Source organism: Nicotiana tomentosiformis, chromosome 11 (assembly GCF_000390325.3).
Source record: "Nicotiana tomentosiformis chromosome 11, ASM39032v3, whole genome shotgun sequence".
NCBI lineage: Eukaryota > Viridiplantae > Streptophyta > Magnoliopsida > Solanales > Solanaceae > Nicotiana > Nicotiana tomentosiformis.
In genome coordinates, this window is record NC_090822.1 from 68,027,042 (window position 1) to 68,099,130 (window position 72,089).

A 72,089-nucleotide genomic window follows, 5' to 3' on the forward strand; every position below is an offset into this window, starting at 1 on the left:
CATAGCCAAAGTCACAGTCTTGGCGTGATAATCCAAGATAGCATGATACGGAACAACCAATCCATACCAAGTTTAACCTCAAAATCTACCATATCCAACAACAATATATCAACTATAGTATCAAAACCATTAATGGTAACAACATAAGACTGATACACTCGATCAACTACTATAAAATCCCACATCGGTGTAGACACATAAATAAGAATATCAAGAGAATCACGAGGTATACTCAAGTGTGATGCAAAATATGAAAACACATAAGAATATGTAGAACTCGGATAAAAAAACATCGAAGCATCTCTATGACATATTGAGATAATACCTATGATAATCGCATCAGATGACTCCGCCTCAGGCCTACCCGGGAATGCATAACTATAAATACCATGGATTCCTGGAGTACCATGAGAAACCTGGAGCGCTGACTAAATCGGCATGATAGAATAACCTATACCAAAATAACCCCTGCCTCCAAACGAGGCACCATTAAAACCACCAAAATAATGAGGCCTCTTATCAGAAATCGTCTCTCTCACTTGGCCCACAATTCTCTCAATCCTCCTGGAAATCTCCACTACCTGAGTGAAAGAAGTCTCAGTCTCGACCTCTCTTGCCATCTGAAGTCTAATACCATATGAAAGCCCCTCTATAAACCTTCTCACCTTCTCCCTCTCAGTAGGGATCAAGATAGCTGCATAACCAGACAAATCAACATATCTCATCTCATACTGGGTAACAGCCATACTACCCTGCTGAAGACGCTCAAACTGGTTGTGTAGCTCATCTCTTAGAGTAAGTGGAATGAACTTTCCAAGAACAACTGCGAAAACTGAATCCATATAAGAGGAGGTGATCCTTCTAGTCTACCCATCTCATAATTTTGCAACCACCTCTTGGCTGAACCATACTTCTGAATGATGGTGAAATCTACTCCACTAGATTCAACTAGTCCCAAATTATGCAGAATCTCATGACAATGGTCCAAGAAGTCTTGGGCATCCTCCGAAGGCACACCATTAATGTGAGGACGATACAATTTCTAGAACTATCCATCCTTTTTAGTACATTAGTTGACATCGCGGGCCCATTCTCAAGTTGCACGGCAATAATAGGTTGAACCACCCGACTGGTAACACTCCTAGGGTGCGATAACTATGGGCCATATGCTATGAGGTATGAGTAGAAAGGGTCTAAACTCCTCCCCTGGCCTGAGAAGAGGCGGGTACCATAGGATGCACACCAGTATGAGCCATACTCTTCATAAGGCCCACCATGCAGAGTAAGGCATCTTGAAGCACTAGGGTAGCAATGAACCCCTCTATGACCTAAGTTGGTCCTACCGGCTCGACCTGAACTGGAATCAAACCACACAAAGCTAGTTGAGGCTCGAATGTAGGTGCCATTGCATGTGCTCTGCCTCTGCACATGCCCTAATGGCTCCCCAGAATCAGGCTCCAACAGCCCCGCCAGTTGGGGTAGTTCAGCCAGTTGTTGTGGCACAGACCGGTGATAGGCCCACCATGTACTTTGAGGCCTTATTGAGAGTGGATAAGTTCACCAAGATCTTTCCAGTTCACTTTAGTGGTACACCTTCTGAGGACCCACAAGATTATCTTGAACGCTGCCACGAGGTGCTGCAGAACATGGGTATAGTTGAGACCAATGGGGTTGATTTTGCTGTATTTCACATCATGGGTTCCGCCAAGAGGTGGTGGAGAGATTATACATTGACCCGACCAGTCGGATCGCCTGCATTTATCTGGGAGTAGTTCTCTTGTTCTATGTGTTCTATTCGCTATTTTATTTAATATGTCTTGTTTGTTATTTTGTGCACTAATAGTGGCTGCAATCTTGGGCTCCGTCTCCTGATCAGCAGTGGATGAAGCACGTGCCCTCATTATCTGTGAGATAATAAGAGAAAAAGATTGAAACTTTAGAATAGAACAAATTCGCACGATGTAGAAGGAAAGAAAGTGAAGTTTCCTAAAGCCTGAAAGCCTCTAAAAGATACGTACATACATCTTTGTACCGATCCTCAAGACTCTATCAAGCTTGCTCATGACTCGTGAGACCTATTTAATGTAGTACTCTGATACCAACATGTCACGACCCAATATTCCAACCAACGAGGTCGTGATGGCGTGTAACACCACTTGCTAGGCAAGCCAACACATAACGATAAATAAGGAAAAGAGACTAACAGTTAATAGTATAAAGATAATATAGAATAAAATTAAACTCAGAAACATACATAATAAGTCTAAACCCAATGTTGGCTAATCAACCATCCCAAGATTTGTTGTCACAAGTACATGAGCTACTAAGAGTGCTACAAACATAGTCTGAAATGAAATGTAATATTATCTAATACAAGGAAAAATAGTAATAGTGAAAATGGAGGTGACTCTAGAGTCTACGGACGAGAAACCAGCACTGCCTCAAGTCTCCCTGATGTCCAAATTATGCACCCCTCTGAACGATGCTAAGACCCATTCCCACAATCTGTATAAAAAGTATAGAAGTATAGTATAAGTATAATCAACCATATGCACTCACTAAATATCAAGCCTAACCTCTACAAGGTAGTGATGTGCCTATGACAAGACACTTAAATAAAAGCCTAGTTAACAAGCAATAAAAGAGATAACAGTAATAATAGCATAAATAAAAGCTAGGAATCAGTAGAAGTGTCCAATATCAGTAATGATAACCATATTTTCTTGAATAGCACTAGTTAAAACCCTTTTCATCAGCTCAAACCAATAGGGAAGAAACAATATCTATAATTAGTACAGCAGCAATCTATAAAGAGAGTCTATATCACAAACAAACCCACATCTTATAACACATACCTTGTGGCGCACAACCCGATCCAACACATACATAAGCATCATTGCGACTGCAACCCGATCCCATGGCCATACTATTCTTGCGGCGAGCAACCTAATCCTTATCATAACATTGTTGCAGCGGAAACCCGATCCAAAATATCAACTCACGTTGAACCATCAATCAACACATCCATATAAAGAAATATCCATAATAACTATCAAAGAGAATAAATAAGCATAATTTACTAAGAAAAGAATTGGCACGAACAAAAAGTAATGTCAAATCCCAAGTTTTAGAGTTAATCTTACTCATATAACGTAATAAGGATCCAAATAAGGTTACTAACACACAACAATCAAATAATCGCACAATCCCCAACATAGCATAGGAAAATAAAGCATAAAACAAGCATAGACATGTTCTAGTAAATACATTTATTAAGTAAAAGCATAAACAAGTATAAGCATGTAACAAGTAAAACATATGACGAGCAAGGCATGTAAAAAATAAAGACATGGAACAAGTAAAACATATTATAAATATAGGCACGGAACATGTAAGAGCATGTAATAAATAAAACACAAGATAAACTAGTTTTACCCGCATGCTTTGACCCATGACAACATATATACACTTGTCACCTTGTATATGCATCGTCCCCCACACAATTCATATAGAAAGTAGATTCAATAATATCCTAATTTTCTCAAATCAAGGTTAACCAAGATACTTACCTCTTCCTAAGCCAAATCAACAATCCAACAAAGCTTTGCCTTTAGCACAAGCTTCCAATCAACTTGAATCTAGTCAAATAATGTTCAAATGAGTCAAAACAGGCTTTACAAACAACTCTAGTATAAAAAAGATTCGATCATTAATATATTTGAAAAAGTCAACAAAAAGTTAACTCTGGCCCACTTGGTCGAAATCCAAAATTAAGACCAAATCTCGATAACTCATTCTCCCATAAATCCAAATATGCGATTCATTTCAAGATCCAACCTCAAATCGAGGTCTAAATCTCTTTTAAATACAAAATCATAAATTTTCTACCCAAAAACTCTATTTCTACTATATGACAACTTAGATTTAGGAATGAGAAAATTAGCCAAAACAAGTTAAAGCTACTAACCTATAATGTTGGGATAAAAATCTCTTCAAAGGTTGGCTCTACATGAAGTCTACATGAAGAAAATAAGCTAACCTTTTACCCAGTTGCAGATATCGTATTTGCGAACTGGACATTGCAAATACGACCACTTAGCTCGCAATTGCCAAAACGTGTCGGTGCAAATGCGAGCCAGCATTCGCAAATGGGGACCTCACTTTTACGGACAATGCTTTACAATTCCAAGGGCACTACTAGAAAATTGGTCTATTGCAAACGGGTCACAATCTGTTGCAATAGGTAGCAAAACCATTGCAATAAATCTATAAGAACGGTTAAGTACAATATATTATACTGAAATTGATACAAATCACTAAAGGAACTATTAAATAACAAAGTCACAAATCAAATTATCCAACTAGTACTATTCATAGAGTATAAAGCAAAAAAGAGAATATTATTTGATAAATTCAAGAGTTACCATACATAAGTTTGCAAAAAATTCTAAAATAAAAAATTCCTAGAACATCTAAAGACCTTGTTGAAATTGTTGGATGATTGAACTATTATAGCAACACAATTAAATACTCAGTGCAATTACTAGATGATTGATCCATCTAAGGCAATTACCTTCAAAATCACACAAGAGTTATGATATTTACTCTGTATTACTGTAATAAACAATAAAAATCATTAAACTTTCTGAAATCGAAAAAACAGAAACAGAAAGTTAGCAAGAAAAGAATGTCGAAATAATTTCTGAAAAAATAATTTCGGAATAAATCGAGCCCACTGAATGCACAGTGTGTCCTTAAGAAAATTATTCCCCTCACGTACCCGATGTGCTGGAATATTATCCTCCCAGGATAGAACGATTTAACTCACCGGAGTGTTGGTACCAAAAATGCCGATGTAACAGCGAACCACTCGAAGGCTGTAAAACACACTGAAGATTCTGTGCAGAAGAAGAAGAAGAAGAAGAGCAGAAAATTTCGTAAGGAAAAGATTCTGGGATTCAAAGCATATTTACAGACTTACTGGCACTGTTTCTGAAAAGGTTTGCAACTATTCAGAAACAGCAATGGTTGTTGGAACAGGCTATTTGCATATTGAATTTTTGTTAATTAATTTAATTAATTAATTGAAAGAAATTTTGTCCAAAAGATTAATCAATCAATCTTTAACCGAAGCCGAAGCCGAAGCCGAGCGAGCGACGACGGCACGAGGCTTGCCTTCTTCTTAACTCTTTAAGAGTTAGAAAAAGAGCAATTGTATATATACCCATCAAAAGCCTTTTCTTCCTCCAATATGGGACAATGTCCCTTTGCCAAGGAGGGAAACTCAAATATTTCATTTTCCCTTCATTTCCCATTCACCCTCTTTACGCTACACCAAGCTTAAAATTAAGTTAAACCAAGCTTAAAAGCCCAACAAGTTATTACTCAAAGAACTCTCACCTTGATCTCCTTGCTTAACTGGGAAAAAAAAAAAAAAAAAAAGAAAGCACTTAAGAAAAATTACTGCATAAAGTTTCAATCTTTAACTGCAAAAATAAATACAAAAGAATACTGCAGAAAATTTCAAGCTTAACTGGAGAGGAAAAATCTAACGAAGTGCACATGAAAACCATAGCAAAAAAATTCGGCATAATTGCACATATAAAACTACCAGAAACCACAAAGATTTTCAACTTAACTGCATATAGAAAATAATACTGCCCGATGTATGATTTGTTTACATTCTTAAAACCTTTTTCAATTAGAATTGATGATGCAATATAAATATTTATGCCAGAACCTACATATTACGTGGAAGCTATCTCATGAATTATGTATATTGTATTTTTCTTCTACCACCATATGAATATGTTCAGTAAAAACATTCATTACATTTGAATATCAATGAATAACTTTAACGGAAAAAATACGGCAACTCCATACTCTTACCTGGTGCAACAAACAATGTCTTGAAGAATATTTTTGTAAAATTACATTTCATTTTTTCGAGTTACAACTGAATCTACGACATCTAAAGAGTACAACCAAAAAGTTTGAACTTCTCTTTAGAAGAACTTTTCCTCCCCTCCAGAAAGAAAGAAGGATTGCCTCTTGACAACACTCTACAAATTTAGACCATCATCTCAAAAGGTTCGAGAATGACATTTACAAAAGCCTTGGAACATTTCAATATCATACTACTTCAAATTTTTTTAGTTGTATACATTTATAAAAGTTTTGTACTGGAGTTGTTTACAAAAGATACTTACAATTTTTGTGAATAGAAATTGCTCTTCATTTTGGGGAGAGGTAGCACATAATTACTTGACTGGAGTAGAGGAAGAAAATTATATTGAGAGACAAAAACAATTACAAGGTGGAAGACAACAGTAGTCAAATGCAATAAATAACAAAACATCAGTGAAAACACTTAACTAGACTCAAAATTGTGTTTGAGTATCTTTGCAGGTAACAAAATGACCATTCGATGAAAGAGACACATACCAAAAGCAGAGAACTAAACATATTCACCATAGAGCTTAGCAACATTTTAGCTTTTAGAAGGTGCATTTTTTCTTATTGTCACCAGCTCTCAGTGCACCGGTATCAAACTCACCCGTACTGATATATGTTCGTAACAAAAACTTAGCCTATTTCCACTTTGTCCTGATTTAATGCAGCCAGAATTCCAAGTAGATCCAACTTAAATGGTAGAATAAACCAAAACAATTCCAAGCACTGCAGCGTACATCTAAAAATTAAACCGTATTTTCGAACTCAAAGGTAAAGGCACCTATTTAGGAAAATAAACAAACCTATTAGTACTATAGAATACCAAAAATTTCTAGTCATACAAGCAAGCATGGAACTCCACCTACAAGAGCTTCCCGTAGGTTATCTCAAGTTCAGATACAAAAGAAAGATGTTGCAATTGGTTGATGACCAGCCATGTATACTATGACTGATGAATGCAAGACCAGCTTAAAACCTTATCCGCTTATAGTAATGATTACAACTACTCATTCAGATCTCAATTCAGAAAAAATATTCAAATTCATATCGTTTTTAAAGATCTGTAGATCTCTTCTTTTAATACATCTGAGATCTCTCCATACAAACAAAATGAACTCTATAATTTCATGGATAAATGCAGCCAAAAAGTACACATAGAAGAGATTAGAGAGACTTACGGCGGCGATGCAGATCTGAAGATCTAAGAGTTGGTCCTTCGCTCGATTTATCCTTCAAACTGTATTGTTATTTTAGGGTCTTTACCGAGAGAGATTAATGTAGCAGTAGTTTCATTCTCTGTAAGATAATTTTAAGAATTGATAGCTAAAGCCGGCAAAGAGAGGAAAATTGCGGAAAGTAGGGTTTTTTCGGAAGATTTTGAGAGAGATTTTCGAGGGAGGTATTCCAAAAATTAGTGCTAAAATAAAAAATAGAAAACTCACATAAAGAGGTGTCTCGTTGGGAAAAATTATAGATGAGGGAAATGAGGAAAATAAAACAGTCGCCATAGATAATATTTTTCAAAGAACCGTTGCCCAAGGAGTACATATCGCAACTGTTCTAGTAAACCTAGCAATAGGTACATCTATTGCAACGGTTTGTTGGATAATGCAACGGTTTTGTGATAAACGTGTTCCAATAGGACCTTTACCCTTATGCTACGGTTGGAACCGTTGCAATATAGGTGCTATAGCAACGGTTACAGAACCGTTACAAAAATACTGTTCTCATAGGCCTTGTTTCTAGTAGTGGGACCTACAAAAAAAGTATTTGTTTGAGAACCACGCCTTAACGTAACGGGAAGGACCGCAAGACGGTTACTGCTTCTGGCTATTGCTAACCCACCCGAGCTCTTCCCAATCTCACAAATGCAAGCTAGCATTCCTAAATACAAGCCTCGTATTTGCGATTCTGCCTTCGCATTTGCGACAACAGCAACACCAGCTATTCCCAACTCTTCCAAAATAACCTGAAACCGATCAAAAAATCACCAGAGCCTCTCGACCCCAATACAAACATCCACACAAATATATAAACATCATACGAACTTGCTCGTAAGTTTAAAATACCAAAATAACATCAATAATCAAGAAACACACATCAAAACTCAACGATTTCAAAGTTCAGAACTTCAAATATTTAACTTTTCATAATAAGTGCCAAAACATCCTTAGCCATCCAGGACCCCAACCAAACATGCGTACAATTTGAAAATCATCATACGAATCTACCAGAATCATCAAAACACCGATCTAAGGTTGTTTACCAAAACTATTGACATTGGTCAACTCCAACCATTTTAAAGTTCAAAAATCAAGATTTCTTTGAAAAATCACATTTAAACTTTCCGAAAATCAACATGAACCACGCACACAAGGCATAAACCATCAAATATCATTATGTAAGGTCTCAAATTATGAAATGGGGAGCTAGAACTGTGATGACCCGATAGGTCATCTAGAGTTTTAAACCTTAATTCTGTGTTTCGAAGCCTCCAATATCTTGCTTAAGCCTTCCTTGATTTGCGTGGATAGTCCGAGTATTTCTTTTGGAAGGTTTTTATGTTAAAAATTGATACAAATATGAGATTTTGCCTTAAAAATCCATTTGAGTTGACTTCGGTCAACATTTTGAGCAAACGGATCCGGATCCATATTTTGACGGTCTCGATGGGTCCGTATCTTGATTTGGGACCTGAACATATGCCCGTAATCAAATTCGGAAGTCCCTAGCTTGAGTTATCGCTTTTTGTCGAAATTTTGAAGTTTAAAGGCTAAATGAATCTAAGGTTTGACAAATGTTTGACTTTGTTGATACCGGGTCCGTATTTTGGTTCCGAAACTCGGTATATGTCCATTACTATATTTATGACTTGTCTGTCAAATTTGGTGAGAAACGGAGTTGGTTTGACGTGATTCGTACGTCCGGTTGTTAATATAAAAATTCTAAAGTTTTCTTAAAACTTTTATTTGATTTGGTGCCCGATTCGTAGTTCTAGGAATTATTTTGGTATTTTGATCATGGGAGCGAGTTTGTATCAGGTTTTTGGACTTGTGTGCATATTTGGTTTGGATCCCCGAGGGCTCGGGTGCGTTTCGGATAGCCTACGGACCTTTTGAACTTAGAAAGTTTGTTGGATTTTCACTTCTGTTGGTTTCTGTTGTTTCCTTCTTCGCGGTCGCAAATATACTCCTATGATCGCGAAGTGTAAAATGGGCTTGGGGAGATTTTGTTCTACGCGAACGCGAAACCTTGGTCGCGAACGCGGAGCATTGGGGTCCTTCTCTACGCGAACACGACCAGTCACACGCGAACGCGGAGGTGAGGCGGGCTAGACCTTTGCGAATGCGTGGAGTTACTAGCGATCGCGTAAGCTAGTTAGGCCATGATCTTCGCGAACACGTTAGGTTTCACGCAAACGCGATGAATTCCTGAAGCCAGTGATTTAAAATAGTCCCAAAACGGGATTTCTTCCATTTTTCATAAACTCTTCATTAGAGCTCGGCATAGAGGCGTTTTTGAAGGGAAAACTGAACACCAATGCATAGGTTTGTTCACTTTAACTCATTTTCTTCTATTTCTAACATCACCCATTAATTTGTAGCCCTAATCTTTGTTCTTCCATGGTAGAAAACTAAGGATTTAGGAAGAATTGAGGGGTTTTGCAAATTAGGGATTTAGGCCTCAAATTGAGGTCGGATTCCGAAACTAATTACATAATCGGGCTCGGGGGTAAATGGAAAAATATATTTTGGTCCGAACCTCAGGTTTTGATTAAGCGGGTCCGAGGTCAATTTTTGACTTTTTGGGAAAAAGTGTGAAAATCTAAATTTATGCATTGTAATTGATTCCTTTAGAAATATTTGACATTATTGAGCCAATTGTGTTTAGATACGAGTGGTTTGGAGACGGATTCTAGGGGAAAGGCTCCGGTAGAGCTTTGAGTCCACTTTTGGAGCGAGGTAAGTGTCATGGTTAACCTTGACTTGAGGGATTAAGAATTATTTTGCCTATTTGCTACTTGTTTAAATGTTGGATACAACGTATATGTGAGGTGACGAGTACTTATGCGTTATTATTGGGTTAAAGCATGCAGGTGAGACTTGTTCCTTGTAATTGTTTTCTTTCTTTGATCTTAATATCCATGCTTAGACTAGTTAATTACCAAATTGATTGTTCTTTCTGCACTTATGGACTATCTGTGATAGAGCATTGTTTCTGAAGTATAGATTGGTATAGTGGAACCACTGTTGACATAAGACTTGATCTTGCTTATTCTATCTCCCTGTTGTTATATGTTCATTGTGTCATGGTAAGGGAGAGTGTTAATGCACGCAGGGTGATGCCATGACAGATACTTCCTATTATGAGTTTATAAGTTGCACCCTTCGGAGACGTACTTTCTAGTCTGGGTCATTCAGGTTTCACTTATAGCAGACACGCTTCCTAGTATGAATCTTTACTCCTAGGAGAGTGTCATGACCCAAAATCCACCTAGTCGCAATGTCACCTAACCTAACCCGCTAGTTAAGCCAAACAACAGTTACACAATTCTAATAAAAATAAATAAGTAATCAATAAGTGAAATAGCTGAATTTCCATACAATATTCCAAGGATTAGTAGTACAAGTCATGAGCCACTAAGAAATGTATTTACAGATAAAACCACATGGTGCACAAAGAGGCAATGTGCTAGGTCCTTAATCAGTTACCAATCAAACATATAGAGACGATATGCATCCAATATCATTAAATCATCAAACTTTCATATGCGTAAAGTATCAAATAATCCTTCCACAGTTGCATATAGAGAAGATATGCATGAAATAGCAATAAGTCCTTCAATAAGTGTATATAGAGAAGTTATGCGTGATTAAACAAGGCAAGTCACACGGATACACATATAGAGAAGATGTGTGTACAGTCTCTCATCTCATTAAATAAGGAAGCATATGGGAAAGATATGCATAAAGGCATGTATACATTTCGGAACTAGCATATGGAGAAGATATGCCGAAAATCATGTAAACATCCAAGGAGTATGCAAATAGAAAAGAAATGCAAGGTCCAACCAATGATCAACTTTACAAAAATCCACATCAACCAGAAACCCGTCAGTTCTCACAACTTATGTGTACACCATAAAAAAAGACACATGAGAGGGTGACCCAAGGGGGATGGATCCTTATCCACACACTGCACGGATAACTCACGTGCCAATATTTACAACCGCACAGACAACTCATGTGCCAATAGTAACAACACGCACCAAAAACTCACGAGCCGATAGTGCAACCCGCACGGACAACTCACATGCCAGTAGTAACAATCCCCAAGGACAACTCACGTGCTACCAGTCCAATCCATATCACACAAAAATCATTTATACAAAATGCATGTACATGAACAATGGATATCAATTTACATACTCATGGTCTAATATAAAAGACATACTAAGGTGTGCGAAGTGTACTACCATAGCTCAAATTAGGCAATTACATCATGAATATAGCAACTATCATGTTCAATCAGGAGATTAACTTATATGTAACCTCGAACATGATTCAATTAGCTCACAAAGGGGTACAAATATAAGAAACATAACAACATGAAGCTTAACAAGCAGTTCAAGGCATATCATAGGCCCACATGTATGCCACCCATAACACATAGCTATCACTAATAACTCAGGAAACTAATGCCTCAACAAAGTTTAGATAAGATACTTACCTCAAACAAGACAAATTCATACTCTAAAATGCCTTCCCACATGAATCGACCTCCTATAGAATTTAGCCAAAATCAACTCAAAACTATCAAATAATGCCATTGGAATCAAACCCCAATGATAAAGGTCGAATCTTTAATCAATACTCAAAGTCAACCAAAAAGTCAACTCGGGCTCGCACCTTGCAACCCGATAACACCCATGAATTTTGGCAACTCATTCGACTACGAGTCCAACCATATAAGTTTCATCCAAATCTGACTCCGAATCGACGTTCAAAACCCCAATTATTCACTTTCGAAATGTTTTGCCAAAACCCCAATTTCTCTTTTGGATTCATCCATCAAATGCCAAAATTAAATATAGAATCATGAATAATAATCAAAACTGAATCAAGAACACTTAACCAAATCCCATTGGTTGAAAACCGCCTCAATCCGAGCTCCCAATCTCAAAATATGACAAAATGAGCTCAAAGTCCGATTTTAACAACTTATATGCACTACCCAAAAATAAGCCTTCGCGTTCGTGGCGTCATCCTCGCAAACGCGATGAACAACGTCTGCCAAGCATGCACACCACCGCGAACGTGACATCCAGACATGAACGCGGAGCACAAATCGCCCAACCATCGCGAACGCGGCCCTCTGTCGCGAACGCGAAGCACAAACCCTTCCATCTCCAAAATCACTATGCGATCGTGGTTAGAAACAGCAGAAAACCAGCATTGCTAACATCATCCAACATGGTTCGAAACTACCCCTAAACTCACTCGAGCTCCTCAAGACCCCGTCTGAACATAACAATAAGTCCCAAAACACAACATGAACCTACTCGAGGCCCCAAATCATGCAAAAATAACATCAAAAACATGAATTGCTGATCAAGATCAAAATCTCAAGTTCATATACTTCAAACTTCAACCAAGCATGCGATTCAAGACAAATCAATCCGGAATGAACCCAAATTTTGCACACAAGTCATAAATCACTATATGAACCTATTTCAAGGCTCGATATCCCAAACGAACATCAATAACAATAAAGTCAACTATGGGTCAAACCTATCGACTCTACAAACCTTATCTAACTTTCGGCAATTAGCCTCAAAATAATCTAGGAACACTGGAACTCAAATCTGGGCATAAGCCCAAGTCCAAAATCACCATCCCGACCTGATGGAACCATCAAAACTCTAATCCGGCATCAAATTTAATAGTCAATCTTGGTCAATACTTCCAACTTAAAGCTTCTAAATTGAGAATTATTCTTCCCGATCAATCCCAAACAACTTGAAAACCAAAACCGATCATACACGCAAGCCATAATACATCATATAAAGCTACTTAATACCTCAAACCACTTAACGAAATGTATATTCTCAAAACAACATATCCGATCGTTACATTCTCCAGACTTAAACATACGTTCATCCTCGAACGTGACAAGAGTCGTTACAAAGCTATAAAATTATTATATAAACTCACCATACACATACCTTTGGGTGATCCTATATCACCTCAATACTTATAAGCCCGTCAACACAACCTAATTGAAGATTCCCTCTTCATCCTTAGTCCATAAACCTTTGAACCCAATCTCCAACATCTGGAATTCATTATAAGACCTGATTCTCGCATCTATAAATTGTACGAGTTACCACATAACTCATGCACTCATAGTAATAACTTCTGACCATAATAGTTGCTTATTAACAAATCTGGTACCATCGGCATACCTCATATGAAATAAAACCTTGTACTAAATCTTCGTACACTGCCAATGATGAAAGAAACATATAGACTCATAACCACCCATTAGATCAATAAGTCGTGGTGTTCTCTCTCACCAGCCGAGAACCATGGCCAAAATCTAAGCTGACTAGTGACATTACTCATCCAAACATATCTTAACACAATATAATGGCCCAAATTCCAAGTCCAAAAATTTCATTTTATCTAGTGCAAGCAACTCGACTAATAGGCCACACCAATGAGCAATCCGTGCACCAAATAAGCAACAACTCGAATGTAACCAATGATGGAAGGAGAACCAAATGAGGGAACCATCCCGCATGATCAACAAATACTACAACAAAGTGCAATGCTATTAACCCATCTCACAGAGGAGAAACACACAAAATAAGCATAAAAGATCATATCCCTACTTAACTTCGATGTAGTGCGTAATCTGATCCAAACTTACCGGTCCACATGAAATATCCATTGCCGAAATTCTCATACCCCCCAAACACATGTGTATTAAACGCAAGAGCGCAAAGCACATGACCATAACCATGGAAAAATGGATAGCACAATATTTCGCAGACTGGAAAAAGATAACCAAGGCATAATAAACCATTCAACATCCCAAGAGCCATCTCGCTCGAGTTTCACCACAAGGCCCAAACAAAATCGCATCATGTATATAAATAGTCAATAGTCTCCTAACCCATCGTAGGATAGGAGAGTAACACCTGGAACATATTAGGACAAGAATAAGATCAACTCTAGTTCATGACACACCCATCCACAATAGTTGCGCTGAGTAAACAACCTAATCCGATGTAGAATACACATTCTCTCTAGGCCTAACAATGGCCCCCAAATCAATTCTGATCCTCCCGAAATAGGTTAATAACCTCCGAAAAGTCCACAATAACTTATCCGTAATATATGTCAACAACTATCTAACTCTTAACATATCTTCACAATCCATAACCAAGGAATGGTCTGCAATTGAGAACTACCAGTCTCTAATTCTCAAGAATACAGGAATCCCCATATTTGATCCCTTCGCAACTGAACGCAACCTTGTATATGAAAATATCAATCCTACATGACGCACCGCATCTATCATGCCATCATATAAAAACACGAGAATCCTATTATAAACTCAGAATCACAAGCAGCATACATACTCCATCAGTCAGAACCTTCCACTTGACCCCATCCAAGAGAAAAATAACAACACACAACATACTCCTCACACCTATAGAAGACAACAATTTCATGTCATGGTCGACATCATTGAGAACTATTTGAAACCCACTCGCACATAACCAAGCCATTAGAACTGAATCCCTCTTACTCAACTAAGTCACGAAAATCACCCAACGCAAGAGTATTTCCACAAAACACCTGTAGAGTCTCACCACACTAAAGGAACTGATCACATTTGTTACTATGTTGATTCAAACCACTACCAAGCTGACCTATTTCTTCGAGTTCCTCTTGTCTTGCCTTCAAGTTAACACTTCTCCTTGCCAGTACACTACGGTCCTTAATCAAAGTTCACCCCAAGAGATCCTAGCATGAAACTACATCATCCTAACGCCCATAAGCCCTTGTATTCCGTCTTAAGCCCCCAATAGTAAATCGAGATGCCCACTCTAAAGAGACCTTTTGTGAATTTGAAATTGTTTCTCTAACCTCATTGATACCGAAATGTAGATTATCTAATGATATAGAACTAATGCAAGTATGGGCACCATCCAATGCAAATGTCAGATCTTAGCCATATACAAATCCGGGGAACCCACAAATACCACATATGAATCTTGAACTCATTAAAACCTTCTCGAGAGTCATTTCTCTCCTCTAATCTCCAATGCACAATCAATATGAGCCGAAATACTTGTGCTCCATTAGCACATGAACATCCAAAAAGAAGCAACCAAGCGATTCTTTTTTCCTTGCACACTACATCTACCATGAAAAACAAACCAGAATCATGCCAAGATTTCCATATATCCATAACATGTACAGCATGTATCCAAAAATTTCCTTGTTCGAGTCATCCTCAAAATCAACCTCTTCAAATCATAACTGATCTACAAGTATGCCTCAGTCCAATTGGTATAACACATGACCATGCAATTTGATCCCCAATATTAGACTACCCCACTTAGCTCGAAGCCATAGAACATAACATCCACTAACCCTCAACACCATTACTCCATAATTACCATGATTTCACATTGTAGTTCAACTAAATATATCATAAGCTCATGTAGCACTAGCCATAAAATACCTCAAATCATCTTCCAAGCACATATTCACCCTCGTGACAGTCGTGTGAAGTTCCTCAAGCAATCCAAACGCTAAGTGTAGCACATACATCCCACTGGATAGAAAGAAAACTCTTCATAGAAACATCACAAGATCACACAATCTTAGAATATCCAGCATAAGATAACCCACATGCTTAGCCTCAAACTAGCATCTCTCTATGACCCTATCATGGTCGCAACCACTATGTAATCACCTAATCCTCCTGAGTTTGAACTCTTTTACAAGACACAAGAATATACTTCATCCCAAAAATAAACAACTAAAACATCCGTCAATACACTTATAACTCGAGACTGTACAACACATCAAGACAGAAATCAAGCATCCATATTCCTTTATGCCCCAAGCAAATTCTTCTCGTCACATCTAAACCATCTAAGCATAGCCCTCAATCACATGATACTTATCATACATCTATCTCGCAACTCATTGAACCATCAATCCCACTCCTAGGGACTCTAACGGGTATATATATCCTAATGCACATACTAACATAATTGAGACTATCAAGCCCACGCTGCAGTCTGAACCTTGCCTCAAGTTCTCAAGATTAGCCTACCTCCACAACATAGAGAACATATCTACCACCTCATCCATGACATCGCAAGTTGTCGAAGATAGGTATGGATGCCATTATACTAATCTGCAAGACTCTACTAGACACTTGTTCACAACTCATAGAACCTATGAACCTAAGGATCTGATACCAACTTATCACAACCCAAAATCTACCTAGTCGGGATGGCACCTAACCTAACCTGCTAGGTAATCCAAACAGTATTTACACAATTCTAATGAAAATAAATAAGTAATCAATAAGTGAAATAGCTGAATTTCCATACAACATCCCAATGATGGGTAGTACAAGTCACGAGCCACTAAGGATTTGATTTATAAAGCTGGTATGAAAATAAATACAAAATATGTTTGGAATATACATAAGCAAAGTACGAATCGAAAACTAAAAAGGACAAGTGGTAGCTATATCCGAAAAGCGTGTACAGCTTCAATGCCAACTCCTGTCATCCACATCAACTCAGCTCCAAGATCTGCACGCACGGTGAAGAAGTGTAGTATGAGTACAACCGACCCCATATACTCAGCTAGTATCATAACTAACCCCGATGAGGTAATAGTGGCAAAAATTATTAATGATACTTGCTAATAACCTGTTCAATTCCTGAATTTTACAAGTACACAACAATGGTACCATCTAATCATATAACACAACAAAATCCATATCGGTGCACAAAGAGGCAATGTGCTAGGCCCTGAATCAATTAACAATCCAGCATATAGAGAAGATATGCATCAAATATCATTAAATCATCAAACTTGCATATGCGTAACGTATCAAATAATCCTCCAGAGTTACATATAGCAAAGATATGCGTGAAATAGCGATTAGTTCTTCAACAAGTGCATATAGAAAGGTTATGCGTGATTAAACAAGTCAAGTCACACGGATACACATATAGAAAAGATATATATTATGTCTCTTCTCATTAAGTAAGGAAGCATATAGGAAAGATATGCATAAAGGCATGTATACATTCTGGAGCGAGCATATAGAGAAGATATGCAGAAAATCGCGTAAACATCTAGGGAGTTTGCAAATAGAGAAGATATGCAAGTTCCAAACAATGATCAACTTTACCAAAATCCACTTCAACCAGAAAGCCATCGGTTTCTCACAACCTACGTGTACACCATCAAGAGAGAAACATGAGAGGGTGACCTAGGGGGATGGATCCTTATCCATACATTGTACAGACAACTCACAGGCCAATAATAACAACCGCACGAATAACTCGTATGCCAATAGTAACAACCACACGGACAACTCACATGTCAATAGTATAATGCGCACAGATAAATCAAGTGTCAATAGTAACGACCTGTACGGACAACTCACGTGCTATCAATCCAATCCATATAACACATAAAGCATTTATATAAGAACGCATGTACATGAACAATGGATATCAAATTACATACTCATGGACTGATATTAGTGATATACTAAGGTGTATGCATGTGCGAAGTGTACTACCATAGCTCAAATTAGGCAGTTACATCATGAAATTAGCAACTATCATGTTCAGTCAGGAGATTAACCTATATATGACCTCAAACATTATTCAATTAGCTCATAAAGGGGTACAAAAATAAGAAGCATAATAGCATGAAGCTTAGCAATCAATTCAAGGCATATCATAGACTAAGCACTACCCAAGCATGAATAATACCTTGGTGCACGCACATGGGCTCAACCTCTCACATGTGCGGACCCATAACACGTAGCTATCACTAATAACTCAGCAACTAGTACCTCAACCATGTTTAGATAAGATGCTTACCTCCAACAAGCCAAATCCATACTCTAAAATGCCTTTCCGTGCAAATCGAACTTTGAATGGCATGAATATAGCAAAAGCAACACAAAAACGTCAAATAATGTCATAGGAATCAAACTCAAACGATAAAGGTTGAATCTTTAATCAATACTCAAAGTCAACCAAAACGTCAACCCCAGCCCCCACCCCGGAACCTGACAAAACCCACAAGTTCTGAAAACCATTCGAATTTGAGTCCAACCATACAAGTTTCATCCAAATCTAACTCCGAATTAATCTTCAAAACACAATTATTCACTTTAGAAAAGTTTTGCCAAAACTCGCAATTTCTCTTTTGGATTTATTAATCAAATGCCAAAATCAAAGATTGAATCATGAATAACAATCAAAACTGAGTCAAGAACACTTACCCGAATCCTAGTGCTGAAAATTGCCACAATCCGAGATCTCAATCTCAAAATATGATAAAATGAGCTTAAAGCGCCATGCCAGTATGCAGCATGCCTTGTGCGCATGCGCAGCTCACTCATGACATTGCCTTGCCCATGCCCATCTTCCTTGCCATGCCCTACCTTAGCTTTTCCAGCCCTTGCTATGTTTTTTATGCCCGTTGCCTTTGACTTTCCATGGCCATGCCAATGCCAAGGTCTTGTCATGCCTTGGCACCTAAGCCGCATGCCGTAGTTCCACAATCCATGCCCATCAACAGTTGCCCATATCAGGCAGTCTTTCCAACCTTAACAACTTATATGCACTTCCATGAAATAAGCCTTTGCATTTGTGGCATCCCCCCCCGTGAATGCAATAAACAACATCTACCAAGACTGCACACCATCGTGAATGCGACATCCATATGCGAAAGCTACATCTTGAAGCGAACGCGAACCACGATTCGCCCAACCAACGCGAACGCGACCCTCTGTCGCGAACACGAAGCACAAATTGACCTAACTCCAAAAATCATTATGCGATCACCGTTAGTCCTTCGCGATTGCGAAGGACATCAGAAACAATAGAAAATCAGCAATGCTAACATCATCCAACATGGTCCAAAACTCACCCGAGCCCCTCGGGACCCCGTCCGAACATACCAATAAGTCCCAAAACACAACACAAACCTAATCGAGGCCCCAAATCATGCACAAATAACATCAAAATCATGAATCATTGATCAAGATCAAACTCTTAAGTTCATAAACTTTAAACATCAACCAATCGTCTGATTCAAGCCTAACCAATCCGAAATGAACCCAAATGGAACCTATTTCAAGGCTCGAAATCCCAAATGGAAATCAATAACAACAAAGTCAACTTTTGTTCAAATCTATCGACTCTCCAAACCCTCAAAATTCTAACTTTCAGCTATAGCTACTACAAGATGCTCTGCGGTGTCGGGGGGAGAGATACCAGTACAGAGAATTAATTGAATGCTTGAATGTTTGAATGCTTTGGTCCCCCTTAATAATGCTTAAAAAAATAAACCAAAGTTACATGAGTTGAATTAATAAAGCTATAGAAGCACACTAAAAATGAATGAAGTAAAACTACTCTATAATTACAATGAAAAGGACTTAGTCTTCTACACTGTGGAAGCAAGTCAGATGGCAGCAACTTTGTCTTGAGTATTAGGGTCTGCGCGCGCATTGCTATGGGCACGCGCGACGCTATTTGGATCTGCCAGTGGCTGGACGCTGGTGCTTGGCATTGGATCTACGCGCGGGGCACTGTCTATGCATGCGACACTATTGGCAATATGATGGTTTGTGTGCGCGGCATTATCGGTTCGCGCGACACTGATGGCATTCGCCAGCCGCTGGGCATTGGCAATGATTATCGGTGGGGCGACAGAGGTGCATGCGCGCTTGTCACTTGGCGCTGCCGAGACCACGGGGCCGACCGTGGCGCTAGGCGTTGGGAGGTTTGTCGGGACGCCACGGGGCGCGTCCAAGGGGTTATGGGTCGATGATGGAAAGCAGCCATTAGCCTCAAAACCATCTAGGAATACCGGAACTCAAATTCAGGACGCCCAAGTCCAAAATCACCATTGAGAAATGAAGGAACCATCAAAACTTTGATCCGAGGTAAAATGTAAAAAATTCAAACTTGGTCAACACTTCCAACTTCCAACTACTAAATTGAGAATCATTCTTCCAAATGAATTCCGAACAACTTGAAAACCAAAACCAACCATACACACAAGCCATAATACATCATATGAATCTACTCAAGACCTTAAACAAACGAATAGAATACAAATGCTCCAAAACGGGTAAGGTCATTATAGAGAGACATTTTTTAGTCTTAGTTTTGTGACGACCCGATAGGTCGTTTAGAATACTAGCACTTATTTCGGTGTTCCAAGACCTCTATTAGATTCATTTGATGTTTCTTCATTTCAATGCGTAGCCCGTGTCTTTTTTCCGAAAATTGTTTACGTTAAAATTTGAAGAATCTTTAAAAATAACTTGAGTTGACTACGGTAAAAATTTTGTGTGAACGATTTCGGATCGGTGTTTTGACAATTTTGGTTTGTCCGTATTGTAATTTTGGACTTCGGAGTATGTTGAGAATTGAATTCTGAGGTCCTAGGCTTGACCGTATGTTCACTTTATGTCTATCGGGTTTGGATTTTGGTTTAGGGACTTGTTATAGGTCCGTTTTTCTATTTGAATCTTGTGTGCAAAATTTGGTGCAATTCGAAGTTGGTTTAATAGGATTCTGATGCTTGGTTGCCATTCTAGAGGTTCTTGAGTTTTCCTTTGAATTTCATTCATTTTGATGTTGAATTTGTAGTTTTAGATGTTATTTTTATGTTTTGATCGTGTGAGCAGGTTCTTATGTTGTTATTACACTTATGTGCATATTTGGTTTGGAGCTCGAGGGGCTCGGATGAGTTTCAGAAGTATTTCAGATGAGTTTGGATAGTTTGAGGACTACTAGTGCAGTGATGTGTCTGGTGCTGGTCTGCAGATCCCGTATTTGCAAGTTCTGGCTCGAAAATGCGAGCCTCGCTTTTGCAATCAAGACATTGCATTTACGAGAAGGGTCTTTGGCTGGGTAATCTCGTAATTGCGAGGAAAGGGTTCGCACTTGCGAACTAGCCACATATGCGATCTAAGAGGCGCATTTGTGACTTTTGGGACTCTAATGCAGAGTTTGCATTTGCCATCGACTCCTCAACATAAGTCAAATCCTTGTCCAATTGGACTAAGCTAAAATATAATACAGGTGATGGATCACCAAAATACTTCCGGAGCATGGAAGCATGGAACACCGGGTGAACTCCCGATAAGCTGGGTGGCAATGCAAGTCTGTAGGCCACCTCACTAACCCTCTCAAGCATCTCAAAAGGACCAATATACCTAGGACTCTACTTGTCGTTCTTCCCAAACCTCATCATACCCTTAATGGGTAAAACTCTGAGTAGAACTCTCTCTCCCACCATGAATGCTACATCACGAGCCCTTCGAACAACATAACTCTTTTGCCTGGATTGTGTTGTACGATGCCTATCCTGAATCAAGTTGACTTTCTCCAAGGCATCCCGAACCAAATCCAACAACCTAGCCTCCCTCGGCTCAAACAAACCAACTGGAAAACGACATCACCTCTTATATAAGGCCTCATAAGGAGCCATCTGAATACTCGATTGGTAGATGTTGTTGTACGCGAACTATGCGAGCGGTAGGAACTGATTCCATGAACCCCCAAAATCCATAACACAGGAATGCAACATGTCCTCCAAGATCTGAATGGTGCACTCGGACTGCCCGTCCATCTGGGGATAAAATGTCGTGCTCAGCTTGACTATATGCCAGACTCACACTGCACAGCTCTCCGGAAATGCGATGTAAACTACGTGCTTTAATCTGAGATAATATACACCGATACACCATGAAGGCTAACAATATCATGAATATAAACTTGAGCCAACTGCTCTAAAGAGTAGGTAGTCACAACCGAAATGATGTGTGCAGACTTGGTTAACTTGTCCACAATGACCCACACTGCATCAAATTTCCTCAAGATCTGTGGAAGTCCAACCAAAACCTCTATGGTGATACGCTCCCACTTCCACTATGTAATATCAAGTCTCTGAAGCAAACCGCCCGAACTTAGATGCTCGTACTTTACCTATTGGCAGTTCAAACACCGAGCCACATACTCCATACTATCTTTCTTCATTCTTCTCCACCAGTAGTGTTACCTCAAATCCTGGTACATTTTTGCGGCACCTGGATGAATGGAATACCGCGAACTATGAGCCTCCTCAAGAATCAAATCACGCAACCCATCCATATTAGGCACACTAATCCGGCCCTGCATCCTCAACACACCATCATCTCCAATAGAAGCCTCTTTCACATCACCGTGTTGAACCATGTCCTTAAGGACAAGAAAATGAGGGTCATCATAGTGACTCACTTTTATGCGCTCATACAAGGTAGGCCGAGAAACCACACAAGCAAGAACCCGGCTAGGCTCCGAAATATCCAAGCTCATGAACCGATTGGCTAAACCCTGAACATCCAATATTAATGGTCTCTCTCTAACCGGAATATAAGCAAGACTCTCCATGCTCTTAGCCTTCCTACTCAAGGCACCGGCCACCACATTGGCCTTCTTGGGATGATAAAGAATGGTAATATCATAGTCCTTTAATGGTTCTAGCAACCTTCGCTACCTAAAGTTCAGATCCTTTTTCTTAAACAAGTGTTGTAGACTCATGTGATCTGTAAATACCTCACAAGACACGCCGTAGAGATAGTGCCTCCAAATATTCAATGCATGAATAATGGCTGCCAACGCTAAATCATGTACTGGGTAGTTCTTCTCATGGGGCTTCAACTGACACTAAGCATAAGCAATCACTCTACCCTTCTGCATCAACACACACACAATGCCAATCTGCAAAGCATCACAATAAACTATATAAGAACCCGATGTTGAAGGCAAAACTAGAACTGGAGCTGTGGTCAACGCAGTCTTAAGCTTCTGAAATCTCTCCCCACACTCATTAGACCACCTGAACGGGGTACCCTTATGAGTCAATCTGTTCAAAGGAGATGCAATGGATGAAAACCCCTCCATAAAATGGCGATAATACCTGGCCAAGCCTAGGAAACTCCGGATCTCAATAGCGGAAGACGATCTAGGCCAACTCTGAACTTCCTCCATCTTCTTAGAAACCTCCCTAATACCCTCACTAGACACTGCATGGCCAAATATTTCCATCGAATCAAGCCAAAACTCACACTTGGAGAGGTTAGCATATAGCTGCTTCTTCCTCAAGGTCTGGAGCACGATCCTCAAGTTCTGCTCATGAACCTAATGACTGCGAAAATATACCAATATGTCACCAATGAACAGGATGATGAAATAATCAAGATATGGATGGAATACAATGTTCACCAAATGCATAAAGGTTATTGGGCCATTGGGCAGCCCAAATGACATCACTAAAAACTCATAGTGACCATAGCGAGTCCTAAAGGACGTCTTCGGAATGTCTGAATCCCGAATCTTCAATTGATGGTACCCCGACCTTAAGTCAATCTTCGAGAATACCCGTGCACCCTGAAGCCTATCGAACATATCATCAATACACGGTAGTGGGTACTTGTTCTAGATTGTGACCTTGTTCAACTTCCTATAATCAATACACAACCTCATAGAGCCGTCTTTCTTCTTCACAATTAAAATTGGAGTACCCTAATGTCACGCCCCAAACTCGGGGAGCGCGACCGGCGCTCAACCGAGTGAACCCGGTCGAGTAAGCCTATTATATTTCCTTCTACCCAAACTCATCCATGAATAAGGATCATACATATTTTCGCTAATCAAACAATAAAGAAATCATGTATGCAATACCAATTTTTTACCATTAGTTACTTCCCTTTTTAAGTTTCAAATTTCACACACATTTTTCATAGCCTGAAGTGGAAATAGTAATTCAAACACAACATAACTAATTTGACTTCCCCAGCACCAATATACAAATCACACTATTTCTACGGAGCCTCTAATAGGTACAAAAGAATATTATGGTAATGTCAGCAACAAGGCCCCAGCTATACCTCAAACACAATCCACAAGGAACAAAATATACATGACCCTGAAATGAAGTGGGGCTTACCAAGTCTGCTGGGAAGAGAGTGTACCACTATCACTGATCAGTGCCGCTTGCTATGGAACCACCTGCATCCATTAAAAGATGCAGCACCCCCGAAAAAAGGGACGTCAGTACATATGGAATAGTACTCATATGAAAGGCAGATAGAACAACATTTAAAACCAATACGGTAACTCAAATAAGAGGCATTTAAAGTACATCAAAAGACTACAAAACATCGCATAGGTTCAAATATCAAGCCTTATTATACGTGCATCATTCTAAACTTCTTTTAGGGTCACCCGAGCGATATTATCTATACGTGAAACACATAATATAATGCAATTGAAACAACACGTACAAACGAGGACAATGAAAGTGGCACCTATTGTCTGCATTAATAATGCGTCTCATTAGACCGTCCTTAGTGTTTATATATCCTATTATACACTTATGCGTTTCATAGACCGTCCATAGTGTTAATTCATACCGTACACCTATACATCTCATACGTAAAGCACCTAAGCGTTTCATAGACCGTCCATAAGATTTCATAACACAATATACCTATGTGTTTCATAGACCGTCCACAAGATTTCATAACACAATATACCTATGCATTTCATAGACCGTCCACAGGATTTCATAACTCAATATACCTATGTGTTTCATAGACCGTCCACAGGATTTCATTACACAATATACCTATAAGTTTCGTAGACCGTCTATAGGATTTCATAACACAATATACGTATGCGTTTCATAGACCATCCATAGGATTTCATAACACAATATACCTATGCATTTCATAGACCGTCCACAGGATTTCATAACTCAATATACCTATGTGTTTCATAGACCGTCCATAGGATTTCATAACATAATATTCCTATGTGTTTCATAGACCGTCCACATTATTTCATAACATAATATACCTATGCGTTTCATAGACCATCCATAGGGTTTCATAACTTTATTCCTGTTTTGGCAAATGACCATAATTCATGTTCATAATATCGCTTACTTGTACTAGCCATGGGTGATCATAGGATATTAATGACATTATTATGTAAATGAGCTAAAACTCATCTCATAATGTTCACACATTCTTTTATTTTATTAGCACTATTGGCCACATATGTAATTCTCATTCTGGGCATGATGGCCACATTTAGTATTCCATACTTACTCTTTTCACTTTCAAACATCATCATCATCAACAACAACAACAAGGCAATATAAATCAATGTTTTTAGTACACATGTGAGTAATTAAGAGTCTTAGGCACATAGAGGTTTTCTCACACAATTTGGCATCATAACCTTCATTTGGAACACGACTCAAAGACATAGTATTTTAATACACATATCATTCTTGAATATATTTCCAAAGGATAACATAATATGATAGGAACATTTGAAACAAGTTTTGATTACACAATTCTCTTCACTTTGCTTATTCGGGACAATCGAATTTATTGGGAACAACTCGGAATATAGAAAAAGGAACTTGAGACAACCATACTTGGAACTTACGGGAACATCATGGAATTCAATTCTAAGAGAGAAAGTTTAGCCAACATACCTCAATGGAGCTTCCTTAAACTCTAAAATGTTTCGGACTTCTTAGCAACTTCAGTCTTTAGGATGAAGACCTTGTGGGGTTTCCTTGTTAATCTTCCAAGATTTGAGCAAAGATTGATGAAAATTGGGTTTTCTCTCTCTCTAAAACACACTCCCTTCTCTCTAAAATATTAATTTTTTTGCTCAAAAATGGTCCTTTGCGTGTATTTAATGAAGTAGGGTCAGGTTATAAAAATCCAAAAATGAAACTCCGGAACAGGGTACGCGGTCACATATGCGATCGCAGAACTGGTGCCCCAAACATAGAAAAACATCTGCCTGGGTTTACGGTCACTATGCGGCCCGTAGACCTGTTCTCCGGTCGCATAATAAACCGCAGAATAGTTTTTCGGTCGCATAGTCGATCGCAGAATGGCATCAAAACCTGCTCATACCTGTCTCACTTTGCGGCCATTATGCGGCCCGCAGAGTGATTCTGCGGTCACATAATGGACCGCAGAAATGCATTTCTCGGTCAAAATATTTCCTTTACTCCTCAGTACATTGTCCAATCCAAAAAGTCTGAGTTGCGGTGAGCAAGCTCGCCGCAAAGACTTTATACAATCCTCAAATACGTAAGCCTACTCCAGCACCACGAAACATTGGATTTATTTGGGAAATTTTTCGGGGCTTTACACTTAAGTAATTCGAAATTTTTTCGGGATGTTGCATTCTCCCCCACTTAGGATCATTCCTCCTCTAATGAGGGTCAAAATCTGTCATTAGCATTCAATGTGGCTCAATTGTTAATTCACACAAACCAGCAGTTTCAAATTTTTTACTAGCTCCCTAAATTTCCAAAAATTTTGCCAGAGTCTCCACTGTAACTGGGTCTATCCACCTGTCAGAGAATCCCAAAAACCAATCCTAACAACATATAGATAATACTACATTGTACCACAGACTTGAAAACAACACCAATCATGACATCCTAGGCATTATTTTACCAGTTGGAGCATTTGCATACACTGTACAAGTTTGGATGTTACTTGTAGAAAGTAAATGCCTAGCATTCTTTTAACACAACAATTCCGTGATGATGTTGACTTTCTTCATAAATTAGCGAACGGGTTCTGGACCCTATCAACTCTGCCACACCAATATTTGGATCATCCATGGGAAACTTTCTTCTCCCGCCACATGACACACCACCCAGTGGAATAATAACCCAATACACGATAATCACGACCTTCCATTGTCCTATACTACTAAAAATACATTCTTGTAGCCACTCTTTGACACAGTCATGATTAGACATAATAGAGTACATATTTGTGGGAACCTCACAACTTTTCTTGCTCTTCCTGAATCTCTACTTTTAAGAGACAATACGAAACATGATCTTCAAATTTTTAGCATCGACCTTTAGCCTCATACAACATTCGTGCATCATTTTGAACACGTCTGCCCACACTTGGCTATTGAAATATGACATGCAAATCATGTTTTCTTATATGCGAAAGCTTATGCCCATACTCTTATAGAGTGACTAAGTGCATACACCTTCACACACATATTTCTCTTATATAAACACTCCCGTTAAACGTCCTTTCTAATCACTTAAGTTGCGTTATAACCTTGGGTTAACACCTCTAATACCCCCTACCAAAACCTATTTCCATCGCACATCATCATTACCGTATGAGTTAAACTTACCGTGGTTGGAGGTCAAAACATATAAGGAAGTACCATCTCATGATCAAGCATATATGGCACGAAAGTCTATGGTCACACACATTCACACACATCACAAAACAAGGGAAAAGGGGGTTGAGGGACTTACTTGCTGTCCCTTGGCTATTGGGGCAGTGCCTTAGCTAATGGCCCTTAACTTTGCACCAGAAACATTCATCTGTACCATGTCGGTACACACGCCAAATGACGCCTCCTACACTTGGGACATCGGGGCCTCTGCGGCAGCTGATAATCCCCACTTAACTGGACCTGCTGATTAGATCCCTTGTTGCCTTAGTTACTATGGGCCCATCGCTGTTGATCATGCCGTGATGGTAGTGCTCTAGCTGAATACTGAGCAACTGACTGCGTGGATCAGGATGACACTCTCTTATGTAATGCCTTTCCACCATTACCCCCACTGTAGGGGCCACTAAGATTTCCCGCGGATCGGGTCGTTTTGTTATTATCTTGCTCAGTCTTTCTTTTTAACTTTCGATCCTCCGTAGCTTGAGCGAACGCCACCATTTTTCCATAATTTATATCAAAATTCAAGGCAGTCGTAGCGGCCTCTTTAATTACCAAGGGACTAAGTCCTTGCACAAACTGGCGCACTCTAGCCTCCAAAGTGGGAAACATGTAAAAAGCATACTTGGATAGGTGCGCGAATTTCATATGGTACTACCACACACTTAGGCTACCTTGCCTCAGGCCCTCAAACTCAGCGGCACGGGCCGCCTTAGTCTCGGCAGGCAAAAAATGGTCAATGAAAGCATCGATAAACTCACTCCACCTTGCCGGAGGACTCCTCTCCTCACGGGACTCCTCCCATAGCTCAAACCAAGAATATGCCACCTCTTTCAGACGGTAGGAGGCCAACTCCACTCCCTCCATCTCTGTAGCATGCATAACCCGGAGAATCTTGTTCATCTCATCAACGAAGTCCTAGGGTCCTCCTCGGGATTAGTACTTGTAAACACTGGAGGATCTAACTGAAGAAACTTGTTCACCCTAAAACTAGCAGAATCCCCTAGCTAACTGGAAGAAGTGGGTGCAATATTTGATCTCTAGGCCTGGGAAGCCACTATTTGAGCCAACATTTGTATGGCTCCCATAAGATCCCCATCAGAAACACCGGAATCGGAAGCTGGAGCTGGAGGTGGAACTTGTATATCATTTGGAGGGACCGTTGCACCATCAGTAGGTATAGGGATAGGTGCGGTCTGATCAGTCGTAGTAGAATCGGGGGGTGTAGTAACTGGAGGAATATTCTCACTCCTTGGGTGCTAACCCGCATCATTAAATATAGAATCAACTACCACTCTTGGGGTGACATTGGCTCTTTGGCCAGTTCTTGCCTTCTTCTTAGGCGACATATACTGAAAGTTAGAGTAAAGCACGAGTTAACGAAGGAACATTCTTACAATCAGCTTTAACGCACGATCAATGACATGAAAGAAGGGTATTATTCCTAAATACCCATGCAGCCTCCTAATTATAGATGTGCTCGGCAACACGCCGATAATAAGGACTCTAATAGACACGGCTCTGAGACATCCTAGGACACTTTAAAATATTAGGCTATGATACCAAGTTTGTCACGCACCAAACTCGGGGAGCGCGACCGACGCTCAACTGAGTGAACCCGGCCGAGCAAGCCTATTAGAATTTCTTCTACCCAAACACATCCATGAATAAGGATAATACATATTTTCGATAATCAAACAATAAAGTAATCATGTCTGCAATACCAATTTCTTATCATTAGTTACTTCCCTTTGTAAGTCTCAAATTTCACACACATTTTTCATAGTTTGAAGTGGATATATTAATTCAAACACAACATAACTAGTTTGACTTCCCCAACACCAATCTACAACCCACACTATGTCTACGGAGCTTCTAATAGGTAAAAAAGAGTATTATGATAATGCCGACACCAAGGCCCCGGCTATACCTCAAACATAATACACAAGGAACAAAAGATACATGACCCCAAATTAAAGTGGGGCTCACCAAGTCTGCTGGGAAGAGAGTGTACCGCTATCACTGATCAGTGCCGCCTGCTATGGAACAACCTGCATCCAAAACTAGAAAAATATTTGCATGGGTTTGCGGTCACTATCCGGCCCGCAGACATATTCTGCGGTCGCATAATGAACCGTAGAATAGTTCTGCGGTCGCAAAGTCGATCGCAGAATGGCATCCAAACCTGCCCATACCTGCCTCACTCTGCGGCCATTATGCGGCCCGTAGAGTGATTCTGCGATCGCATAATGGACCACAGAAATGCATTTCTCAGCCAAAAACTTTCCTTTACTCCTCAGTACATTGTCCAACCTAAAAGGTCCGAGCCATGGCGTAACAATCCTCAAACACATAAGCCTACTCCTCAAACACATAAGCCTTAAGCTCAAATTTATACAATCCTCAAACACGTAAGCCTACTCCGGCACCACGGAACCTTGAATTTATATGCGAAACTTTTTGGGCTTTACACTTAAGTACTTCGAATTTTTCCGGGGTGTTACACCTAAGGCGAGACACTCAGCCGGATGAATCCCTTATCAAGCAATTCCTGAAGTTGTTCCTTTATTCATTCAACTCCACTGGTGCCATACCATATGGTGGAATAGAAATGGGCTGAGTGTCCGACACCAGGTCAATACCAAAATCGATATGCCTATCGGGCGGCATGCCTGGTAGGTATGCTGAAAACACATATGAGAAATCTCTCACTACCAGAACTGACTCCACGGTAGGAGTATCAGCACTTACACCCCTCACAAAGGATAGATATGTTTCACACCCCTTCTCAACCATTCATTGGGCCTTTAGAAAAGACACCACCCTACTAGGAATATAATCCAATGTACCTCTTCACTCCAACCGCGAAAACCCTAGCATAGCCAATGTTACGATCTTGACGTGACAATCCAGAATATCGTGATAGGGCAACAACCAATCCATGCCCAATATCACACCAAAGTCCACCATACTGAGTAGAATAAGGTCAACTCTGGTCTCATAACCCCCGCTAGTGACTAAACATGACTGATAAACACGGTTTATAATAATAGAATCTCCCACAGGCATAGACACACATATAGGAGCACTCAAAGAATCACGAGATATATCCAATTATGGAGAAAAGTAAGATGCCACATACGAATAAGTGGAACCCAAAACAAATAAAACCGATGCATCCCTATGAAAGACCGGATCAATACTTGTGATGACAACATCCGATAAAACAGTCTCAGTCCTACTCGGAAAAGCATAGCAACGGGCTTGACCTCTCCCTCTAGGACAAGCTCTACTTGCCTGACCTCCACCCATATCTGGCGGTGCAGGTGGAGCGACAACTAGAGTAGCAACCATAGCCTGTGGAGCCTATGGAATCTGTGGAGCCTATGGAGTCTATGATGGTACACCCCTCCTAAGTCCGGGACAGTCCCTCACCATATGCCAAGTATTACCACACTCGAAACAACCTCTCTGCGGGTGTGGATGCTGGATTTGAGTCTGACCTAGTCGACTAAACTGACCGCTGATGGCACCCCATGCAGGACGTGTACTGGAAAATAGATGTACCCAATAGGCGATCTGAGACCTCGGATAGCTGGAGCACTGCGAGTAGATGGAAGCGCTAAATGAATTGGTTGACTCACATAACCTCTATCATGACGAGCTGCAACACGGGGACCACTAAATTCTCCAGAGTAATCTCCACAACCTGCTAGAATGGAGTATCCGTCTCCAAATCCTGAGCCATACTGAATCTAAGATCGAAATTATGCCCCTTGATAAATCTGCGGACTCGCTCTCTGACTGCAGAAACCAAAGCTGGTGTATGACGTGACAACTCATTGAACCTGATGGCATACTCTGACACCGTCATAGTCCCCTTATACAGTTGCTCGAACTCCGTGTGCCACGTATTCCGGAGGGTGTGGGGAACAAACTCCCTCAAAAACATATTTTAAAACTGAGCGCAAGTTAGTGGCACTCCATCAACTATCCTACCCTCCTCATAAGCCTGTCAACACCTATATGCTGCCCCTGACAGCTAAAATATAGTAAAGGCAACTTCGCTCACCAAACAATGCCCATGATGCCGAGGATACGGTGGAACTTGTCTAGAAAACCCTGTGCATCCTCAGTAACCGTGCCACTAAAAGTAGAAGGACCATATTTCTTGAACCTCTCAAGTCTCCTCTGCTCCTCCTCTAATGCCTCTGGCCTAACCTCAGGCTGAACCGGAATAAGGGAATATGCAGGAATAACTCCCGGGACCTGATAAACATGGACCCATTGCTCTAGAGTACGGGCCGCGGGAGTCTGAGCTCCTCCCACAGCCTGAGATATAGCTAGTGCAATTGAGATCAATCTCACCTGAGCTAAAGTACCAAACATACTCAGCAAATGCGCCAAGGTCTCCTGGAGTCCAAGGGCAGCAACAGGCACCTCGGGTGCCTGTCCCCCAACCGGAGCTACTGGTGGCTCCTAAGTCGTTACTGGGGTAGGTGCTCTAGCTGCAGCATGCGCCCCTCCTCAACCTCCACCCTGGCCCCGGCCTATCGCAGCTTTAGCAGGGGGCGCGGGTGTCTGATCATCTGATCTAGTATTGCGTGTCCTCACCATTTGTGAGAGAATAGAAAGACAAAAGGTCAGATTTGGAAATCAACAAATTCGAACGATAAGGAATCAAAGTAGTGGAATTTCCTAATAGTTCTGTAGCCTCTCGAAGATAAGTACAAACGTCTACATATCGATCTGAAAGACTCTACTAAACTTTCCTGTGACTCGTAGCACCTATGAACCTAGACCTCTAATACCAACTAGTCACGACCAAAAATCTCACCTTAGGAATCGAGATGGCACCTAGTCTCTAAGACTAGGTAAGCCTAACACGCATTGAGAATTTAACAAAAATAACGAGTAAGATATTATATTAAACTGATAAATATTATAATAAAACCAAAATGGAACAACAGTCATATAATCCCCAAAACCGATGGTAGAGTCATAAGCTCTAATGAAGTACACTAGGAGTCTCCAAATACAATACAGTTTTGATATAAAGATAAATAGTAGTAAAGACAATATCAGGAGGTGACTCTAAGGCCTGCGAGTATCAAGCAGATATACCTTGAAGTCCCCGAATGCAAACAAGGACTCGCAAATGCGACGCCTGACAGCCCAAGGAAATGTTGCAAATGTGACTCTCACTTCGCATTTGCAAAGTCTTTCCCTTCCGCAAATGCGACCTTACCCATCCCAAGCCTTTCTTTGTAATTGCGAGTAAGGCATCGCAATTGTGATACCTACCCCCTCCCCTCCTATACACTTCACAATTACGATGTTGGTGCTCGCAATTGCGATAACTGGAGCACCAACAACCTGAAGATGAGTTCAACCCAATCTGAAACACGTTCGAAAGTCACCCGAGCCCTCGGAGTTCCACACCAAACATCCACAAAAGTCTAAAAATATCATACGAACTTGCTCGCGCAATTAAAATACCAAAATAACATCTGCAACCACGAATCGAACATTAAACCCCATGAAATTAAAAAAAAAAATTCAAGAACCTCTAGAATCACAACCAAGTGTCTAAATCTTATCAAACCAACTCGGAATGAAATCAAATTTTACAAATAATTTTCAAACAGCAAAACGGACCTATTCTAAGTTGTAAAACTAAAATCCGAACCTGATATCCATAAATTCAACCTACCGTCAAACCTAAGGAAATTTCTAAATCTCAAATAGCCAACGTTCGGCAAAACAAGTCAAATCAACCTAGGAACCTTCAAATTCAATTCCGGGCATACGCGCAAGCCCAAAATCATTATACTAACCTATCAGAGCCACCAAAACACATTTTCAGGGGCGTTTTAACAAAAGTAGAACCTAGGTTAATATTTCCAACTTAAGTTTCTTAACCAAGAAGCAAAGGGTCCAAATCATTTCAAAATTTCCTCGAAACAAAATCAACCATTCCCGAAAGCCATAAAAACACACATACACATACGAGAAGCTTCAAAAAAGGAAAACAGAGCTCAAATACATAAAATGAACGGTCGGGTCATTACACACTTCTTCCATGAATGAACTATTGGAGGAGCGCCTTTAGACCTAAGCTAGAGCTAAGAGCCTAAGACAAAAATAAATTTAGGATCTTAGTAGTTAAAAAGCATTCCAGTCGCAAGACCCACACACAAAAGCATCGAATCACCTCTTTCTTCTTCAAGGACCATCACTGAAACTCCAGCAAAAACCCGTCCAAAAGTTCACCATTTAAGCATAGCTTAAACATCATATAAAATCCGCCATAAACCTTCATTAAAACATCACACAAAATCTACAATTAAAACCAGCAAAAACCGCATGTTAACCACCACTCTAAGGTCGTGTAACACCATCATGGAAGCAACTTCAAAACCCTCTATTTTCATGCTAAAAATTAACTTTTAACCACCAAAACTAACCTTTAACATATGAAACCAGCCACCATCCTGCTACCATAAAACCTAACTTTTCTTTGTTACCAATTGGAGACATTTTGATATATTGAAAGTTGTTACTCGTTAAAGGTCCAATCTTTTACACTACTATTTTTATTATGCCATGAATGCATTATTTTAAAATTTTTAATGTTTGATTTTAGCTGGGTTAACTGTTACTGTGAGTATGTCATAACGTTGTCCTCGTTAGTATGATTGATTTTTAAGTTAATATTGTTGGTGATTACATTACGAGATTCTAGTTTGAATTGTTCCCTGGTATTAGAGTTTAATTGGTTAAATGAAAAGAGGTTTTGGGCCTAATTATTAATTCGTTATTGGGCTATATGCTAATGTCTTGAAAATAGATTTAAATTGGACGTTTACATGAGATCGATTTGGGTAATAAATGCATTAATATCATTTGGGCTTATTTCTATAGATTATATGATGAATTGAATGAGTTTTTGGGCCATTAAATCCTTTTTCTGCCGTGGCCCAACTTGAAAAGTCATAAAATAGCACATCCCTTATAAATTAGTAGATATAAAAGCAACTCCAAAAATTAATAAAATGATTTAGGCATACTTTAATAAGCTGTCTTTGACTATTTACATGTTAGCGTGACATGGCCATAAAATTAAATAGAAGTGGCAAGAACGCATTCACGCGACTTGATCAAACCGACTAAATGATATAATATTGTCTTGATTATGTAAACGTTCACGTGACGTGATCATAACACACTAATAAGACAGGGGCACGTTTGCATGAATTGTTAAGAATATCTCTCCATAATTTCAATAACTAAGCAATTAAAAATAAACATAGGCAAAAGATGAAAAATCCATAAACATACAATACCAATATTAATTTTTAAGCCAAGTTTGAGTTAATAAAAGTGATTGTGCTAGAACCATGAGATTCAGAAGTGCCTCACACCTTTCCGATCAACAAAATTTCTTATGCAGTCTTTTGTTTCCGCGGACCATAAATAAGGAGATAAACCATCCATTTAACTAGGAATTCAAACAAAAGGTGACTGGAACACCACAACTCAATTCCGAATAGTAACTCCATAAATAACTATAATAATTCCTTGACAAAATATTATCACTTTAGTTGAAAATACTCCCTGAAAAAGGATATGTGATACGCAGGACAAATAAATAATTGCAAGAGACACTATTATTTAACGTGAAAAAATCTCTTCAACATGAAGAGTAAAAGATTATGCGGCCAAAGCTCTACTATATCAGTGAGAGAGTTATAAACTTATCCAAAATGGCTAAAATATCAATGCCAAATACTGAGCAACAATAGCAGAAAGTATACACCAAAGTAAGTCAAGAAAAAGAGAGAAATCACAACAAAAAAATAATGTAGCTACTATTCATTATCCAAAACCTGTAATTACAGGACTCTAAATTGTGTGTTTTCAGTTTTCACTCGAAGACCAAGATTTGAAGAACACTCAATTTTTTCAGCTCGATCCGATAAGAAACAAAGCGGGAATCAAAATTTAAAATTGGCTGCTCAAGCTAATTGTTCTGCAGAAAAATTTGCACTCTCTCTCCTTCTTCATATTGAAAATGGCTACTATTTCTCAATATCTCTAACCCCCAAATAAGACTTAAACGGTCTTTTAATGTATGAGCCAAAAGTAAAAGTAGTCTGGTCCAAAGTGGGTGTTTATTATCCACATAGAAAGGGAAAAAAAGCAAAAAACCCAATAAGTCTCCCTCTCTCGACTATGTTGAGGAGACAGTCATCCAGGTGATCAAGCAACATTCTTCAAACTTCCCTCTTGGCAAAGGTTGAATGTATACATCGGAGCTATTATCATATAAGTGAATCTTTTCAAGCCCAAATAACTTAGAATACATAAATTCAAAAATCCAATAGTGTCTCACGTTAATTGTTTAGATTTACCATGAATTGTAGAATTTTTTCTAAGATGAATATTACTTTAACAGTCACAATAAAGCACATACCTCTCCTGGGAAAAGACAAGTTCCCCCAAAAATCTCTTCATCTAGAGCCAATCTTTACAAGCCTCAACGTCAGCAGTAAGCTCAAATTTTATAGCAGATAGAATAATATTATTTTGCAACTTAGATTTCCAAAACACAACTCCCCCTATAAAAGTAACCAAGTACCTTGAAGTAGAATCGCGAATATCAACTCACCAGCCATATTTGAATTAGTGAAACCATAAAGAATAGGCTTCCATGTCCTAAATAACATATTCAAACTAGAAGTTCCACAAAGATATTTCAACGTCCACCTCAACGCATTCCAATGCTCTTTTCCTGGATTTGAACAAAAATGATGAACAATACCAACAACATAAGCAATAAGGATATTTCTTCATATCTTCCTTTTCATAATCACCGGAAGGATACTGCTTCATGCTCAATTTGAAGTACATAGTTAAAGGTGTACTCACAACCTTATCTTTATCCGTGTTGACCTATGAAGTACTTTTTGAATGTACGTTTCTTGTGGTAACCATAACTTCTTGGCATATCTGTTACCGATAATCTACATGCCAAGAATTCATTTTTCTGGACTTTAGTATTTCATAGCAAAAGACTTATTCAACTCTTGTTTCAACTTCTGAATCCTACAAGCATTATAACTAATAATAAGTATCTTATGAACATAAAGTAATAAAATAATAAAATCATGGCAAAATACATAAATAACCTATTTAATTTATTCATAACGACCATATACATACTTGAACTGACCTCGTTACTAATTAGATACTTTATCCCCACTGAAGTGCAAACTTGTGGATATTCGAGTCCAATAGATCACAAGTATGAAGTACAATCATGCTGACATGCAAAAAGAACAATAAATATTTTAAAGAAGTAGAAAATCATTCCCCCCCCCCCCTCCCTCATCTTCTCTTCTTCTTCTTCTTCCAAGCTTCCCTAACCCGTTGTTGCAGTTCTTCCACTTCCTTTACTTCTTCTTCTTCTTCTTCTCCCCGTTGGATCCCATAGTTAAAATATGATGGCTTCTAAGATCAAAGGTGATTTTGGGGAAATAGGGTCGACGGTCATATATGGCTATTGGTTATGCAAAAGAAATAGTTTTTAAGAAAAAAGGTGAGGAAGGAGAAAAGGCGGTTGTTGGTGCTCTGGATTTCGCTAGCGATGATCGTAATGGTTGTTTTAGGGAGAAGTGAGGAGATGGTGGATGAAAGGGGTTACATGCCGGAGGAGAGGTGACAGTTGAATTTTTCAGGTTTTATTATTGATGTTATTCTCCAAAAATGAATTTGTCAATATGCTCTCGAGCTTCGCCGATAACAATATTTGATTGTTTACAAATAAAATTGAACTCTTACCTTAGAAAAGTAAACTAGACATGGTAGTAATTTGATTTTATTGATAATTTGGGCTTTTCAGTTAACTTTTAACTTCTACTTCATTGAAATTTCTTGACACTTTTTAAAAGATGTGAGGTCCTCCTTTCTGGTAACAATGAAGATGGTGGAGAGAAATTTTTTTGGATGGGTTCACAAGGGGTAACAGATTGAAGTGATTTTCTTGGGCAGTAGTGGTGGAGTGGTGGAGATGGTAGGGACAATTTGAGGTAGAAGGAGACAAAAGCAAAAAATATGAGGTACCAATTTTTCTATGTTGGCTTAGTATTTGGGCTGCCATGGTAATTTGAATGCATGTAGTTCATCGAAGATAAAAAAGATGAAGAAGGAGAATTGCGAAGATGAAGGTAAGTGGGATACACATATAGTAAGGTTAATTTTAAAAAAGGAAAAGAAAAAACTTTATATTGAGAGTTTCACCTTAATGAGATGAATATAAAGCGCACAGTTTGTCATGTCAGCGTGAGAAGTTCACAAGGTCACACTTTAATCAAGAAGAAGTATCTAATTGGTAATTGGGTCAGTTGATGTGTCTATCTGATCATTTTGGATAACTTAAAGGGATCATTTATTTTGCATAAAATCATCATAAGAAGATTTTTGCACAAAATAAGGTGGTCTGAAGAAGTATTCTTGAAGTATTGTTGACTCCAAAAAGAACCAAACTTTTTGGTACCACTGCCCTGGAGCTTGCTTCAAATTATACAAGCTCTTCTTCAACTTAAAAATATGATCTTCTTTTCTCTTGACATCAAAATCTTATGGATGCTCCATATAAATTTCTTTATCTAAGTCACCATGAAAAAAAGCAGTTTAACATCCATTTGCTCAACCTCTAAATTTAGACTTGCAGATAAGCCTATGACAATACGAATGGATGACATCTTTATAACTGGAGAGAATATCTCATCAAAATTAACTCCTTTTATCTGATTAAAGCCTTTGACAACTAATTTAGCCTTGTACCATAGAAATTAATTTCCATCTTTATATTTCACCCTAAAACCCCCACTTATTTTTTAAAGCTTTTCTGTCTTTAGGTAGCTTAACCAAATCAAAGGTGTGATTATCGTGCAAGGATTTCATTTCATCCTTCAGAGCATCAAATCACTTTATTTTTCTTTACTATCCATGGCCTTTTTAAAATTTTCAGGTTCTCTCCCATCAGTCAAGAGTACACACTCAGTTGGCGGAGAACGAGATGAAGGTATTTTCTCTCTAGTAGATCTTATGAGAGAACTCTCTGGAGCATCAGTTGTTATTGGTTGTTAGCCAACCATATTATCATAAACATGAGCATCAACAACATCATGTTGGTCATTCTGAACATAATTACCATCTTCATTATCAACTTGATTATCATTAGTTTGAAGATTTTCCTCATGTGAAATAGTCAGAGGAACTGTATCAACATCAACAAAGCTCTCATTGCTCTAAGAATCAACCTTCTCAACTTTGTCAAAGTCTTCAATTGTTTGGTCTTCAAAGAAGACAACATCACAACTTCTAACAAGTTTCTTCTCAACTGGATCATAAAAATAATAATTAAATTCATCTTGAACATAACAAGTGAAGATACACTGCCTAGGTTTAATATCCATCTTTGACCTCTCATCCTTAGGAACATATACTAAGACCTTACACCCAAAAATTCTCAATTGATCATAAGAAATATTCTTACCAGAACAAACTCTGCCAGGGATATCACTATTAAATTAAACAGTATGAGACAAGTTGATAACATAAGCAGCAATATTAAGTGTTTTTACCCAAAAGGAGTCTCACAGCTTAGCGTCTAAAAGCAAACATTTAACCCTCTCAACTAAAGTTTTGTTCATCCTTGCTGCTAAACCATTCAACTTATAAATCTGCACAATTAAGTACAGAGTATAGTATGAGTATAACCGATTCATGCACTCAATAAGTATTATGACTAACCTCGGCGAGATAGTGGTGAGAGTTGCTGATGATACTCACTAAACAAACCTATGCAATTCATTAATACATATGTACACAGCAACGATAATGCAATCTAGGCATCGAGTACATGTAAGGTCAATGGTTCATATAGAGAAGACATGCACAAGCATAGTAAATAGCCAACTATTCAGTATATAGAGAAGATATGTATGTATAACAAGTCAGGATACACAGTTCAAAATATAACAAAGATATGCAGTATGTTGCAATCCACCAAGTACAATAACAAATATAGAAGATACGCAAAAAACAAAACATTGATCAGTTTCCATAATCCGTGTGTACGCCATTAAGAGAGAAACATGAGTGCGAGACCCTAAGAGGGGATTTATCCACACGTTGCACGGACAACTCACGTGCCAATAATCATAACAATCGCACAGATAACTCACATGCTCCACGGATAACTCGCGTACCAATAACTATAAAGACTACACAGACAACTTACATATTGCACGGATAACTCACGTGCCAATAATAATAACAACCATACGGATAACTCACATGTTGTCAAACCAGTCTATATCACAGAAAAACATATATAAGAATATATGTATACGAACAACAAATATCAAATCGCATACTCATAGACAATAGCTAATAGCCTACTAAAGTATACAAATGTTTGTAGTGTACAACTACAACTCCGATTAGGCGGGTACGCCATACAATAATAAGTATGATGCGCAACTAGGATATCAGTCCTAAACATAGTCTCTAACATGATTCAAAGAGTTCACGTAGTCACACAAATAGAAAAAACATAAATTATAGGAAGCACGTAATCAAATCAACGCATAATAAAAGCCTAAGTTTATTCCAATCGAAATCATACAAAACACCTACATATGCGCTCGTCACCTAGGATATACATACTTTTCACACATTTCAATTAGCTAAATAAAGTCACATTCTAAGGGGCATTCCCTCAAGACAAAATAAAGCAAGATACTTACCTCGAACCAGCAAAAAGAATATTCCAAGAACATATTCCTTCGCAAATCGACATTCGAATGGCTCAAATCCTCAAAGTGGAGATGAAAATCTCTCAAACAATTGACTCTAGCCGAGATCTAAATCTCCCAATAATAAAATATGAGCTAAATCATCAAAATAAAGAGTCTGTCAATGATTTCGCATTTGCGGACAAAATGGTTGCATCTACGACACTGCTTATGCGGTACCAAGCTCACATATGTGAGCCTCACTAAAGTTGCCACCTTTCACATCTACAGCCCATGCGTCGCATCTGCGATCTCACAGGTGCAACCAATCCTTTCGCAGGTGCACATCTCTCTCATGTCTGCCAATCTTTGCAGGTGCACCTTCACACCCACAACCACCCCTCCGTAGAAGAAAAACTCTCAGTTCACCTCTACTCCTCATAAGCAACAGACCTGTCACACCTGCGACGATGCACATGTACCCTAAACTTCCGCAAGTGCGATGCACCAGAACGAGCACTACCAACCATTATCAAATGGTCTGAAACCAATTCGAAAAATATCCAAGCCTCTCGGGACCCCGTCCAACCATACCAACAAGTCCTAATACCTTACTCAAACCTATCCAAAAGCTCAAAACATCACAATTAATATAAAAACTAAGAACCAACGATCAAGATCAATCTCTTAAGTTCCAAACCTTCTAACTTTCACAAATATGTTGTAATGATCTAGCCGGTCATTTTAAGTATTTTAGACTCATTTTTCCTATTTGATGCTTTACATATGTGTATTTCTGGTTACGTGACTTGCGGAGTTGGATGATTTGATTTTGGTAGAGTTTTGGATTGATTTAGGACACTCAGTCCCTTGGTTGGAGGCTTAAGAAGTAAAAGTTGATCTGAGTTTAACTTTTATGTAGATGACTCTAAAATGGTATTACGATTATTCTAGTAGCTTTGTATGGTGATTTTGGACTTAGGCGTGTGTTTGAATTTGGATTTAGAAGTTTCTAGGTTGTTTTGGCTTGAATTGGCGAAAGTTAAAAATATTGAAGGTTGATAGGTTTGACTGAGGGTTGACTTTGTTGGTATTGCATTCAAATTTTTGTTTCGGGACTTGGAATAGGTCCGTTTTGTTATTTTGAACTTTCCTGCAAAGTTTGGCATCATTCCGAGTTGATTTGATAGGAATCGGGCACTTGGTTGTGATTTTAGTGATTCTAGAATTTCATTGTGAATCCTATGTGTTTTAGTATCTGATTCGTGGTTCTGAATGTTATTTTTGTGCTTGAGAATGCGGGCGAGTTCATATAATATTTTTAGACTTGTGTAGATGTTTGGTGTGGAGCCCTGGGGGCTCGGGTGAATTTCAGACGCGTTTCGGAGTGTTTTGAGAGAGTTCAGATTTTGCTGGTGTGTGGTTGATGCTACAGGTCTTGCAAATGCGAGATCTTGTTCACATATGCATACCTCGTATTTTCTAGGTGGGTATCATATTTGCGATGTGGGATGGGGGATGTAGTGTTCACATTTGCGAACTTTTGAACACTTTTGCGATTGGGGACCTGGGAGGGATTTGCGATCATAGGATTGCTTTTGGCGAAGGGGCATGAGTTCACAAATGCAAAATCTGGGATGCATTTGCGACATTTCCTGGGATCATCAAGAACCGAATTTGCGATGGTTTTTCTGCATTTGGTCGCATTTGTGAAACCCAAGTCGCATTTGCGACATCTAGAACTATCTGAACAAAAGGTTGGGATTTTAGGACTTAGTCTTATTTATCACATTTTTGAGCCCTAGACTCGGTGGGAGACAATTTTTGTTACACCCCATGTTTTCGTACATAAAAGTACGCCATGAGTAAATTGATGAAAGCTCGGAAATGAGATATTACATCCCGCATTTTCGTACGTTAAAGTTTTGTCGTAAGTTAATCGTTGTAAGTTCGGGAATGGGATTATTTTGAGCTTATAAGCATTATGCTATTTCAAACAAGTGATTAGTAAATTCGTGAAGGTGAGAGGGTAAGCAAATCGAAGAAAATAAATTTCGTCGAAATTTGACATTTTGGGATAAACTATGGCCCGAGCTAAAATACCCGGTATTTATGGACTAGTACCATATAAGGTACCACATGACCATGATAGTAAGGTATATAAGGTATGTGAAAAGTGAGTAGTATTTTAAGTAAGTAGAAATAATTCTTAATTATGTGAGTAATTGATTAATTATTGGGTAATGAGACATTACCTAGTTAATTGATAATTAGTGGTGGAGTAATTGAAATTTTGGATAAAGATTAAACTCAAAAACGTGGCAGCAAGCCACTCTTTAACCAAATGACTTTTAGTCATTAAAAGAGGTGGAAAGAGTAAGAGAGGTGGGCAAGTCTTGAACGTGAGTCACCTTACTCATTTAAGGAAAGAGATCCATTTTAAGTTCTTTACAACTCAAGCACCAACGTTACATAGAAACTTTGCATAGCAACGTGATTGCTTCGAGCTTTTCATATGACTTGTTCCGTGTTTTGTCGCAATTAATGTGTATTAGAGGATTGTCAAGAGAATCGACTCATGTATGTTCCCTTCTTTCTTTTGGCATGATCTATATGACACGAACGAAATGCGCAAATGCACAATTTCTATAAATGACTCTATTCATAGAAATATTAGGGGTGTCTATATTCTTGATTCCCCATGTGAATTATTATTATATCTTCTGTTCATGGGTCTCAGAAAAATACGTATTTGATAAAATTTATCCGACAGGCATATTATTTTTATAACATTCCGAGAAAATCTTATTAACGTATTTCTTAAGGCATATTATTTTTATGACATTCCGAGAAAATATTATTAATGTATTTCTTATGCATTTCATGTATTTATACATATACATTGACCCATGACCAGATGGCGTTATATACGCGTATATATATATATTATATGTATATGGAATATGGTAAAAGGTTATGGCGTTATATACGCACCACCACCTGATCAGCTAGTATACGTTGATGATTCGCCCACAGTGGCCGAAGTGATATGATGGGATGCCATCAGAGGCTTGATGATGCTATGAACGCATATACCTATGCATAGTATGACATTTATATGCATATGCATGACATTATAAAATTAAATGACTCACAGAGCTATGCACACGTACATGTCGAGTCTTTTACTCCATATTTCTCTCATGTCTATTATTTACTGATTTGTATTCCTTACATACTCGGTACATTATTTGTACTGGCATCCCTTTTGCTTGGGAACGCTGCGTTTCATGCCCGTAGGTCTCGATAGACAGGTCGAGAGTCCTCCAAGTAGGCAATCAGCTCAGTAGAAGATATTGGTGCACTTCATTGCTCTGGAGTTGCTTGTTTGGTCGGTATGATTTAGATGTGTATGGTTTGGTTTGGCGGGGCTCTGTCCCGACCTTCATGACAATTATGTACTCTTAGAGGCTTGTAGACATATGTCGTGTACGTGAAAGATTGTACGCCCTTGTCGGCCTATGTTTTGAGTTTATAAATGATGATGTTGGCCTATTAGGCACGTATGCCACGTGTATATGATGATGTAATAAGAAAGATACGTTACGTTGGTACTCGGTTCAGTAAGGTACCGGGTGCTCGTCGTGGCTCATCGGTTTGGTCATGACAATTTTAGGAGGAGATTTTCATACAAAGCTATTTGTTAGGTGATTTTAACTCAATTTTGATTATATAACATGATTATTCATGGTATTTAACATCTAAATTATGAGATTTGAAGAGAAATTTGGAAAATTTTGACTATGTTTCTCAAAATAAAAATTTGAAATTTGAGAGTGGAATTGGACTCTGATTGGAAAACCAAATATATATATGGACTCGTGGGGTTATGGATAGTCGAGATCCACCCTTCGACTTAGGTTTTGATCGGGCAAGCCCGGGGTTGACTTTTGGGGAATTGTATAAAGATTTTAGCTTTAATAATTGAAATTGGTTTCTCTTGCAATGTTTGATAATATAAAGTTGCTTTTTGTTAGATTTGAGCCAAGAGAAGGTGAATTATTTGAGGAAAAAAAACTTTAGAATATTGAATTGGCCTAATTACTGTAAGTATCTTGCTTAACTTTGTATAAGAGAATTATTCCATAGGATTTGGACTAATTGCATTACTTCTACTATGTGAAATGACGTGTAGATAAGGTGATGAGTGTGTACATGGTAGTATGTGTGGTAATTAACTGGATTTGACCCGTAGGCTATTAATATGCCTTAAATTGAAGTTGTTATTATATGAACCACACTTCATTGTTGATTCATTCCCCGTACACTTATATTATTGTTGTGAATCCTGCTCATATTGTTGTTGAGCTGTGGGTATGTATTATTGTGGTATTTGGTATTGTTGTTTGGGAGATGTGGTGGAATATATGCATGTGTGGTGCGGTTGGTTGTTGTGTTGTGAATGTGATGTGCATATAGCGACATAAGGGAGTATACATATGCGGCGAGATAAGGGGGCTTATGTGCGTGTTGCTAGTAAGGGAAAATACTTCATTATGATACACATGCGGGGAGATAAGGGGGCTTATGAGCATGAAGCTATATAGGGAAAAATAATTTAAATGTGAAGCTCACGCGGCGTCATAAGGGAGACTTGTGCTTTGTGATCATGTTATGTGGTACAAGGTGATTCTTGTTGTTATTCTCGTGTTGGAACGGCTTGATGATTTGAGCATATCATTGTTTCCTTAACTAATTTCACTTTGTGTTTTACGTGTTTTGGTTAACTTAGCCATGTTATCACATGCCTATTCTTTATTGCTATTTAATTTGATATATTTCTCGTTGTTGGTTTTGTATTGATATTCTGCATAGGTTATTTTCTAGTGAGTGTCTTTACTTGAACCTCGTCACTACTCCACCGAGGTTAGTCTTAATACTTACTGGGTACCGATTGTGGTGTACTCATACTACGCTTCTGCATATTTTTATACAGATCCAAGTACCTCGGATCGTGCTAGTTGCTAGAGTTTGAGCTAAGTTGTGGAGACTTCAAGTTATACATGTTGTTCTGCTCACAGGCCTTGGAGTCGCCTTCTATTGTTGTTCCATATTAGTGTTATTTGCATTCTAGAACAGTGTTGTATTTTGATATTTCTATTATATTCTCAGTAGAGCTTATGACTTTGTACCACCAGTATTGGGATGTATGACTGTTGATCGTATTTTGACTAGGTTATGTCATTTATCCATTTTTATTTAATAGCTAAGTTGTTTTGTTATGTTAATCTCATTATGTGTTAGGCTTACCTAGTCTTAGAGACCATGTGTCATCACGATCTTTAAGATGAGATTTTGGGTTGTGAGAAGTTGGTATCAGAGCCCTAGGTTCTATGAGTCATAAGCAAGATTGGTAGAGTCTTGTGGATCGGTACGGAGATATCTGTATTTATCTTCAAGAGGCTACAGAACAATTAGGAAATTTCACTTCTTTCATTCTTTATCATGCAGATTTATTGATTTCGGAAATTGAGTCTGTCTTTCTATTCTCTCACAAATAGCGAGGACACGAGCTTCAGTTACTAATGATGCTACCCCTAGTGTCAGTGTTGCTAGAGGCCGGGGCACAGGTCCAGGTAGAGACGGAGCACGTGTTTTATCAAGGAGCCATGCTAGCGCTGCGACTAAGTAGCCACCAGTAGCTCCAGTTGGGGAGCAGGCACCTGAGGTGCCTATTTCTACCCCTTGACTTCATGAGACTTTGGCGCATTTTATGAGCATGTTCGGTACCTTGGCTTAGGCGGGATTGAAATCAATTGCACCAGCTACTTCTTAAGCTACGGGAGGAGCTCAGACACCAGACACTCGTACTCTATAGCATCACGCCCATGTTGATCAGGATCCGAGTTTTATGTTGGTGTAGCTTGTGATCGCGATTCAGTCTGAGGTCAGGACAGTGGCATCAGAGGAGGAGAAGAAGAAGCTTGAGAGGTTCAAGAAGTATTTTCCTCCTACTTTCAATTATGTATCTTCTGAGGATGCACATGGTGTTCTATACCAATATTTTCTACACACTATGGGCATAGTGGAGGTGAACGGAGTCGATATTACTACTTTCCAGCTGACGGTGTCGGCATATAGATAGTGGCAAACATATGAAGAGATTATGACATCTGGCGCAGCGCCACATACTTGGGCTCATTTCACTGATTTGTTTTTGGGGAGTGCATTGCACAGACCCTTAGGGATGCGTTGCACACAGATTTCGAGCAGTAACGCCAGAGGACTATAATCGTGTTTGAGTATGCTATCAGGTGTAACGAGTTATATCGTTATGCACCTTCTTTGGTTTATAATATTAGGGAGAGAATCCGCAGATTTATTGAGGGGCATGGTTACGGTCGCAGATTTGGAATGGCACGGGAGTTTTAGACTGATACTCTATTTCAGTAGGTTATGGAGATCACTTGGAGGTTGGATTGTATCTGTGTCCAAGAGATGGAGGATAGGGAGGCCAAGAAGCCTCAAGATTTAGGAGGATTTAGTGGTTCCCGCTCTGCAGTTTCAGCTCGTCATGGTAGAGGTTATATCAGTCGACCAGTTCAGCCTGCACTTCAGGTTACTCGTAGTGCTCCAGCTATTCAGGGACCTCAAAGTACTCACTTTGGGCAGCCATCTTCCAATGCACCTTCTGCACCGGGTGCCTACAATAATTATTCTAGCCGTCTGGGTTAGACTCAGTACCAGCAGCCACACCTGCAAAAAGGTTATTTCGAGTATGGTGATACTAGGCACATAGTGAGAGATTGCCCCAGGCTTTGGAGGAGTGGACCTCCATAGGGTACTCAGGATATGGTCGTTGCTCCAATTGCTACTCCACCTGGATAGCTAGCTAAGGGTGGAGGTCAGGCGGGTAGAGAATGTCATAGAGGGGGAGGTTAGGCCCGTTGTTATGCTTTCCTTGGTAGGGCTGAGGCTGTTGCATCAAATGTTGTCATCATAAGTATTATTCCGGTTTGTCATAGAGAAGCATCTGTTTTATTTGATCCAAGTTCCACTTACTCGTATATGTCACCCTATTTGCCTTCATATTTGGATATGTCTCGTGATTCTTAGAGTATCCATGTTTATGTGTCTACCCATGTTGGAGATTCTATTATGGTAGACCGAGTTTTTACTCAATATAGTTGACTTTGATGTTAAATTAGGCATTGATTGGTTGTCCCAATATCACGCTATTATAAATTGTCATGTTAAGATCGTGACATTGGCTATGACAAGGCAGACGAGGTTGAAGTGGAGAGGTTTATTGGGCCATGTTCCTAGTAGGGTGATTTCTTTCATGAAGGTACAATGCATGGTTGAGAAGGGGTGCTTCGCATACTTAGCCTTTGTAAGGGATGCTAGTGCTCATACTCCTACGATCGAGTCAGATCCGATAGTGAGAGAATTTCTAGATATTTTTCTAGTAGACTTACCGGGCATGCCATCCGATAGGGATATTGATTTTGGTATTGACTTGGTGTCGGGCAATCAGCCCATCTCTATTCCACCATATCGTATGGCACTAGTGGAGTTGAAGGAATTAAAGGAACAGTTTCTAGAGTTGCTTGATAAGGGTTTCATCAGATCGAGTGTTTCACCGTGGGGTGCTCTAGTTCTATTTGTGAAGAAGAAAGACGGTTCCATGAGGATGCGTATTGACTATAGGCAGCTGAACTGTGTTACTATCAAGAACAGGTACCCATTACCGCATATTGATGATTTATTCGATCAGCTTCAGGATACTAGGGTATTCCCGAAGATTGATTTGAGATCACGGTACCATCAGTTGAAGATACGGACTTTAGATATTTCGAAGACAGCTTTCAGGACTCGATATGGTCACTACGAGTTTTTGGTGATGTCTTTTAGGCTGACCAATGCCCCAGTAGCCTTTATGCACTTGATGAACATCGTGTTTCAATCGTATATGGATTCCTTTGTCATTGTGTTCATTGATGATATATTGGTGTATTCTCACAGGCACGATGATCATGAGAAGCACTTGAGGATTATACTCTAGACGTTGAGGGAGAAGAAGCTATATGCAAAATTCTCCAAGTGTGAGTTTTGCTTTAATTAAATAAAATTCTTGGACCACGTGGTGTCCAGAGTGGGGATTAAGGTAGATCCAAAGAAGATTGATGCAATTGAGAGTTGGTCCCGATCTTCTACCGCAACTGAGATCCGGAGTTTTCTAGGTTTGGCTATTTATTATCCCGTTTTCTGGAGGATTTTTCATCCATCGCAGATCCTTTGACTAGATTGACTCAAAAGGGTATCACATTCAGGTGGTCTGACGATGTGAAGAAAGCTTTCAGAAACTCAAGACCGCCTTGACAACAGCTCCAGTTCTGGTTTTTCTTTCAGTAGCAGGTTCTTATGCAGTCTATTGTGATGCTTCGTAGATTGTCTTTGGGTGTGTGTTGATGCAGGAGGGTAGAGTAATTGCTTATGATTCGCGTCAGTTGAAGCCCAATGAGAAAAACTATCCAGTGCACGATTTGGAGTTGGCAGCCATTGTTCACGCGCTCATGATTTAAAGGCACTATCTCCACAGCATGTCATGTGAGGAGTTCACGGATCACAGGAGTCTACAACACTTATTCAAGCAAAAGGATATGCAGTTGAGGCAACATAGGTGGTTAGAGATACTAAAGGACTATGATATCACCATTCTTTATCATCCGGAGAAGGACAATGTAGTGGCTGATGCATTGAGTAGGAAGGCTGAGAGCATGGGGAGGCTTGCTTCTATTCAAGTTAGGGACATACCGTTAGTTTTGGATGTTCAGGCTTTGGCCAAAAGGTTCGTGAGGTTGGACGTTTCGGAGCCTGTTTAGGCTCTTGCTTGTGTGATTTCACGGTCTTCTTTGTTTGAGCGCATCAAGGCACGTCAGTATGATTATTCCCATGTGCTTTTCCTTAAGGACATGGTGCAACACGATGATTCCAATGAGGTGACTATTGGTGATGACGGGGTGTTGAGACATCATGGCCGAATTTTTGTGCCCTATATTGATGGGTTGCAGGAGCCGATTCTTGAGGACGACCATAGTTCGCGGTATTCCATTCATCCGGATGTTGCATAGATGTACCATGATTTTAAGTAACACTACGATGGAGAAGGATGAAGAAAGATATTGTGGAGTATGTGGTTCAGTGTTTAAACTGTTAGCAGGTGAAGTATGACTATCAAAGACCGGGTGGTTTACTTCAGAGGCTTGATATTCTGGAGTGGAAGTGGGAGCGTATCATTATGGATTTTGTATTTTGTTTCCACACACCTTGAGGAGATTTGACGTTGTGTGGGTCTTTATGGACAAACTGTCATGAATACCTACTTTTCAGAGCAACCAGCTCGGATTTATCTTTGTGAGGTTGTTCTCCTTCATGGTGTGATGGTGTCTATTATCTCAGATCGAAGAACACAATTCACAATGCATTTTTAGAGAGTTATGCAGCATGAGTTGGGCACACAGGTCAAGCTGAGTACGTCATTTCATCCACAAACAGACGGGCAGTCCGAGTGCACTATTCAGATATTGGAGGACATGTTACGTATATGTGTCATTGATTTTGGGGGCTTGTGGGACCAGTTTCTACCGTTAGCAGAGTTTGCCTAAAACAACCGCTACCAGTCGAGCATCCATATGGTTCCTTATGAGGCCTTATATGGGAGGCGATGTCGTTCTTTGGTTGGTTTGTTTGAGCCTGGGGAGACTAAGTTGTTGGGCACTGATTTGGTCTATGATGCTTTGGAGAAGATGAAGTTGATTCAGGAGCGGCTTCGTACATCGCATTCCACGCAAAAGAATTGTGCTGATAGAAGGGATCATGATGTGGCATTCATGGTGGGTGAGAGAGTTCTACTTAGAGTTTTGCCCATAAAAGGTGTGATGAGGTACGGGAAGAAGGGCAAGTTGAACCCTCGGTATATTGGTCCTTTTGAGGTTCTTGAGGAATGATTCCATTTTAAGTTCGGAAATTATCTAAATTAAATTTTATATTTTACTTTAATAACAATCTTTAATAGTCTGTATAAATATAATGTATGACATATTTCTGATCAGAAATTTTAAAAAATATTAATCACGTACCAATATCAAACACGGTTACATAAAATGAAACACAGGGTTGTAATTTTTTCGCACACATAATTCTTTTTCTGAAATAAAAGAGAGGAATATAATATTCTGCACGAGGAAAACACTGAGGTCCAATCGTGCTAGCTACGGAATGACAAGTTGGGTTAATCTCTATTATATTAAATGTAAAATGCAAGATCAAGTCATCTTATTCCACCCCATTTAACCCCTTTTCATATTTTCCAAGTGTGCTCATTGTCATTTATATTAGATTAACCAAAGTATTATTATCATTATTTCAACTCGGATATCATCTCTGATCGAACATTCTCTAACTTGTCTAGACTGATACGGCATCCGTTCTGTGGGAAACAATCAACTATGTTAGATTCTTACAAGAGCAAATACAGGTACGATTTCACAGTGCTAGTAATAGAAATAACCTTTACTTTTATAAAATAACCCCACAATAAGTATACATCGTACAATTTTAGCTGATTTATTTCAGCTAGTAGGTCCAGTATTATTATCTCTGACCTTTTCAGTTTCAAAATTTTTAATATTCTCTTCATGCTTATGATTCTACTTTAGTATATGTTTTATATTTTAATAGATATTCCCTTTTAATTTCTTCGTCTTCTATTTGATCTATTAGTTCGAACGTCTTATTTTCTCTAGCTAGTTGTTACATTGATAGATCCTATATCATGTTGAGCTTTTATTTTTAAGATGTAATATTCTTAAAATGAGGGTGAATGGAAAATGGAGGGAAAATAAAATTTTGAGTAAAATTTTAAGTTTCCCCTCTTAACAATGAGACATTGTCCCATATTGGAAGTGGAAGACATTTTTGGCGGGTATATATATAATTGCTCTTCTTGTAGCTCTTAAAGAGTTAAGAAGAAAGCAAGCCTCGCGCCGTCGTCGTCGTCGCTCGCTCGGCTCGGCTTCGGCTACGGCTTCGGCTTCGGCTACGGCTACGGCTTCGGCTTCGGCTTCGGCTTCGGCTTCGGCTTCGGGCTTCGGCTTCGGCTTCGGTATTTGTAAACGATAATGGTCTTCCCACCATGAAGTGCTTGCTCCACAAACATGAAGTGCTTGCTCCACAAACATGTAATGCTTGCTCCACCATGAAGGGTGGACGGTTGGTCTTGCACTCCTTCTTGGCTGCTATATATATGAGCAGCAAATGTTGAAGAAAAATACTAAACTCAACATACAATTCGCTCAACAAATTGGCTATACATTGCACTCCTTCCTCTCAGAACTTCCATACGTTTTTCTGAGTATATACTCCTTCGTTCTGCATTATTTTTTAACTTCAAACAAAGCAACTGTAAGTGTGATTTGCTACCGAACTTTGTGTTCGCCGAAACACTGGGGTTTGAAGTACCGCTACACCAGTGTGTTATTCGTTCTATCCTGGGAGGAAATAATCCATTTTCTTATTGGAGAATGAGCCTCAAACATTTAAAGAAGCTATGACTTCTTCGGAATCATTGTTTTGGAAAGAGGCAGTCAATAGTGAAATAGAATCCATATTGAACAACCATACATGGGAATTGGTTGATCTTCCTCCTGGAAATAAACCTTTGGGTTCTAAATGGATTTTTAAGAGAAAAATCAAAGATGATGGCACTATTGATAAATTCAAGGCAAGGCTCGTAGTCAAAGGGTATAGACAACGAGAAGGTCTAGACTACTTTGATACATACTCTCCAGTTACAAGAATTACGTCCATACGGATGTTAGTAGCATTAGCTGCAGTGTATGGTCTTGAAATTCATCAAATGGATGTTAAGACGGCCTTCTTAAATGGAGAGTTGGAGGAAGAAATTTACATGGAACAACCTGAAGGGTTTGTGGTTCCAGGTAAAGAAAAGAAGGTATGTAGACTTGTTAAGTCTCTTTACGGACTAAAACAAGCACCCAAACAATGGCATGCGAAATTTGACCAAACAATGTTGTCAAATGGTTTTAAGATAAATGAATGTGATAAATGCGTGTACATTAAAAATGTTCCAAATCACATAGTCATTGTTTGCCTATATGTGGATGATATGTTGATAATGAGTAATGACATTGCCAACATAAATGCTACTAAGCGTATGCTCAATAGCAAGTTTGATATGAAAGACTTGGGAGTTGCTGATTTAATTCTGGGAATTAAGATCAATAAGACTCCTCAAGGTCTGGCATTGTCACAATCTCATTATATTAAGACAGTACTTGAAAAATTCAAGCACTTGGGCTTTAAAGTTGCAAAGACTCCAATTGACGTGAATCTTGCATTAGCAAAGAACAAAGGCCAAAGCATATCATAATTGGATTATGCTCGTGTATTGGGATGCTTAATGTATATCATGAATTGTACACGACCAGACATAGCTTGTGCTATAAGTAAACTGAGTCTATATACGAGCAATCCAGGCCAATCTCATTGGATGGCAATGAAACGAGTTTTGGGATATTTAGAACATACCCAGAACTTTGAATTGCACTACAGTAATTTCCCTGCGGTGATTGAGGGATACTGTGATACAAATTGGATCACCGGTTCAACTGATTCTAAGTCCACGAGTGGATATGTATTCACTATTGGTGGAGGAGCGGTATCTTAGAAGTCGTCCAAACAAACATGTATTGCCCGCTCTACAATGGAGGCTGAATTCATAGCCTTAGATAAAGCCGGTGAAGAAGCTGAATGGCTCCGGAATTTCTTGGAAGACATTCCATTTTGGCCCAAACCGTTGGCACCAATATGCATACATTGTGATAGTCAAGCGGCAATTGGAAGGGCTGGGAGCGTCATGTATAACGGTAAATCTCGTCATATACGACGAAGACATAAAACCGTTAGGCAATTACTCTCTAGAGGAATTATCACAATTGACTATGTAAAGTCAAGTGATAATGTGTCGGATCCACTTACAAAAGGCCTAACTAGAGAGGTAGTTGAGAAATCATCAAGTGGAATGGGGCTATGGCCGAGAACAAGTCATTGTGGCGGTAACTCTACCTAGAAGACTGGAGATCCCAAGATCTAGGTTCAAAGAGATCAAACAAAGTCATTAATGACGGTTCAACATTGTCAAATAAAATTTTAGTCCATTCTCGTGATGAGACAATGTTCAGTACCAAGGATAAAGCATTAAGGCTTTTTAATGATTTCTAAATTTGATACGGGGTATATCAAATAGTGTATCTACAGGATGACACGTTTAGGAATCACCTATTTAAGTGTGAAGTGTGAGCCGCTTCAAGGAGAACTTTGTAAGGCCAGTTCTCTACGCACTTATGAAACCAGGCGGTGTTCATGGCTGAAACGAACACAACAATGAGAACCAAAGACGGTTAAGGGTTGATTGTGTGACTTATGGTTGTCTAGGTATACACCAAAGATCGACGGTTCAAAGATATCAAATCTACCGATTGACCGAGTATATCCGACATAAGTTTACTACGGAAAGTTCAAAGGGAAACCTACTTATCCAGATGCAATTAATCCTTGCTTGTAAATCACACAGTTTTTCATGCATACTTCCGTGATATAGCCATTCCCCATTCATGTGGGGGATTGTTGAGGTTTTATTTTTAAGATGTAATATTCTTAAAATGAGGGTGAATGGGAAATGGAGGAAAAATGAAATTTTGAGTAAAATTTTAAGTTTCCCCTCTTAACAATAAGACATTGTCCCATATTGGAAGTGGAAGACATTTTTGGTGGGTATATATATAATTGCTCTTCTTGTAGCTCTTAAAGAGTTAAGAAGAAAGCAAGCCTCGCGCCGTCGTCGTCGTCGCTCGCTCGGCTCGGCTCGGCTCGGCTTCGGCTACGGCTACGGCTTCGGCTTCGGCTTCGGATTCGGATTCGGATTCGGATTCGGATTTGGATTTGGATTTGGATTTGGTCAAATGATCGATTGATTGATTAATTTTTTGGACCAAATTTATTTGTTAATAGTAAATATTAACGTAAGATTATCCGTATTTGTAAACGGATATTTTCCAATCCGTGTATTGATAATTTGGCAGCCGGATAATGGTCTTCCCACCATGAAGTGCTTGCTCCACAAACATGAAGTGCTTGCTCCACAAACATGTAATGCTTGCTCCACCATGAAGGGTGGACGTTTGGTCTTGCACTCCTTCTTGGCTGCTATATATATGAGCAGCAAATGTTGAAGAAAAATACTAAACTCAACATACAATTTGCTCAACAAATTGGCTATACATTGCACTCCTTCCTCTCAGAACTTCCATACGTTTTTCTGAGTATATACTCCTTCGTTCTGCATTGTTTTTAACTTCAAACAAAGCAACTGTAAGTGTGATTTGCTACCGAACTTTGTGTTCGCCGAAACACTGGGGTTTGAAGTACCGCTACACCAGTGTGTTATTCGTTCTATCCTGGGAGGAAATAATCCATTACCTTGGGTACTAGGAGGGGATTAAATTCCTTAAGGAAACACTGTGAATTCAGTGGGCTCGAATTTATTATTATTGTTTCATTACGTTAACTTATATTTTGCAGAATTAATATTTACAAATACAGCAATATTGACCGGGAATAGCAATCTTAAGGAATTTAATATTTATTTCTGTACTTGTGTTATTCTTATTATTCTGCAAACTAAAACCTTTGTGGTTTGTGTACTCCCGTTTTGGAGAGTTAAGCCTTCGTGGCATTTTGTTGGATATTAAAATCTACGTGATTTTTACTCCAGTTTGAAAACGTGTATTAAACGTTTGTTTGTGTCATTCTTTTCTGAAAAAGATGATGACTGAAAACGAAAACCAAGCTGTTCCGATGGCGACTGCCAACGCAACGACAAGCCGAACACCGGCGTTGGCACCGGCAGAAAAACCCGGAAAATTTTCCGGGATTGATTTCAAATGCTGGCAGCAGAAGATGTTCTTCTACTTAACTACGTTATGTCTACAGAAGTTCATCAAGGAAGATGTTCCTGATCTGCCGGATAAAACTCCAGATAATGAACGCTTTCTCGTGATTGAAGCGTGGAAGCATTCTGATTTTTTATGCAAGAATTATATTCTTAGCGGACTGGATGATAATCTGTATAATGTATACAGTAGCATGGAGACATCCAAAGAATTGTGGAATGCGCTTGAAAAGAAATATAAGACTGAAGATGCCGGGATGAAGAAATTCGTTGCCGCAAAATTTCTGGACTACAAAATGATAGATAGCAAGTCTGTTATTACTCAAGTCCAGGAATTGCAAGTGATTATTCATGATCTACTTGCTGAAGGTCTTGTAATCAACGAAGCATTCCAAGTAGCAGCAATGATTGAGAAGTTGCCTCCGTTGTGGAAGGACTTCAAAAATTATTTGAAACACAAACGAAAGGAAATGTCCCTTGAAGATCTCATTGTTCGGTTGAGAATCGAAGAGGACAATAAAGCTGCTGAAAGGAGAGGCCGTGGAAATTCAACAATAATGGGAGCAAATATTGTTGAAGCTAACAAAAAGAGGAAGAAGTCTTCTGGTCCGAAATACAACCCAAGCAAGAAGCGGTTCAGTGGAAACTGCTACAACTGTGGGAAAACCGGACACAAATCTACGGAGTGTCGTGCTCCGAAGAAAGACAAGAAAAGGGGTCAAGCAAACATGGTAGTAAACCATGATGATGTTGATAACTTGTGTGCCATGCTCTCTGAATGTAACTTGGTGGAAAATCCTAAACTGTGGTGGTTTGATTCAGGAGCCACTCGCCATGTTTGTGCAGTTAGAGAGGCTTTTGCTACCTATGCTCTTGCTGAACCCGGAGAGACAGTTTATATGGGAAATGCTTCAACAGCAAAAGTTGAAGGATATGGGAAGGTATTTCTAAAAATGACTTCTGGCAAGGTCATGACTTTGAACAATGTCCTTCATGTTCCCGAAATGAGAAAGAATTTAGTCTCTACTGGACTTCTTGTTAAGCACGGTTTTAAGTGCGTTTTTGTATCCAACAAGGTTGTAATTAGTAAGAATGAAATATTTGTGGGAAAAGGTTACCTCACCGAGGGCCTTTTCAACCTAAATGTAATGGTTGTTGAAAATAATAATAATATTTCAGCTTCTTCTTACTTACTTGAGTCAAATGATTTATGGCATGTACGTTTGGGTCATGTCAATTATAAAACCTTGCGGAAAATGATTAACTTGGAAGTACTGCCCAAGTTTGAATGCGAAAAATCAAAATGTCAAACATGTGTGGAATCTAAGTATGTTAAACATCCTTATAAGTCAGTTGAAAGGAATTCAAATCCTTTAGACTTAATTCACACAGATATTTGTGACATGAAGTCAATACCATCTCACGGTGGAAAGAAGTATTTCATAACTTTTATTGACGATGGTACTCGATATTGCTATGTTTACTTACTGAATAGTAAAGATGAAGCAATAGACGCATTCAGGCAATACAAAAATGAAGTTGAAACGCAACTTAACAAGAAAGTAAAAATGATAAGAAGTGATAGGGGTGGTGAATATGAATCTCCTTTTGAAGAAATATGTTTAGAATATGGAATTATTCATCAAACAACAGCCCCTTACACGCCCCAATCTAATGGGATTGCGGAAAGAAAGAATCGCACATTAAAGGAGATGATGAATGCGTTGTTGATAAGTTCTGGTTTGCCACATAACTTGTGGGGGGAAGCCGTTCTTACGGCTAATCGAATATTAAATCGAGTGCCCCATAGCAAAACACAATCCATTCCTTATGAACAATGGAAAGGAAGGAAGCCCAACTTGAATTATTTTAAAGTGTGGGGGTGTTTGGTAAAAGTGCAAGTTCCTAAACCCAAAAGGGTAAAGATAGGACCGAAAACCGTTGATTGTGTTTTCATAGGATATGCGACAAATAGTAAAGCATATCGATTTCTGGTTCATAAATCAGAAAATCCCGACATTCATAATAATACAGTTATAGAATCAGATAATGCTGAGTTTTTTGAAAATATATATCCGTATAAAAAGGAATGTGAGTCGTTTGGTGAAGGATCTAAACGACCTCGGGAAGAAACAAAAGAAAGTACATGTAATCAGGAGAATCCAAGACGTAGTAAACGTCAAAGAACGTCTACTTCATTTGGACCAGATTTTGTGACTTTCTTATTGGAGAATGAGCCTCAAACATTTAAAGAAGCTATGACTTCTTCGGAATCATTGTTTTGGAAAGAGGCAGTCAATAGTGAAATAGAATCCATATTGAACAACCATACATGGGAATTGGTTGATCTTCCTCCTGGAAATAAACCTTTGGGTTCTAAATGGATTTTTAAGAGAAAAATCAAAGATGATGGCACTATTGATAAATTCAAGGCAAGGCTCGTAGTCAAAGGGTATAGACAACGAGAAGGTCTAGACTACTTTGATACATACTCTCCAGTTACAAGAATTACGTCCATACGGATGTTAGTAGCATTAGCTGCAGTGTATGGTCTTGAAATTCATCAAATGGATGTTAAGACGGCCTTCTTAAATGGAGAGTTGGAGGAAGAAATTTACATGGAACAACCTGAAGGGTTTGTGGTTCCAGGTAAAGAAAAGAAGGTATGTAGACTTGTTAAGTCTCTTTACGGACTAAAACAAGCACCCAAACAATGGCATGCGAAATTTGACCAAACAATGTTGTCAAATGGTTTTAAGATAAATGAATGTGATAAATGCGTGTACATTAAAAATGTTCCAAATCACATAGTCATTGTTTGCCTATATGTGGATGATATGTTGATAATGAGTAATGACATTGCCAACATAAATGCTACTAAGCGTATGCTCAATAGCAAGTTTGATATGAAAGACTTGGGAGTTGCTGATTTAATTCTGGGAATTAAGATCAATAAGACTCCTCAAGGTCTGGCATTGTCACAATCTCATTATATTAAGACAGTACTTGAAAAATTCAAGCACTTGGGCTTTAAAGTTGCAAAGACTCCAATTGACGTGAATCTTGCATTAGCAAAGAACAAAGGCCAAAGCATATCACAATTGGATTATGCTCGTGTATTGGGATGCTTAATGTATATCATGAATTGTACACGACCAGACATAGCTTGTGCTATAAGTAAACTGAGTCGATATACGAGCAATCCAGGCCAATCTCATTGGATGGCAATGAAACGAGTTTTGGGATATTTAGAACATACCCAGAACTTTGAATTGCACTACAGTAATTTCCTGCGGTGATTGAGGGATACTGTGATGCAAATTGGATCACCGGTTCAACTGATTCTAAGTCCACGAGTGGATATGTATTCACTATTGGTGGAGGAGCGGTATCTTAGAAGTCGTCCAAACAAACATGTATTGCCCGCTCTACAATGGAGGCTGAATTCATAGCCTTAGATAAAGCCGGTGAAGAAGCTGAATGGCTCCGGAATTTCTTGGAAGACATTCCATTTTGGCCCAAACCGTTGGCACCAATATGCATACATTGTGATAGTCAAGCGACAATTGGAAGGGCTGGGAGCGTCATGTATAACGGTAAATCTCGTCATATACGACGAAGACATAAAACCGTTAGGCAATTACTCTCTAGAGGAATTATCACAATTGACTATGTAAAGTCAAGTGATAATGTGTCGGATCCACTTACAAAAGGCCTAACTAGAGAGGTAGTTGAGAAATCATCAAGGGGAATGGGGCTATGGCCGAGAACAAGTCATTGTGGCGGTAACTCTACCTAGAAGACTGGAGATCCCAAGATCTAGGTTCAAAGAGATCAAACAAAGTCATTAATGACGGTTCAACATTGTCAAATAAAATTTTAGTCCATTCTCGTGATGAGACAATGTTCAGTACCAAGGATAAAGCATTAAGGCTTTTTAATGATTTCTAAATTTGATACGGGGAATATCAAATAGTGTATCTACAGGATGACACGTTTAGGAATCACCTATTTAAGTGTGAAGTGTTAGCCGCTTCAAGGAGAACTTTGTAAGGCCAGTTCTCTACTCATTTATGAAACCAGGCGGTGTTCATGGCTAAAACGAACACAACAATGAGAATCAAAGACGGTTAAGGGTTGATTGTGTGACTTATGGTTGTCTAGGTATACACCAAAGATCGACGGTTCAAAGATATCAAATCTACCGATTGACCGAGTATATCCGACATAAGTTTACTACGGAAAGTTCAAAGGGAAACCTACTTATCCAGATGCAATTAATCCTTGCTTGTAAATCACACAGTTTTTCATGCATACTTCCGTGATATAGCCATTCCCCATTCATGTGGGGGATTGTTGAGGTTTTATTTTTAAGATGTAATATTCTTAAAATGAGGGTGAATGGGAAATGGAGGGAAAATGAAATTTTGAGTAAAATTTTAAGTTTCCCCCTCTTAACAATAAGACATTGTCCCATATTGGAAGTGGAAGACATTTTTGGTGGGTATATATATAATTGCTCTTCTTGTAGCTCTTAAAGAGTTAAGAAGAAAGCAAGCCTCGCGCCGTCGTCGTCGTCGCTCGCTCGGCTCGGCTCGGCTCGGCTTCGGCTACGGCTACGGCTTCGGCTTCGGATTCGGATTCGGATTCGGATTTGGATTTGGATTTGGATTTGGATTTGGTCAAATGATCGATTGATTGATTAATTTTTTGGACCAAATTTATTTGTTAATAGTAAATATTAACGTAAGATTATCCGTATTTGTAAACGGATATTTTCCAATCCGTGTATTGATAATTTGGCAGCCGGATAATGGTCTTCCCACCATGAAGTGCTTGCTCCACAAACATGAAGTGCTTGCTCCACAAACATGTAATGCTTGCTCCACCATGAAGGGTGGACGGTTGGTCTTGCACTCCTTCTTGGCTGCTATATATATGAGCAGCAAATGTTGAAGAAAAATACTAAACTCAACATACAATTTGCTCAACAAATTGGCTATACATTGCACTCCTTCCTCTCAGAACTTCCATACGTTTTTCTGAGTATATACTCCTTCGTTCTGCATTGTTTTTAACTTCAAACAAAGCAACTGTAAGTGTGATTTGCTACCGAACTTTGTGTTCGCCGAAACACTGGGGTTTGAAGTACCGCTACACCAGTGTGTTATTCGTTCTATCCTGGGAGGAAATAATCCATTACCTTGGGTACTAGGAGGGGATTAAATTCCTTAAGGAAACACTGTGAATTCAGTGGGCTCGAATTTATTATTATTGTTTCATTACGTTAACTTATATTTTGCAGAATTAATATTTACAAATACAGCAATATTGACCGGGAATAGCAATCTTAAGGAATTTAATATTTATTTCTGTACTTGTGTTATTCTTATTATTCTGCAAACTAAAACCTTTGTGGTTTGTGTACTCCCGTTTTGGAGAGTTAAGCCTTCGTGGCATTTTGTTGGATATTAAAATCTACGTGATTTTTACTCCAGTTTGAAAACGTGTATTAAACGTTTGTTTGTGTCATTCTTTTCTGAAAAAGATGATGACTGAAAACGAAAACCAAGCTGTTCCGATGGCGACTGCCAACGCAACGACAAGCCGAACACCGGCGTTGGCACCGGCAGAAAAACCCGGAAAATTTTCCGGGATTGATTTCAAATGCTGGCAGCAGAAGATGTTCTTCTACTTAACTACGTTATGTCTACAGAAGTTCATCAAGGAAGATGTTCCTGATCTGCCGGATAAAACTCCAGATAATGAACGCTTTCTCGTGATTGAAGCGTGGAAGCATTCTGATTTTTTATGCAAGAATTATATTCTTAGCGGACTGGATGATAATCTGTATAATGTATACAGTAGCATGGAGACATCCAAAGAATTGTGGAATGCGCTTGAAAAGAAATATAAGACTGAAGATGCCGGGATGAAGAAATTCGTTGCCGCAAAATTTCTGGACTACAAAATGATAGATAGCAAGTCTGTTATTACTCAAGTCCAGGAATTGCAAGTGATTATTCATGATCTACTTGCTGAAGGTCTTGTAATCAACGAAGCATTCCAAGTAGCAGCAATGATTGAGAAGTTGCCTCCGTTGTGGAAGGACTTCAAAAATTATTTGAAACACAAACGAAAGGAAATGTCCCTTGAAGATCTCATTGTTCGGTTGAGAATCGAAGAGGACAATAAAGCTGCTGAAAGGAGAGGCCGTGGAAATTCAACAATAATGGGAGCAAATATTGTTGAAGCTAACAAAAAGAGGAAGAAGTCTTCTGGTCCGAAATACAACCCAAGCAAGAAGCGGTTCAGTGGAAACTGCTACAACTGTGGGAAAACCGGACACAAATCTACGGAGTGTCGTGCTCCGAAGAAAGACAAGAAAAGGGGTCAAGCAAACATGGTAGTAAACCATGATGATGTTGATAACTTGTGTGCCATGCTCTCTGAATGTAACTTGGTGGAAAATCCTAAACTGTGGTGGTTTGATTCAGGAGCCACTCGCCATGTTTGTGCAGTTAGAGAGGCTTTTGCTACCTATGCTCTTGCTGAACCCGGAGAGACAGTTTATATGGGAAATGCTTCAACAGCAAAAGTTGAAGGATATGGGAAGGTATTTCTAAAAATGACTTCTGGCAAGGTCATGACTTTGAACAATGTCCTTCATGTTCCCGAAATGAGAAAGAATTTAGTCTCTACTGGACTTCTTGTTAAGCACGGTTTTAAGTGCGTTTTTGTATCCAACAAGGTTGTAATTAGTAAGAATGAAATATTTGTGGGAAAAGGTTACCTCACCGAGGGCCTTTTCAACCTAAATGTAATGGTTGTTGAAAATAATAATAATATTTCAGCTTCTTCTTACTTACTTGAGTCAAATGATTTATGGCATGTACGTTTGGGTCATGTCAATTATAAAACCTTGCGGAAAATGATTAACTTGGAAGTACTGCCCAAGTTTGAATGCGAAAAATCAAAATGTCAAACATGTGTGGAATCTAAGTATGTTAAACATCCTTATAAGTCAGTTGAAAGGAATTCAAATCCTTTAGACTTAATTCACACAGATATTTGTGACATGAAGTCAATACCATCTCGCGGTGGAAAGAAGTATTTCATAACTTTTATTGACGATGGTACTCGATATTGCTATGTTTACTTACTGAATAGTAAAGATGAAGCAATAGACGCATTCAGGCAATACAAAAATGAAGTTGAAACGCAACTTAACAAGAAAGTAAAAATGATAAGAAGTGATAGGGGTGGTGAATATGAATCTCCTTTTGAAGAAATATGTTTAGAATATGGAATTATTCATCAAACAACAGCCCCTTACACGCCCCAATCTAATGGGATTGCGGAAAGAAAGAATCGCACATTAAAGGAGATGATGAATGCGTTGTTGATAAGTTCTGGTTTGCCACATAACTTGTGGGGGGAAGCCGTTCTTACGGCTAATCGAATATTAAATCGAGTGCCCCATAGCAAAACACAATCCATTCCTTATGAACAATGGAAAGGAAGGAAGCCCAACTTGAATTATTTTAAAGTGTGGGGGTGTTTGGTAAAAGTGCAAGTTCCTAAACCCAAAAGGGTAAAGATAGGACCGAAAACCGTTGATTGTGTTTTCATAGGATATGCGACAAATAGTAAAGCATATCGATTTCTGGTTCATAAATCAGAAAATCCCGACATTCATAATAATACAGTTATAGAATCAGATAATGCTGAGTTTTTTGAAAATATATATCCGTATAAAAAGGAATGTGAGTCGTTTGGTGAAGGATCTAAACGACCTCGGGAAGAAACAAAAGAAAGTACATGTAATCAGGAGAATCCAAGACGTAGTAAACGTCAAAGAACGTCTACTTCATTTGGACCAGATTTTGTGACTTTCTTATTGGAGAATGAGCCTCAAACATTTAAAGAAGCTATGACTTCTTCGGAATCATTGTTTTGGAAAGAGGCAGTCAATAGTGAAATAGAATCCATATTGAACAACCATACATGGGAATTGGTTGATCTTCCTCCTGGAAATAAACCTTTGGGTTCTAAATGGATTTTTAAGAGAAAAATCAAAGATGATGGCACTATTGATAAATTCAAGGCAAGGCTCGTAGTCAAAGGGTATAGACAACGAGAAGGTCTAGACTACTTTGATACATACTCTCCAGTTACAAGAATTACGTCCATACGGATGTTAGTAGCATTAGCTGCAGTGTATGGTCTTGAAATTCATCAAATGGATGTTAAGACGGCCTTCTTAAATGGAGAGTTGGAGGAAGAAATTTACATGGAACAACCTGAAGGGTTTGTGGTTCCAGGTAAAGAAAAGAAGGTATGTAGACTTGTTAAGTCTCTTTACGGACTAAAACAAGCACCCAAACAATGGCATGCGAAATTTGACCAAACAATGTTGTCAAATGGTTTTAAGATAAATGAATGTGATAAATGCGTGTACATTAAAAATGTTCCAAATCACATAGTCATTGTTTGCCTATATGTGGATGATATGTTGATAATGAGTAATGACATTGCCAACATAAATGCTACTAAGCGTATGCTCAATAGCAAGTTTGATATGAAAGACTTGGGAGTTGCTGATTTAATTCTGGGAATTAAGATCAATAAGACTCCTCAAGGTCTGGCATTGTCACAATCTCATTATATTAAGACAGTACTTGAAAAATTCAAGCACTTGGGCTTTAAAGTTGCAAAGACTCCAATTGACGTGAATCTTGCATTAGCAAAGAACAAAGGCCAAAGCATATCACAATTGGATTATGCTCGTGTATTGGGATGCTTAATGTATATCATGAATTGTACACGACCAGACATAGCTTGTGCTATAAGTAAACTGAGTCGATATACGAGCAATCCAGGCCAATCTCATTGGATGGCAATGAAACGAGTTTTGGGATATTTAGAACATACCCAGAACTTTGAATTGCACTACAGTAATTTCCCTGCGGTGATTGAGGGATACTGTGATGCAAATTGGATCACCGGTTCAACTGATTCTAAGTCCACGAGTGGATATGTATTCACTATTGGTGGAGGAGTGGTATCTTGGAAGTCGTCCAAACAAACATGTATTGCCCGCTCTACAATGGAGGCTGAATTCATAGCCTTAGATAAAGCCGGTGAAGAAGCTGAATGGCTCCAGAATTTCTTGGAAGACATTCCATTTTGGCCCAAACCGTTGGCACCAATATGCATACATTGTGATAGTCAAGCGACAATTGGAAGGGCTGGGAGCGTCATGTATAACGGTAAATCTCGTCATATACGACGAAGACATAAAACCGTTAGGCAATTACTCTCTAGAGGAATTATCACAATTGACTATGTAAAGTCAAGTGATAATGTGTCGGATCCACTTACAAAAGGCCTAACTAGAGAGGTAGTTGAGAAATCATCAAGGGGAATGGGGCTATGGCCGAGAACAAGTCATTGTGGCGGTAACTCTACCTAGAAGACTGGAGATCCCAAGATCTAGGTTCAAAGAGATCAAACAAAGTCATTAATGACGGTTCAACATTGTCAAATAAAATTTTAGTCCATTCTCGTGATGAGACAATGTTCAGTACCAAGGATAAAGCATTAAGGCTTTTTAATGATTTCTAAATTTGATACGGGGAATATCAAATAGTGTATCTACAGGATGACACGTTTAGGAATCACCTATTTAAGTGTGAAGTGTTAGCCGCTTCAAGGAGAACTTTGTAAGGCCAGTTCTCTACTCATTTATGAAACCAGGCGGTGTTCATGGCTAAAACGAACACAACAATGAGAATCAAAGACGGTTAAGGGTTGATTGTGTGACTTATGGTTGTCTAGGTATACACCAAAGATCGACGGTTCAAAGATATCAAATCTACCGATTGACCGAGTATATCCGACATAAGTTTACTACGGAAAGTTCAAAGGGAAACCTACTTATCCAGATGCAATTAATCCTTGCTTGTAAATCACACAGTTTTTCATGCATACTTCCGTGATATAGCCATTCCCCATTCATGTGGGGGATTGTTGAGGTTTTATTTTTAAGATGTAATATTCTTAAAATGAGGGTGAATGGGAAATGGAGGGAAAATGAAATTTTGAGTAAAATTTTAAGTTTCCCCCTCTTAACAATAAGACATTGTCCCATATTGGAAGTGGAAGACATTTTTGGTGGGTATATATATAATTGCTCTTCTTGTAGCTCTTAAAGAGTTAAGAAGAAAGCAAGCCTCGCGCCGTCGTCGTCGTCGCTCGCTCGGCTCGGCTCGGCTCGGCTTCGGCTACGGCTACGGCTTCGGCTTCGGATTCGGATTCGGATTCGGATTCGGATTTGGATTTGGATTTGGATTTGGTCAAATGATCGATTGATTGATTAATTTTTTGGACCAAATTTATTTGTTAATAGTAAATATTAACGTAAGATTATCCGTATTTGTAAACGGATATTTTCCAATCCGTGTATTGATAATTTGGCAGCCGGATAATGGTCTTCCCACCATGAAGTGCTTGCTCCACAAACATGAAGTGCTTGCTCCACAAACATGTAATGCTTGCTCCACCATGAAGGGTGGACGGTTGGTCTTGCACTCCTTCTTGGCTGCTATATATATGAGCAGCAAATGTTGAAGAAAAATACTAAACTCAACATACAATTTGCTCAACAAATTGGCTATACATTGCACTCCTTCCTCTCAGAACTTCCATACGTTTTTCTGAGTATATACTCCTTCGTTCTGCATTGTTTTTAACTTCAAACAAAGCAACTGTAAGTGTGATTTGCTACCGAACTTTGTGTTCGCCGAAACACTGGGGTTTGAAGTACCGCTACACCAGTGTGTTATTCGTTCTATCCTGGGAGGAAATAATCCATTACCTTGGGTACTAGGAGGGGATTAAATTCCTTAAGGAAACACTGTGAATTCAGTGGGCTCGAATTTATTATTATTGTTTCATTACGTTAACTTATATTTTGCAGAATTAATATTTACAAATACAGCAATATTGACCGGGAATAGCAATCTTAAGGAATTTAATATTTATTTCTGTACTTGTGTTATTCTTATTATTCTGCAAACTAAAACCTTTGTGGTTTCTGTACTCCCGTTTTGGAGAGTTAAGCCTTCGTGGCATTTTGTTGGATATTAAAATCTACGTGATTTTTACTCCAGTTTGAAAACGTGTATTAAACGTTTGTTTGTGTCATTCTTTTCTGAAAAAGATGATGACTGAAAACGAAAACCAAGCTGTTCCGATGGCGACTGCCAACGCAACGACAAGCCGAACACCGGCGTTGGCACCGGCAGAAAAACCCGGAAAATTTTCCGGGATTGATTTCAAATGCTGGCAGCAGAAGATGTTCTTCTACTTAACTACGTTATGTCTACAGAAGTTCATCAAGGAAGATGTTCCTGATCTGCCGGATAAAACTCCAGATAATGAACGCTTTCTCGTGATTGAAGCGTGGAAGCATTCTGATTTTTTATGCAAGAATTATATTCTTAGCGGACTGGATGATAATCTGTATAATGTATACAGTAGCATGGAGACATCCAAAGAATTGTGGAATGCGCTTGAAAAGAAATATAAGACTGAAGATGCCGGGATGAAGAAATTCGTTGCCGCAAAATTTCTGGACTACAAAATGATAGATAGCAAGTCTGTTATTACTCAAGTCCAGGAATTGCAAGTGATTATTCATGATCTACTTGCTGAAGGTCTTGTAATCAACGAAGCATTCCAAGTAGCAGCAATGATTGAGAAGTTGCCTCCGTTGTGGAAGGACTTCAAAAATTATTTGAAACACAAACGAAAGGAAATGTCCCTTGAAGATCTCATTGTTCGGTTGAGAATCGAAGAGGACAATAAAGCTGCTGAAAGGAGAGGCTGTGGAAATTCAACAATAATGGGAGCAAATATTGTTGAAGCTAACAAAAAGAGGAAGAAGGCTTCTGGTCCGAAATACAACCCAAGCAAGAAGCGGTTCAGTGGAAACTGCTACAACTGTGGGAAAACCGGACACAAATCTACGGAGTGTCGTGCTCCGAAGAAAGACAAGAAAAGGGGTCAAGCAAACATGGTAGTAAACCATGATGATGTTGATAACTTGTGTGCCATGCTCTCTGAATGTAACTTGGTGGAAAATCCTAAACTGTGGTGGTTTGATTCAGGAGCCACTCGCCATGTTTGTGCAGTTAGAGAGGCTTTTGCTACCTATGCTCTTGCTGAACCCGGAGAGACAGTTTATATGGGAAATGCTTCAACAGCAAAAGTTGAAGGATATGGGAAGGTATTTCTAAAAATGACTTCTGGCAAGGTCATGACTTTGAACAATGTCCTTCATGTTCCCGAAATGAGAAAGAATTTAGTCTCTACTGGACTTCTTGTTAAGCACGGTTTTAAGTGCGTTTTTGTATCCAACAAGGTTGTAATTAGTAAGAATGAAATATTTGTGGGAAAAGGTTACCTCACCGAGGGCCTTTTCAACCTAAATGTAATGGTTGTTGAAAATAATAATAATATTTCAGCTTCTTCTTACTTACTTGAGTCAAATGATTTATGGCATGTACGTTTGGGTCATGTCAATTATAAAACCTTGCGGAAAATGATTAACTTGGAAGTACTGCCCAAGTTTGAATGCGAAAAATCAAAATGTCAAACATGTGTGGAATCTAAGTATGTTAAACATCCTTATAAGTCAGTTGAAAGGAATTCAAATCCTTTAGACTTAATTCACACAGATATTTGTGACATGAAGTCAATACCATCTCGCGGTGGAAAGAAGTATTTCATAACTTTTATTGACGATGGTACTCGATATTGCTATGTTTACTTACTGAATAGTAAAGATGAAGCAATAGACGCATTCAGGCAATACAAAAATGAAGTTGAAACGCAACTTAACAAGAAAGTAAAAATGATAAGAAGTGATAGGGGTGGTGAATATGAATCTCCTTTTGAAGAAATATGTTTAGAATATGGAATTATTCATCAAACAACAGCCCCTTACACGCCCCAATCTAATGGGATTGCGGAAAGAAAGAATCGCACATTAAAGGAGATGATGAATGCGTTGTTGATAAGTTCTGGTTTGCCACATAACTTGTGGGGGGAAGCCGTTCTTACGGCTAATCGAATATTAAATCGAGTGCCCCATAGCAAAACACAATCCATTCCTTATGAACAATGGAAAGGAAGGAAGCCCAACTTGAATTATTTTAAAGTGTGGGGGTGTTTGGTAAAAGTGCAAGTTCCTAAACCCAAAAGGGTAAAGATAGGACCGAAAACCGTTGATTGTGTTTTCATAGGATATGCGACAAATAGTAAAGCATATCGATTTCTGGTTCATAAATCAGAAAATCCCGACATTCATAATAATACAGTTATAGAATCAGATAATGCTGAGTTTTTTGAAAATATATATCCGTATAAAAAGGAATGTGAGTCGTTTGGTGAAGGATCTAAACGACCTCGGGAAGAAACAAAAGAAAGTACATGTAATCAGGAGAATCCAAGACGTAGTAAACGTCAAAGAACGTCTACTTCATTTGGACCAGATTTTGTGACTTTCTTATTGGAGAATGAGCCTCAAACATTTAAAGAAGCTATGACTTCTTCGGAATCATTGTTTTGGAAAGAGGCAGTCAATAGTGAAATAGAATCCATATTGAACAACCATACATGGGAATTGGTTGATCTTCCTCCTGGAAATAAACCTTTGGGTTCTAAATGGATTTTTAAGAGAAAAATCAAAGATGATGGCACTATTGATAAATTCAAGGCAAGGCTCGTAGTCAAAGGGTATAGACAACGAGAAGGTCTAGACTACTTTGATACATACTCTCCAGTTACAAGAATTACGTCCATACGGATGTTAGTAGCATTAGCTGCAGTGTATGGTCTTGAAATTCATCAAATGGATGTTAAGACGGCCTTCTTAAATGGAGAGTTGGAGGAAGAAATTTACATGGAACAACCTGAAGGGTTTGTGGTTCCAGGTAAAGAAAAAAAGGTATGTAGACTTGTTAAGTCTCTTTACGGACTAAAACAAGCACCCAAACAATGGCATGCGAAATTTGACCAAACAATGTTGTCAAATGGTTTTAAGATAAATGAATGTGATAAATGCGTGTACATTAAAAATGTTCCAAATCACATAGTCATTGTTTGCCTATATGTGGATGATATGTTGATAATGAGTAATGACATTGCCAACATAAATGCTACTAAGCGTATGCTCAATAGCAAGTTTGATATGAAAGACTTGGGAGTTGCTGATTTAATTCTGGGAATTAAGATCAATAAGACTCCTCAAGGTCTGGCATTGTCACAATCTCATTATATTAAGACAGTACTTGAAAAATTCAAGCACTTGGGCTTTAAAGTTGCAAAGACTCCAATTGACGTGAATCTTGCATTAGCAAAGAACAAAGGCCAAAGCATATCACAATTGGATTATGCTCGTGTATTGGGATGCTTAATGTATATCATGAATTGTACACGACCAGACATAGCTTGTGCTATAAGTAAACTGAGTCGATATACGAGCAATCCAGGCCAATCTCATTGGATGGCAATGAAACGAGTTTTGGGATATTTAGAACATACCCAGAACTTTGAATTGCACTACAGTAATTTCCCTGCGGTGATTGAGGGATACTGTGATGCAAATTGGATCACCGGTTCAACTGATTCTAAGTCCACGAGTGGATATGTATTCACTATTGGTGGAGGAGTGGTATCTTGGAAGTCGTCCAAACAAACATGTATTGCCCGCTCTACAATGGAGGCTGAATTCATAGCCTTAGATAAAGCCGGTGAAGAAGCTGAATGGCTCCGGAATTTCTTGGAAGACATTCCATTTTGGCCCAAACCGTTGGCACCAATATGCATACATTGTGATAGTCAAGCGACAATTGGAAGGGCTGGGAGCGTCATGTATAACGGTAAATCTCGTCATATACGACGAAGACATAAAACCGTTAGGCAATTACTCTCTAGAGGAATTATCACAATTGACTATGTAAAGTCAAGTGATAATGTGTCGGATCCACTTACAAAAGGCCTAACTAGAGAGGTAGTTGAGAAATCATCAAGGGGAATGGGGCTATGGCCGAGAACAAGTCATTGTGGCGGTAACTCTACCTAGAAGACTGGAGATCCCAAGATCTAGGTTCAAAGAGATCAAACAAAGTCATTAATGACGGTTCAACATTGTCAAATAAAATTTTAGTCCATTCTCGTGATGAGACAATGTTCAGTACCAAGGATAAAGCATTAAGGCTTTTTAATGATTTCTAAATTTGATACGGGGAATATCAAATAGTGTATCTACAGGATGACACGTTTAGGAATCACCTATTTAAGTGTGAAGTGTTAGCCGCTTCAAGGAGAACTTTGTAAGGCCAGTTCTCTACTCATTTATGAAACCAGGCGGTGTTCATGGCTAAAACGAACACAACAATGAGAATCAAAGACGGTTAAGGGTTGATTGTGTGACTTATGGTTGTCTAGGTATACACCAAAGATCGACGGTTCAAAGATATCAAATCTACCGATTGACCGAGTATATCCGACATAAGTTTACTACGGAAAGTTCAAAGGGAAACCTACTTATCCAGATGCAATTAATCCTTGCTTGTAAATCACACAGTTTTTCATGCATACTTCCGTGATATAGCCATTCCCCATTCATGTGGGGGATTGTTGAGGTTTTATTTTTAAGATGTAATATTCTTAAAATGAGGGTGAATGGGAAATGGAGGAAAAATGAAATTTTGAGTAAAATTTTAAGTTTTCCCCTCTTAACAATGAGACATTGTCCCATATTGGAAGTGGAAGACATTTTTGGTGGGTATATATATAATTGCTCTTCTTGTAGCTCTTAAAGAGTTAAGAAGAAAGCAAGCCTCGCGCCGTCGTCGTCGTCGCTCGCTCGGCTCGGCTTCGGCTACGGCTACGGCTTCGGCTTCGGCTTCGGCTTCGGCTTCGGATTCGGATTCGGATTCGGATTTGGATTTGGATTTGGATTTGGTCAAATGATCGATTGATTGATTAATTTTTTGGACCAAATTTATTTGTTAATAGTAAATATTAACGTAAGATTATCCGTATTTGTAAACGGATATTTTTCAATCCGTGTATTGATAATTTGGCAGCCGGATAATGGTCTTCCCACCATGAAGTGTTTGCTCCACAAACATGAAGTGCTTGCTCCACAAACATGTAATGCTTGCTCCACCATGAAGGGTGGACGGTTGGTCTTGCACTCCTTCTTGGCTGCTATATATATGAGCAGCAAATGTTGAAGAAAAATACTAAACTCAACATACAATTCGCTCAACAAATTGGCTATACATTGCACTCCTTCCTCTCAGAACTTCCATACGTTTTTCTGAGTATATACTCCTTCGTTCTGCATTGTTTTTAACTTCAAACAAAGCAACTGTAAGTGTGATTTGCTACCGAACTTTGTGTTCGCCGAAACACTGGGGTTTGAAGTACCGCTACACCAGTGTGTTATTCGTTCTATCCTGGGAGGAAATAATCCATTACCTTGGGTACTAGGAGGGGATTAAATTCCTTAAGGAAACACTGTGAATTCAGTGGGCTCGAATTTATTATTATTGTTTCATTACGTTAACTTATATTTTGCAGAATTAATATTTACAAATACAGCAATATTGACCGGAAATAGCATATC

The 72,089-nt window shown here is 38.9% G+C and overlaps 1 protein-coding gene and 1 long non-coding RNA gene across 6 annotated transcripts; both read right to left on the reverse strand.

The window, feature by feature from the left end:
* Positions 1-2,210: 2,210 nt before the first annotated feature.
* On the reverse strand, positions 2,211-7,457 carry LOC104094226 (uncharacterized). 5 transcript variants are annotated; one of them, XR_011412036.1, is made up of 7 exons: positions 7,131-7,450; positions 5,401-5,418; positions 4,829-4,898; positions 4,574-4,614; positions 3,570-3,638; positions 2,856-3,049; positions 2,211-2,505 (listed from the first exon to the last, which is right to left on the reverse strand). It is a non-coding gene; the product is annotated as an uncharacterized lncRNA (long non-coding RNA). The 5 variants fall into 5 exon arrangements; XR_011412035.1 differs by having other exon boundaries at positions 3,570-4,614; positions 7,131-7,457; XR_685819.4 differs by lacking the exon at positions 4,574-4,614 and having other exon boundaries at positions 7,131-7,446.
* Positions 7,458-22,963: 15,506 nt separating this feature from the next.
* Positions 22,964-23,344, reverse strand: LOC138901607 (uncharacterized mitochondrial protein AtMg00860-like). Its single transcript, XM_070189385.1, has one exon. The coding sequence runs from the start codon at positions 23,342-23,344 to the stop codon at positions 22,964-22,966; it is 381 nt and encodes a 126-aa protein (XP_070045486.1).
* Positions 23,345-72,089: the final 48,745 nt, after the last annotated feature.

What these genes read in the sequence shown, in the direction of transcription:
- LOC138901607 (XM_070189385.1), bottom strand. Translation starts at nt 23,344, where the DNA reads ATGGAAATATTTGGCCATGCAGTGTCTAGTGAGGGTATTAGGGAGGTT.